This window comes from Psittacula echo, assembly GCF_963264785.1.
Source record: "Psittacula echo genome assembly, chromosome: 27".
Classification (NCBI taxonomy): Eukaryota; Metazoa; Chordata; class Aves; order Psittaciformes; family Psittacidae; genus Psittacula; species Psittacula echo.
The window spans coordinates 1,975,948-2,045,958 of NC_137762.1; the positions used below are offsets into that span (position 1 = coordinate 1,975,948).

General features: G+C 47.7%; 5 protein-coding genes across 5 annotated transcripts; all 5 read left to right on the forward strand.

The window, feature by feature from the left end:
* Positions 1–6,065: 6,065 nt before the first annotated feature.
* HOXC9 (homeobox C9) lies at positions 6,066–10,390 on the forward strand. The gene is made up of 2 exons (XM_080635341.1): positions 6,066–7,113; positions 9,059–10,390. Exons 1-2 carry the CDS (start codon positions 6,552–6,554, stop codon positions 9,301–9,303), a joined length of 807 nt encoding a protein of 268 aa, XP_080491467.1. The 5' UTR covers positions 6,066–6,551; the 3' UTR covers positions 9,304–10,390.
* A 6,189-nt stretch (positions 10,391–16,579) lies between these two features.
* On the forward strand, positions 16,580–19,551 carry HOXC8 (homeobox C8; the record flags this gene model as incomplete). Its single annotated transcript, XM_080635440.1, has 2 exons — positions 16,580–17,089; positions 19,259–19,551. The coding sequence occupies exons 1-2, from the start codon at positions 16,654–16,656 to the stop codon at positions 19,549–19,551; spliced, it is 729 nt and encodes a 242-aa protein (XP_080491566.1). The 5' UTR covers positions 16,580–16,653.
* An 18,221-nt stretch (positions 19,552–37,772) lies between these two features.
* HOXC6 (homeobox C6) lies at positions 37,773–40,505 on the forward strand (the record flags this gene model as incomplete). The annotated part of the gene is made up of 2 exons (XM_080635480.1): positions 37,773–38,172; positions 38,892–40,505. 2 exons carry the CDS (start codon positions 37,773–37,775, stop codon positions 39,203–39,205), a joined length of 714 nt encoding a protein of 237 aa, XP_080491606.1. The 3' UTR covers positions 39,206–40,505.
* Positions 40,506–41,799: 1,294 nt separating this feature from the next.
* HOXC5 (homeobox C5) lies at positions 41,800–44,262 on the forward strand (the record flags this gene model as incomplete). Its single annotated transcript, XM_080635267.1, has 2 exons — positions 41,800–43,287; positions 44,048–44,262. Exons 1-2 carry the CDS (start codon positions 42,834–42,836, stop codon positions 44,260–44,262), a joined length of 669 nt encoding a protein of 222 aa, XP_080491393.1. The 5' UTR covers positions 41,800–42,833.
* A 16,934-nt stretch (positions 44,263–61,196) lies between these two features.
* Positions 61,197–62,739, forward strand: HOXC4 (homeobox C4; the record flags this gene model as incomplete). The annotated part of the gene is made up of 2 exons (XM_080635360.1): positions 61,197–61,740; positions 62,300–62,739. The coding sequence occupies 2 exons, from the start codon at positions 61,197–61,199 to the stop codon at positions 62,644–62,646; spliced, it is 891 nt and encodes a 296-aa protein (XP_080491486.1). The 3' UTR covers positions 62,647–62,739.
* Positions 62,740–70,011: the final 7,272 nt, after the last annotated feature.

Genomic DNA, 70,011 nt, shown 5'->3' on the forward strand with positions numbered 1-70,011 from the left:
AACATGGGTAGTCAAAAAGACACCATGCTGTTTGCCTTCATCTTTCTTCACGTAATATTGTTTGGTTTGTTGCTCATGCTTATGCACTTTGGGTTGCTGTTATCGGAGTAAAATATTAGCTGTATTACGATTCACTGGATTGCATAACTCTTCTTGCGTCTCTTTGTATAATACTCCTCTCCCAGCAGGTGTAATTTTAAAACCTGGAGGCTTTCGCCTCTGCTTCGCACACGCATCGCCCATAGATGAACTTTATCCTTTGCAGCTAGGAAGAATTTGGGGGATATTCCTAAAGATCTCTTGGCAAAACCTATGGGGCAGAGTGGAGCAGGAGGCTGTGAGATGAGGTTGTGTTGATAGAGAGTTCTCTCCTGTTCTGCAGCAGGGGAAAAACTGGGCTATATTATGTTTGAGTTTTGTTTTATTCCTCCTCCCTCCTCTAATCCCCGCCAAATAAAAGCTGTTCTGGCTTCTCACGGTTGGATTTTGGGACAGTCCCCTGAAGGCTCAACTCTTCCCTGCAAGACGAACCCGCTCCAGGGCTGGAAAACAAACTGGGGCTGGTGTAAATGGTAGCAAATGTCCCCGCTCAAGGTTGTTATCTTGAAGTGTCTGGGTGTCTGGCTCAGACACCGAGGATTTCCACAGGTATTGGCTCTGCAGATGACCTTTGGGGGGGGGTGGGGTGGGGGTGGATGGAGAGAGAACACCGGCTTTTGCCTGAATATCCTTTATTTTAAGCCATAATTGTGGCAGATAAAGGCAGGTTTAGGACTGAGCTGATTTCCTGGAAGGAGAAGTTTGCACCAGGCCAGAGATATTGCTGCGCAGATTGGGCTGGAATCCATTGCCTAAAGCATCACCCTTCGCTCCTCCGCCCCCCCTCCCACCTCCTCTATACGTTTTGTGGGGTTATTGTCTTATGTGGGGGCACCAGGCTCTTCCTAACACCTTGTGCTCGCTTTCAAGCTCGCTGGTGTGCAACTGGAGCAGCCAAACAATAGAATTTGCAGACACAACTTGGAGCTTGCAACTATAGTTATCTATGCTAATTACAGGGTGTCTGACAGAAACATAATAAATGTAAAGGCAGAAGTATAGAAATATGTTTCTTCAGGCAGTATACACTTCGCCTCTCTGGGTTCAGGCTTGTTTTCTTGCTCTTCTTTTCATTTACTTCGCTGGGAAATTTTTTTCCCCTTCTGTTGACCTGCATTTCATATCACACCCAAAACCGAGCTAACCTGGAGAGCAGCGAGGAGAAGAGCTTGGATTTTACACCCTCGCGGGCTGCTGGGGTTTGTGAACATCTGCAGCAGGCTTCGTCTTGGGGGAGACCTGAAATTTTGGAAAAGGAGACCATAACACACTTAAAGAAATTGTTCTTAGCTTTAATTGCACCTCGGAATTTATTGTCTATTAGCTGTACCTCCAACACTGGAGAGACAGGAATTCTTAGCAACAGACAGAGAGGGGGGGTGTGCGGGGGGGGGGAAGCACTTAAGCAGGTAAAAAACTCCTGCAGTGTCATTTTAAGGGGAATGCTGATTTTCTTTGCCTTAGCTATGACTCCCATATTGACTCAGATTGAAGTTTTCACGTTGATAGAAAGCGATGTGCGAGTTCCAGGGGTCAATTGTTGTCCTGGGGAGCTTTTCTATATATGATAACTTTTAAGGAAGCTTAAGTAAATATGATTTTCCAGCAGCCAAAGAATGTAGCGGGGGGCGGGGGGGGGAGGAAGGGAGAGAGAAAGGCAAAGCTTATAGCCTGCAATCGCGCTGCTGCAACATTCACGGATGGTATTTGGCCTGAAATGAATCTTTCCCCATATTTATTTACTTTAAGAGACAATCCTGGAATAAACAGAGGCATCTGGGGGATCAGGAAATATTTCGCAGCCTCTTCGGAGAGTCTGCTTTAGATTCATTCAATCTATTGTGTGCAATTTTTTTCCGTCTTCTTTTTTTTTTTAAGGAAAGGAGGGGTGAAGAAGGAACAAAAGAAAGAGAGAAAGAACTTGGGCAGGCGAAAGAGAAGAGGAAGGGAATGGAAAGGGACAAAGAAAGGGGGGGAAAGGGAACTTTATTCCGGGTTAAGGCTGAAAATGCAGGCGGGGAGTGGGAGCTGGAGCTGGCTGGAGGGTTACTTTCGTTTCGCTTCTGGAGAGAGATGAAGGCAGCACCGCCCTTCCCTGCTCCCCCAAAGCAGGGGCTGGAGGTGCGCGGCGGGGCCGGGGCGGGGGAAGAGGGAGCCGAGAAACCACCGATTTCTGTTTTAATCCGAACTTGACAGTGTTAATTGAACCGAGGGGATGCGGATGGTTTGTCTTTTTTCTCCCCTCTTAATTTCGCTGCTTGGCTGGGGGGGGGGGGGGGGGAAGGAGCCACAGTGCCTACCCACCCCCCCGAGCCCCCACAGCACCCCCCCAGCCCGTCTGCGGTTCCGGGGCCGCCCCCGCCGGGAGCTCCGGGCTCCGGCCCCGGGTTGCCCCGGCGGGCAGCAGCGCCGCAGCCCCGCTCCGCTCCGGGGGAAGGCAGGCTGCTGGAGATGCTCGGACCTGGAGCGGCAGAGGGGAGCGGAGGACCCCCCCTAAGCACTGGGGACCGCGGGCTGCCCTTCCCTTCCCACCTCCTTTTGCGAAAAACATTAATGAAAGCATTAAAAAGCAAGAAAAAAACCCCAAGAAAACAGTGTCACCCCAGCAGGAAGCTATCCAATACTTGGGAATTTTTTCCCTTTTTTTTTTTTCCTTCCTCTTCTCTCCCTCTTTTTTTTTTTTTTTTTCTTCTTTATTTTTTTTCTTTTTTATTAGGGTTATTTTTTTGTCTCCTTTCCTTCCAATCAGGGGAGAATTTCTCAAAGCGAAAGCAAAAGATTTGGAAGTGAGGAAAGAGCCTGGTTTGCGTGCACAGGGATGCAGCTCGGGCTGAGCACACGCAGCACTAGCAGGGAGCAGGGCGAATATGGGAAGCCTTAAGCTCCTAAAAGGTGTCAGAAGTCAACCAGCCAGGACAGTGCTCAGACAAAGGCTTCATTTTCTGTAACCTTCTAATTTGCGACTCGACTTTCCTTTTTTTTTAATCATTTATTTACTATTTTAATTCTCCATCAGGGGAAAAAATAACAATATAAATACTCACACGGCTTGTGGACTGCTAGTGTTCAGTTTTGCTTAATGCAGTTAAGTTTCTTTTCCCCGCAGATTCAAAAGGGGAGGTGAGAGGAAAAGATATTAGCCTGCCTGGAAGGGATGTGATAGTTTACCATCATTTCAGAAGAGGTAATCTCCCATTAAACAAGTACTGGAGCTTTTGTAGAGGCATAGGAGTCTAGCTGGAGAGTGCATAAAACCTTGTAGCTGCTGAATTCAATAGCAAGGCGTGTTTTAAATCCAGCCTGGATATTTGCTTGGAGACACTGCTACCGAAAAGAAGAATATTTCAGGATCTTGCTTTATCTGCCCTGCACTCTGAGTGGACTTTATTCACATAACTTTGCGTTCATCCATGGGGATGATGGTTTCATGTCGAGATAAGCGTGAAAGGACAATATTTTATGGGGGTTCACATCGTGTTTACATTTTAGGGGAGGGCAACGTTCACATCGTGTTGCGGGATTCTGCAGCTAGACCTGGAGAAACATTGCCTTAAGCCGTGTCTTTAGTCTTAAGCGTGTCTTTAGTTTGCTTTAAGGTGAACTGTCTCCGTCTCTGCTTTGTACTGCTTAATTCTCAGAGCCCAGCAGCCCCTGAATGAAAGGGGTTTGCCATACAAACGCTATCTTATGTTTTTATTATTATTTAAGATACCACGACTATCTGGGGGGTGAGTAATTCCGTGTGATGCAGGTTTCCGGGCGAATAAAAGAAATCTTTGCCAGCTATGTTTGCCTTTGTGCAACACCAAACATACACCATCCACGACTAATTTAGTGACCTTGCTTGCTTGCATTAAGGTTACAAAAACTGCTGCTACTTATTATAGCTGCGTGGCTTTGGTATTTTCTGCTCGTTTTGCGGTTCGTCTGTGGTATATTCTAACATTATTACTATTTTTGTTGCCCTGGAAAACCTCCCCCCTGACTCTGCTTTTCAGTGCTTCTCTCCCTCTGCATGCCCAGTCTTTCCTTTCTCTCTCCCTCCTTCTCTTTCTGCCTCTTTTTCCTTTCTCCCTCACCCCTTCTGCATATACATCTGCAGACGACCCTTCTTTTGTAAGGACTTTCTTTAAAATATCCCACTAAAGTAGAAAAGCCACTCTGCTTTTTCCCCTCCACATGTCACAGCCCACTATATTAGCAGCCCTGCAGAGTAAGTATATTTAAAAGAGGAATAGATAAAAGAATGATGAGTATATACGTATATATATATATTTATTTTTTTTCCTCCCGAACATAAAAATAACCGTCATTGGAGACTGGTGATTGACAGATAAATGGGTCTCGATAAAGGCCAAAGAAGACATTCTGCTCCTGCAGGAATATTTCCCTTTAAGGGCTCACATAAAGCAGGGGACTTAAAACGGAATGAGGATAAATTCTGGAGGGGGGGAGCGAGTCGATGACTTTTCTCTTCGAATTTGGAAAATCCAGAGTCCCTTGATGAACACCTCCCGTCATAGTTTTCTTCTAAAGCCTTCCCTATTTTTCCAGAGGGAAACCCTGTTTCTACCAGCAGCGAGGGCAGCCTTGTCTTTATTTCATTATTTTAGTATTTTTTCCTGGAGCCCTATGGATTGAGCTGCAGGGGTCTAGCCTGGTTCAGCTGAGGGGGTAAGCTTGAAGGGGCTGCGGGGGGGTGGGGGTGTTCTCCTGGCAGCATCACTCCTCTTCGCCTGCTCAGCCCTGAATCTGCCTTAATCTCTTTTCTCCTCCTGCTCGCATTTCCCATGCAACTTACTGAAGGGGGGAGAAAAAAGCCCCAAGCCCAAACTATCAGGACTAGAAACGGTTTCTGCCGTGTCCGTCCTTGGGACTTGCCCGGGCTGTGCAGAACGCCTGTCACTGGGGAAGGCTGCCTCACTGGAGACTCCCTGCCCACCCCCCCGCAGGAGCCCTCACCGCGTCCTCAGCCTCCACTTTGCCTCCTTCCGCCAAATTTGACCATTTCCCTCCATGTCCTCCCAGCCCTGGAAACCCGAGGTGATGGAGAGCCCTGGAGAGCCCAGTATATCCATATTTTTGGGGGCCTCGCTTTCTAAAAATGATAATGAGAGGTTATTTTTTGTTAGGCATCTTCTTTATTTTTTTCCAGAGAAATCGCCTAACTCCCTTCTTCCAGACTCCAATGGGCGTGAGCTATTTACCTACCTGTCTTTCCTTACAAAGGAAAGGTTATTCTCTCAAAATGCAGGCAGGCTATCACGGAATTTTTAATGCTCCCAACTTCTTCAAGCGATTTTGGTGCAAAAAAAAAAAAAAAGAGAAAAGTTTCCAGGCGTTAAATAAAAAAATAAAAAATAAAAAAAAACCAACCCAAAAAACCAACAAAAAACCAAAAAAACAACAAAAAAAATCAGGACAATCATGTGCCCAACACACGTTGTTGCTTCCTCCTGATACACGCGAGCTCTCCCATCCTCAGCTCTACAGCTGAAACTCAGTCCTACGGTTTTATTTAATGAACGACACATTTATGAACAATCAAATGATCCTCGTAAAAATTTTATTGAAGGACATAAAAACATCCACGACTACTTGCCGAATAATGCAGCCTTTCACTGCAAAAGCCCAGTCTTTCTTCCCCCCCCCCCCCTTTTTTCTTTTTGGGGGGGGTGTTAATATTATTTCCCCCTCCTCTTTGCAAAGATGCTCCTCATACTGTGTCTAGATTATTTTCTCTCCTCCTGAAGACACTTATTGCTCAAAACAGGACTAGATGTGCCTGTGCCCCACAGACTCCTCAGCTGCTGAGCAGCCTGACGATGAGACAGCGCTGCAAAAGATGACAAAAGCCCCTTTTGCTTTTAGGCTAAAAGCTTCTTCCTCCCCCCCCTCCCCCCCAGCTCCTTTCTCCAAGTGGGGAGCCCACCTCCACCTCACTTCTCACTTCCCCCCTCTCCCCTTCCCACCGATATTCAATTTAATGTATCCATTAGAGGCTAGAAGCTGCAGAAGGAAAGGACAGAGACAAATTACGTCAAGAAATAGTTCCTGGACTACCTTCCACAATTACCTTCCACCTTCCTCAGCACCAGGGCAAAGCTTCCCCCCCACTCCAAGCCCGTAAAGAGCATCCCCCGGTGAGGACCGGCCGAGCCTCCCTCCTCCCCATCCCCGCCCCGTTTCCAGCGCTTTTAGGAAAAGCCGGGTCGCCTATTAAAAAAAATAAATAAATAAATTAAAAAAAAAAAAAAAAAGGAAGGAGAGAGGGGAAAAAAAAAAAAAAAAAAAAAGACCTGCGGATTGATCCACGCTATATTTTTGGGTAAATACAATCACGTGAGGGCGGGCAGCCAATGGCACACTGGGAAAGGCTGAAAAAATAATTACCTGCCCTGATTGTTCTATGAGAAGATAAAAAGTACACATACAGTTCATACAATAATCTTATGAATGTAAAAGAGGGGGGAACCATGTCGGCTTCTGGCCCCATAAGCAACTACTATGTTGACTCCTTGATAAGCCACGAGAACGAAGAGCTCTTGGCCTCCAGGTTCCCCGGCTCTGCCTCCCACCCGGCTGCCGCCCGACCGTCAGGATTAGTCCCGGACTGTGCCGACTTCCCGTCCTGCAGTTTCGCCCCCAAGCCGGCCGTTTTCACCACCTCGTGGGCTCCCGTCCACTCCCAGTCCTCCGTGGGCTACCACCCCTACGCCCCGCAGGCGCCCGTGGGGGCCGAGCCCAGGTACATGCGGACTTGGCTGGAGCCCCTCGCCGGGGCCGTCTCCTTCCCGGCCTTCGCCCCCGGGGCTCGCCCCTACGGCCTCAAGCCCGACGCCTTCCCGGGGCGGCGGGCAGAGTGCGGCCCCGCCGACGGCCGCGGCTACGCGGACTACATGTACGCGGCTCCGGGGGAGCTGAGAGACAGAGCAGCGCAGACAATTCCTTCCCCGGAGTCCGAAGCCATCGCTTCCAGCAAACACAAAGAAGAAAAGCACGAATTAGACCCTAGTAAGTCGAAGTCATTCTTGTTTACGACCGGGGAGGCATTACGGCTTCCAGGACCCTACTCAATAAAATGAAATTACCTTAGAGAGCCCGACCCTAAAACTCCAGATACGCAGGAAGATCTGGGGGTTTGAGCGAGTCCGCCTAGCAGAGCCGGAGAGCGAATATCTCGACTTTGTTTTGGGCTCTTTAGTCTTTTTTTCCCCCTCTTTCCCCCTTTTTTTCCTTTTTAAGATTTTCTTTGCAAAGGGAGGGGGGGCGGCTGTTGGCTTCTTTGGTCAAATATTCACCACCTTCCACCAGGAGGAATTAAAAAAAAGCTAAATATATATATAGAGAGAAAAGGAGAGTGCGTGTGTGAGAGGCAGCGAGAGGGGGGTAGGCAGGAGGAGGAAGCTCTTCCCTTTCAAATATTCCTACTTTCAAAGAACAAGGAAGAGTTGTAGCTGGCTGGAAGTGAACGTCTTGATGTGGGTTTGGGTTTTTTTGGGGAGGGGTAAGGACTCTCTCTGGATAAATGCAGAGGTGTCTCTTTATCTATTTTTAAAATCAATAAAAGCTCCACCGGTACAATTATTCCTAAAATGCTCCTACACGTGGGAATAAATGAAAAGGTGGGTGTCCAGGGCGAGGGTGGGGGGCGTGTGTGAGTGTGCAAGGGAGAAAGAGGAAAATTGGGAATTGTAAAGGCATAAAGTAAGTGCGTGGAGGTAGCTGAGGGCAAAAGGCAGCAAGCGCAGGACATTGGACCATACACTTGAAGAAACATCTTTTGCAGCCCAAGGGAGAGAGGGAGGGAGGGAGGGGAGTGAAAACTCAAAAAGATAAAAAGGAGGGAAAGAAAAACTAAGCCAGGCATCAGGAAACCTTGAACATTGTAGGGACAGGAGTCAGGTAACTGCCACCACCACCCTCACCTCCAGCCTGCAGTGCAGGGAGCCTGGACCCCGGCTCTGCAGAGGGGACCAGCTCCGGAGTGGTGCAGCCGGGAGTTCAGCTCTGACCCTGGGATGAATAATAAAATAGAAACCCCCAAAACCCACCCAAGCCAAGCCCTTCTCTCCAAACCCTCCCGGTAGCAGCTCCGCATTCGCGGGGGATGCAGAGGGAGAAGATGCAGGGGCCTCAGCTCGGCCCCACAACCGGGGGGGACTCCCCCGGCCTAAGATGGGGGTGATTTCCGAGGGGTAAAGCCGGGTGACAGCACCTTGGTGCCTCTCGCTCTCTATCTGGCAAGAAGCTCACACCTCTATTTATGACAGGCGGGCTGGTGCCAGGCACCCTCGTGATAAAAATAAGTCAAGGAATCAGAGGGCGAAAGGGTCCCTTTGCTGGCAGGCAGATGCCTAAACCGGCTGAGGGGAGAAAAAACCCTTTTCCCAAGGATGGGAGCTATGGTTTTTTTCCCCCTGACCAACGGGGCTGGAGCAGCAGTGGGGAAAGTCCTGTAGCCTAGGGGAAATAAAAAAGAAAAGGCAATTTCTGGGGAGCCAGTGGGATATCTCGCGTGTCATCCTTAAGATATTAAAACAACAAACTCGGCTTTCCAGGTCTGGGAAAGCTTCTAGGGAAAGTATTGGAGAGCTGAGGTTGTAAAAAGAGTTTATGGGCCTATGAAATGGTGGGAATTTTGACTTTTTATGACTATGTTCTTAGATTACTGCTAGTAGCAGTCATGTGGATAATTATTATTTTAAACCCATTGCTACAGTTTTATTTACTGAAACTTTTATGTGAGAACAGCAGCAAAAGAAAAGGAAATGACCCCTCCAAAATAAACAGATTAAACTCTTCTGAAGGTCACTTAAAATATTTAGGTAAGATCTGCTAATTAAACAGGTTTCTTTCTCTAGATACACAGGGCGTGGAGGGGGGAGGGAAGAAAGGCCAGCTGTATACATTGATTTTTTTTTCCACCCCCCAAAAATATAAAAATCTTCTTTCTCAGACAATCCCGTCGCAAATTGGATTCATGCGCGCTCCACGAGGAAGAAAAGATGTCCTTACACAAAGTATCAGACCCTGGAACTGGAAAAAGAGTTTTTATTCAATATGTACCTTACACGGGACCGAAGGTACGAAGTAGCCAGAGTCCTTAATCTCACTGAACGCCAAGTCAAAATCTGGTTTCAGAACAGGCGAATGAAAATGAAGAAAATGAATAAAGAAAAAACCGATAAAGAACAGCAATAAAGTTGGCAAAGTCCAGTCAATGAGAAACGAGGGTGGAGAGAAAGAAAGAAAAAAAAAAAAAAAAAAGAAAAAAAAGGAAAAAAAAAAAAAAAAGAAAATAAAAAAGAGGCTGGTTTTGGGGGTTGAAATATTTCTGACTTTGAATGTGCGGATGAATGTTTTAGCGTTATAGGCAACCACAGCAAGCGTTTGGGGACACGAGTCTTTTCTAAAATGCAACTAAATAAAAGAGAGATGCGGGGGGGGTTGTTTTCTCTTCCTTTCTTCTTCCTTGTTTTGTCCTCCTCAGAAAACAAACACAAGAAGTACTTGAATTTTTTTTTGTTTTTTAGTATTTTATTTCATAAATTAAACTTATCCAGTATTTTTATTTTTTAATTCCGCGAGCTCGTGAGTGAATATTTTGTACAAAAGAGAGGAAAAAGAGACAAAAAAAAAAAAAAAAAAGACTGAAGGGATTATGGCTCGATGATGTTCTGTCATGGTGTTGAACGTTTCTGCTGTACTTATTTGTGTATTTTATTCTCGTCTCAGAACCGTTCTGTAATATTGTTATGTTCGCTATTGTAGAGCAGCTCTATGTAAATATACCTAACGTCACGGGGAAAGACAAAAAAAAAAACCAACAAAGAGAGAAACAAAAAAAATCAGTATTTAGGTGTCTTTTTCTTTAAAGCCCTTTGCAAAGGAGCAGCCCCAGGGCTTTGCCGGTGCCGGTGTCGGTGCCGGTGCCTCGGCGGGGAGGACCCGAGCATCCCCCGCAGCCGAGAGCGGAGCTTTCTGCTTCCTTCCCCAGCCCTTTTCTATTTCAAAGTAGCATAATAAAAAGGCGCTGAGGTAAGGGTTATATGTGCCATCAATTTTGAGATTGGGATAATTAATTGTACTAATTTATGACCCCAGGCAATCGAAGGATATGTAAAAAGACTAAATATGGATGCTGGGAATAGAGGAGCTGGCAAAGGATCCGCTCACTGCCATCCGCTCAAGGGGGAGCTTCTGCCTTATCGATGGGGCTGCCAAAACTTGGAAGGTTGCTGGAAGTGTTGCTTCTCACAAGACAGCTCAGGAGAAGGGGAAAAAAGAAATGCTTGGGGTGGAGAATAGGGGAAAAAAGAAGTGCCTGGGGTGGAGAAGGGCTGGGGGGTGAGAGAAAAAGCAAGAGAATAAAGAAATAAACGTGTAGTGGCGAAGCGGCAGACTGCAAATTAAAAAATGTATATATATATATATAAAAAAAACCAAACAGAAAAACACAGGTCGGGGGGGGGGGGAGAGACAAAGCCCCCCCGCCCCTTCACCCTACAAGGGCAGATTAAAAAGAAGAGGGGGGGAGAAAAGGGTTGTTGGCTGCGGAAAGGTCAACACATTCCCCCCCCACCCCCCGTCCTGCCAGGGCGAGATGGGTCTGGTGCTGCAGAGGCGAGAAACCGCTGCCCACAGCGCAGGGAGCCGGAATTTATCACTGGCTCCTTCTCTGGGCGCTTTCCAGGCTGCTGAATGAGAAACAAGAGGCAGGAGATTGTATAAAAAATGAGCAGCGAGGGATGTTTAATCATAAAAACTTGTTATAGGTCCCTTTCTTTAATGAAATGAGTGGGGCAGCGTTTTAATCTTTCTAATCAAAACCAGATCAGGCGAGCGAGATACGTTTGTCGCCCTCGTCCCAGTTCCTCCGAAATCAAAAAATCTGGAAGCGATTACTTCTGGTGATCTCATAAAATATTGCTCTTTAATATTTCTTGCTGAAGCGTTTGGAGGTTTCTTTCCCTTGCCCTGATTTGTGTCCTCGCTTCTAAACCGGGGTCTATTTTTTGTCACCGGAGGGGGACAGGCACACCGCGGTCTGTCCGCGGAGACATCCCTGGAGCAGGGGAAGCTCAAAAGCCCTTTTACAATCCCAGTTTTGTGCTAGGTCTGTTTGGGAAAACCTTAACGAGCGCAATGAAATGGTCAGGTTAGAAAACATTTTAGCAGAGAGGAAGATTTATGGGCCGAAGGAAAAAAAGAAAAAGAAAAGAGAAGGGGGAAATCTTTCCATCTAAGTCATGTAATTTTAATTTTTTAAATTATTATTATTATTCCTCCCGTCTGTTTCTCTCCCTTCCTTCATCCCACCTCAAATAAAGAATGAAACCCTGCAGGGTTGGAAAGAGGGTCGCCAACGTCCTCTTAGCGAGAGAGGAGAAATCTCCCCGCTTTATCATTATTAAGAGGAAAATAACCCCCTAAACAACCAAAGAGCATCCCGATCATCCTTCGGACAGGACTTTTGAGGCAGTTTTGGACCCGTCTCTCTGGAGGGGCTTGTCAGGAACGTTTAGTGATGTTGAAAAGACATGATGTATGGAAGTTCATTTTGGCCCCCCTTTCATTCAAGCGGATCTCATTTCCAGTGCGACCACAGCCTGCTCCCTCCCCCTGACCCCCCTCTTTCCCTCCCCAGCCCCCCCCTTTCCTCCCGAGCCCCTCTGCCCCCCTCCCCCGACCCTCTCCCTCCCTGCCGCAGCCGTCTCCCCGGCCGGACCCCCCTTAGCGCCGGCGGGCAGCAGAGGAGATGCCCCTTTGTCTCCACCGAGCTGCTGGTTGGGGCTTTCTTTTGTTGGTGGTGGGTTGGGTTGGGTTAAAATCCTGCCGCAGTTTTAGTTCATGTGCAAGGCCCCCGGTATCCTCACACCACCCCCCCCTCCGTCCCGTCCCCCAGTGAAGGGTTACACCAGTTATAAAATGCCATTTGGCCATGCTGGGAGGCTGCGCTGGTGCGGCTCAGCCATTGAATTTCTCCTCCACAGTAGCCAGAGGAGAAGAAAAAAAAAGAGAAAAATCCCCAAACGCCTTTAGTGTGGCTCAAAATAAATAATAATAATTTTAAGAGAAAAAAAATCCTGCGGCTTGCACCCGGCAGCACGCCCTGTGGCCAGCCTTTCCCCGGATTAATGTATCAAAATGCTCCAATTTCGGCATTCTTTGACATATGGCGCGTGTGTGCAGACGCATACTGATACAGCTATTGTGTGCTGGCGCTTGTGACCATGCACATCTCTTTCTGCCTGGGGAGAGATGCGCTTATAGCTCTCGGAGGGAATAAAGAAAAAATAATTAATGAGATATATATATATATGCGCGAATATAAGGTTCTGGGGGTGTTTCATGGCGGGGTGTGTGTGCGCCTGGTTTCTAATCTACCCTTTTGTAAGGCTCACAAAACCGACAGGACTCTACAGCTGTCCATAGGTACATTTCCGCAGCCAAAAAAATGCCACTTTTACAACTCTGTTTGTCTCCCTGCTATGCGGGGCTGAATAGGAGCGAACAAAACAGGACCCTAGATCTGGCTAGACGTCTGGCTTTAATTGCTTTATGGTTTAAATAAGGTGGGTGCTCTTCTCTTTGAAACCGGATTATTGGAATGTTTTGTCTACAAGCTACAAACAACAGACCCCCCTCGGACAAGGGGAGGTAAAAAAGAAAAAAACCACAGCAAAAAAACCCACAACCAAACACTCACAAAAAAACACCCAAAAAGGAAAATCAAACCCTAACTCGAAGCTAAAACTGATAAAAACGGAGGTTGGAGGTGGGGGATGTGGCATATCTGGTGGGTTTGTTTGGTCCAGCGTGTGTGTGCTGTTAGATTTGTCATTATTATGGATGAGGGAGAAAAAATATATATACAGGGAGGAAAATGTCTTTTTTAATATATATATTACATATATATTAGGCAGGAAAAATCCTGTCCGTGCTCCGTGTCTCTATAGGGGTGGCCGCACCGCGCTGCGCTGCTGGAGTTCCCCCATACCCCCAAAACCTCCGGTAAAGGATTATCGGTTATAACGCACAGTGGGGGCTGGTGGGTGCACCCCCCACTAGCCCCGCACCCGCGGCGCTGCGCCCCGGCGCGACCACGAGATGGCGCTGTTGCCCAATGATAGCGCGGGGCTGCGCGCAGCGGGAAGCGCCCCGCGGCTCCCCCGCACCCGCGGAAGGGGCTGCGCGCCCGGGGATGGAAGAAGGGGGCACGGAACTACCTACCCCCACCTCTACACGCACACTCCGCACTGTGCTGAACCCCCTCAGGAACAGCTTCTTCTTTAAGAGTATTTTTTATCCGCGGGGAGCGCGGAGCAGCGCTCAGGGCTGACATCTCACGGCGCGGGGAGAGCATAAATGCATAAAAAATGCTTGCACAGAGAAATTGCCTGTTTTGAAGTGGTTGTGAGCTTCAGCGCTTTCCCCCCTTTCTTTCTGTCTCTTTATTTACGCATGTCACGTCTCTCTCCCAAACCTCCTCATTTTGGGGTGGGGAAGGAGGGAATGACATTTTCCAGTGAAGGTCAGGGCAAAGGGAGAGGAGGGGGGAGAAAATAAACTCGTGAGGGCACAATGAAGCACCTAAAAGTACAATATAACCACACCGATAAAGCAGCATTGAAGCGCATGCACCAGCAAGACACATCACCCCCCTCCATCCCCACATCTAAACACGGCCAAAACAGTAAAGACAAAGAGCAGCACTTTCCCCAGACAGTAAATGTCAAAATATTTTCCTTAAAAAGAAGCAGGCGATTGCATATATCTTATTTCATGCAATCTGGAAGGGGGTGGTGGGTCCTTTCTTTCACAGACGCTGAAGGCAAATATTTATTTCCCAGCCTAAGGTAGGATTCGGAAAGATTCTCTGCACCTTTGCTAACTGTATCCAGGGATAATGATTGGAAAAATACAGCAGTTTTTCCCAATCCCAGCCCAAACTGCCCTTATCTGACAACTTTATTGGGATATTTTTTTGCACTTTCATTTGCACGGCTGCCTTTATTGCACGGGTAGGCACTGGGATTTTAAAAATAGAAATGCTATTGATTAGAGGAGGAAAATGCTTCAGCTCGATTATTAGCTGTTAATTAAAGAGTCTCTATCCCTACTTGCTCTTTCGTTTATTTTGGGGGGTTCCCTAAGGGAAGGGCAATCTGGGGAAGGGGGGATGAGATGGGTGAGCTCTGTAAAAATGAATATGATCATCATGCCGTCCATGGGATTACTGGGGTATGAAGACTGTTTCTTCACAGCAAAAGTAGCTTGATTTCAAACAATATTTTCACAACAGGCAGTGGAAAAATCACTGTTCTGCATCGCTCATTGTCTGCTTACGGGGAGGAAAACCCCACTACCCATTGCCTTTCTAAATGGAAAAATACACCCTCGAATTACGAAAATCTAATGGGGGACTGGGTGGCTACTTGGTCTTTTCCTCTACTTGGGAAGGTGTCTGCAAAAAAAGGAGGAAATGAAATACAAGTTTCAACCTCACCAGAGGTTTGAACCACTCCATGCCTCAAAAAAAGCGAGAATGTGACCTTTGCTGGGCAGAAAAACACCTCAAACCAGCCTGGCGAGGGGAGCTGGGATGGTGTTTTCCTCCTTCCACACTTGAAATCGGTCAGAGTCACCCAGGTCTCTTCTGAAAATAATTAGGCTGGGTGGGTTTTTTTGGTGGAAGAACATGAGGGAAAGATTTGGAGGTCTGCAGACTTTGGAAGGAAACACGGGGGACTGTTAAGAACACGGTGTCATTCAGTGGGTTTGATCAATTTTTGCGGCTCTCCAGAAAACAGTCATTTCCGAAGTGTGTGTGTCTCCTCCTCCCCCACCGGCCCCGAAAAATTAACACGAATCCTGGTGATTTGATGTGATTTTTTAATGAGCTGAGTTCCTTCATGCAGTCGTAAAAAATGAAGTGTCCGAAGTGAAAGGCTGCAGTGAGTGGTCACTTAGAGTGCAAAAAGTGGGGGCGAGGGGCACAAATACCACTGGCAATGGGAAAAGATGGGGGGAAATCGCTCTGTGGGATAGCGAAACGGTAAAAAAAAGAAGCTCGGTGGTGATATTTTACAGGCATGCACAAAAGGGAGTACATACTTTCTGTCTCACTTTGCCTCTCTTTTCGTCCAAAGTAGCTTTCTTTAAGCAATGGTCTACTTTATTCCCCTGGAAGGACGCTTCCCTGTTATTTCCAGCCGTGGATTTTCAGTGGTTGGTTTGAAAGGAAGCAAGGGGAGGAATAAATAAATAAATAAATAAATAAATAAATTAACAAATAACTCCCCATAATTTTCTGCCTTTATTTTCTTTAAAGAAGGACAGCCAAGAAGCAGCCAATCAATACGGAGACGCTTCCCTCGCCCGCTCGCTCCCCGTTTTGCTTTTGTTTGCTTGTTTGATTCCAATCTGGCAACCACCATCACCACAATAACAACAACACACGCACCCCCTTACCCACAGAAAGCCGAATAAATAAAGAAAGAAAGGAAGAAAGCTGGGCTCAGCGACTCCAGCCACACCAGACACCCCCTTCCTTCCCCTTTCTGCCCCCCCTCTAGGTGGGGCCAAACCCACCCTCACAGTCGTCCCCCCCCCAAACCCCAACACAATGACAACAACACCAGGGGTACCCTCAGCATTCTCCCTGGCTATGGGGTGACCCCATGGGAGGGGAGGAGGCGGTGCTGAGCACTACGAGAAGCTCACCCCGAATTATTATTTAGAGGGGTGGTGATGGGGAGGGCAAGGGGGGGGCTGCTTGGGCTCCCTTTACCTGTTGAGGTTACCTAGGCTGACCTCCCAGCGCATGTATTTGCTGCCATCAGTGAAGAGGCTGCTGCTGGGAAAAAAAGAAAGGGGGGGGGTTGTGCTTGTGTTTGATATTAATGCGCACCTTCACCCTCCTCTAGTCATTAGGTGTGGGCCCCCACCTCTTCAGAGGGTTGTGTGGGTGTCGTCCCCCCCCCTTCGGTGTACACCTCCTTTGCTTCAGACGTACACCATCACAGCCGCCCCCAAAGCAAAGCGCCCCAAAACGCTGTCATTTGGCTGCAGGCTGTCTCGGCGTGGCGGAGGGATGTGTACATCTCGTGTGTGAGGGGAGAGAGGAGGGAAAAAAAAAAAAAAAAAGAAGAAGAAGGAAAAAAAAAAAAAAAAAAGCCACACCACCGGGATTTTGAGGAATTTGCCTGTGGTGTTAAAGGGAAGGAGCAGAGTTACAGAGAAATTGAGAGAGAGAGAGAGCTCTACCTACCGACAGATTACAAGAGAAGTCAAGAGCACCGCGAACCAAGCGTACAGACACACAGAGGCACCATGAAACGCCTTTGAGATCGCATTAAAACCAAAAAAAAAAAAAAAAAAACCAAAAAAAAAACCAAAACAAAAAAAAAGCCACTAAAAAGCAGGACTTGAGACAGTCCAGGGACAACCTCGCTCTAATCTCGAATTAAAGCGTCTTTTTTTTTTTTAAATTTATCTTTTTTTTCTCCTTTTCTTTTTTTTTTTTTTTTTTTTTTGCATGCGAGGGTCATGAGTTCCTACTTTGTAAATCCTCTTTTTTCCAAGTACAAAGGCGGTGAATCGCTGGAGCCAACTTACTACGACTGCAGATTTCCACAAAGTGTTAGCAGGAGCCATGCTCTCGTATATGGTCCGGGCACTACTGCTCCCACCTTCCAGCACCCTTCACACCACGTCCAAGAGTTTTTCCACCACGGAACCTCCAGCATCTCCAACTCTGGATACCAGCAAAACCCATGCGCCTTGGCGTGTCACGGAGACGCTTCTAAATTCTATGGATATGAAGCTCTACCGAGGCAATCGCTTTATGGTGCTCAGCAAGAGACGACTGTTGTACAATATCCTGACTGTAAATCGTCTTCCAACAGTAACTCTAGCGAGGGACAAGGGCATTTAAATCAAAATTCGTCTCCCAGTCTCATGTTCCCATGGATGAGACCTCACGGTTAGGACCTTTTTTTCCTCCTCCTTAAATGTTTTCCTTTATTTTTCTCTCTTTCTCTCTGTCTCTCTCTCTTCTCTCTGTCTGTCTATATATATATATGTATGCATATAGAAGCACAAACATATGTATAGCTATATAAACATGCACATACACACATATGCATACATATATATATGAAAGAATCTATATATGAGGCATAGATGTAAAATATGAAAGAAATGAGCAGTTTTGTGCTAATGTTTCTTCTTTTTAGGAAGACCTTTGAAAGCAAACAAGACAGCAGTTACTAGAGAGCCAGCAAGGTGATTCCCTGCAAAAGGCTTAAATCACAATAAAGTAAAACTTGTTTTTTATTGCTTGCCTTGAGGATAGGCAATAAGATACAGCTCCCACGAGGTTGTTTGCATGTTGACAATACACTGCTCTTTAAAATGTCATATAGCCTTTCATAACTGCTTGGAGACGAAGCCTGAAAGGTGGGAACTTGTATAAGTATTACTAATACTTTACATCTGTTTCGTAGAGCCTAGAGATAAAAGTTTAAACAGAAAAGGAAACTTAGCTCGGAGCTATGGGGTGGGGTGGAGGAGAACAGGCTGCTGTCCTGGGTTAAAAAAGAAGAAGGGGGTGGGAAATTCAAAATAATTCGTGCTGAATGGAACTTTGCTCATGTGAAGTCCAGATAATTGCACAGAAAGCGAAATACTTCAAAGTACAAGTTTCCCCCAGCTAAGGACCAAGGTTGTCTCGAAGCCTTGTTAATTCAAAACATGTGAAGGTTAGTGTTAATTTTAAGGACAACCAAAGCCCCAAAGTTGTTCCCCCTACCCCCAAGCGAATTTAGCAACAAGAAGAATAGAAAATAGAAAGGGCTCCTGGCTAATGCAGAGAGGATGTGGCCCACAGGCTGGGAGATAAACGCAGAGGAAAACATGCTTTGACCTAGAGGTAGTCTCAAGGATGCAATCATTTCAAACTGGAGCTTTTCCTTTTTTTGCAAATAGATTGGTTTTCTCATTAAGAAAGGTCGGTGCAGAAGGAAGTGCAGGGGCTCAGCTGCACATACCACTGTCCTCTTCCTTGCTTTTTTTTGGGGGGGCTATTGCTGCAAATGTCCATCTCGAGTTGGTTTAAATACAATCTCTGTGTTTGCACAGGCAAATACCCATCTCTGTCTGTGTGTGCTTTACAACCACACAGCCCTAAGTGAAGGGATGGGGAGTTACTAGGAAATTCGGTGTCTAAGGCTGTAAATATTAGGAAACAGAAGGATCCTGAGCCTGTGTTTTGGGAAGAATATTTGGAAAAGCAATCCAGAATTGGGCATTTTGAGGGGAAAAGAGAGAAAGAGAGGGAGAGAGGAAGGAAGAAAGGAAAAGTGGGGGAGAAAGGAGAGAAAGGGAGCAAGGTAAAGAAAGAAAAGAAAAGAAAAGAAAAGAAAAGAAAAGAAAAGAAAAGAAAAGAAAAGAAAAGAAAAGAAAAGAAAAGAAAAGAAAAGAAAAGAAAAGAAAGAAAAGAAAGAAAAGAAAGAAAGAAAGAAAGAAAGAAAGAAAGAAAGAAAGAAAGAAAGAAAGAAAGAAGGAAAGAGAAAGAGAGAGAGAAAGAAATAATTTAGAGATGAAAAATGAAGAAAGAATTAAGAAATAAGGAAGTAAAGAAAAGAAAAGTAAGAAAGAAATAAAGAAGGAAATAACAGCAAGAAAGAAAAAAACAATGGGGAAAAGGAGAAAGACTGGAGAGGGTTTTACGGTGAACAATGCACCTTTCCTAGGAAAATAGTTATTTTTCATAAAATGGAGCTGCTCACCAGGACTCCCCATCTAGAGCCACCTTTTAGGAAGCTGGAAAGGTCTCTTTTGTGCATGAGCTTGACACACACCTCCCTGCACCCAGCCAGGCAGCCAGAGCTTAGCGCTCCCCAGGACAGCCAGGGAGGGCAGCTGGCTCTCAGTATCAACAGCAATATCAACCCAATGGTTATTAATAATAACCCAGCCACTTTCCTTTAACGCCTTTAATATGCAAAGGGTTGAAAGGGCCTTCTTTTTTTGGGGGGGGGGGAGGCAGTAGTTTCTCTAGGAAAATTGAGGCTAAGGGCTGGGGGTGGGGGGGAAACAGAGCCTCCAAAGCGGGAGAATTAAGAAGTTATTTGATGTTTGTGTCCTACAGCTCCCGGAAGACGCAGTGGCAGACAAACTTACAGCCGGTACCAGACCCTGGAGTTAGAAAAGGAGTTCCTCTTCAACCCGTATTTGACACGGAAGCGGCGGATTGAGGTCTCTCACGCCCTGGGACTGACCGAGAGACAAGTGAAGATCTGGTTCCAGAACAGGAGGATGAAGTGGAAAAAAGAAAACAATAAAGATAAGCTGCCGGGGGCCAGGGACGAGGAGAAAACGGAAGAAGAAGGGAATGAAGAAGAGGAAAAAGAAGAGGAGGAAAAAGAAGAAAGCAAGGACTGAGTTCTCAGCCCCTTGAAGTCTCGTTTTATGGCAGATGATAAATCGAGATGTTTACGACGGTCATTTGCTTTTATAGAGTATAGAATGGAGAGGCTCACACAGCAGTAACTACCTGTCAAACAGTTGTAGCCTTTTTTATTGTCATAGAAACTTCCCCTACTTTACCCCCCCCCCCTTTTTTTCTTTTTCTTTTTAATAGCTGCGTTTTTAGTTCAATAAATACATAGTTGGCTTGGCTGCAAGAGCAGGGAGGGAAGAAAATGTAAAAAATTAAGAATTAAATGATCCAGCAAAGCAAAACCATCCCCAAGCCCCAGCAGCCCTAAACCCTGGAAGCAAATGTCACTGCTCGTCCTCTGCTCCCTCCGCTCCCGCCTGCGAGGCTGCACACATGGGTGGGTGCAGAATATGTATTTATCTGAACAGCTTTGACTTTGCCTATATTTTTTTTGGGGGGAAAGATCTTTTTTAAGCTTGGTTTTGCCTCTCCCGAATGACCCTAGGGGAAGTGCGAGGGTGCTTCCAGCTTCCTTAGCTTGTTTGTGTAGTGTCTGTCTATCTGTGGAGATCTCCATTCCTACTAGCCATTTATCAATCCTCTCGGAGGGGCCAGTCCTGCAGCCCCTGCTAGATAAGAAGAGCAGCTTGGAGGGTGAGCATACCTGGCAGCGCCCTCAAACACACCCCCCGCCTCACCAACCCCCCCCCATTCCTATAGGATTGAGGCTTGTATATACCTTGATAGGCCAAAAGACGCAACCCACCTCCTTCTTTATTTCTATAGGCGCTGTTTACCCTTTGCCTGTGTGAGCACTCGAAATTCTTCATGTACTACCTAAAGGGAAAACCTGCAATAATTATCAAATCTACTATCAACAAGGGGCTTACGTATCCTAGATTTTCCTTGGTCAGAATTTATTTAAGAGAGAGCGAGCTGTGGTTTTGCCCTGATGCAAGCTACTAAGTAGCATAAAAGAATAATAAAAATACAATAATAATAATAATAAATAAATAAAAAAAAATCTCAACCAACCTTGTATTGTACTTTATCACTACCTATAGAAGGAGTCATGCTTTGGAAGTATTTGTAATGCGGTTTTATTGTCGTTTGTTGCTGCTTATTTTCTTGGAAAAAAAAAATAATAATAAAAAAAAAATCCCAACAACTGAAACTGCCTAGTTGAGAACGCACAGTATTGTATTATTTTATTGTGCTTATAAAGTAGTGTAGAACTAAATTGCACTGAATGTATAGTTATCTATTTGTCTTGACTTATCTGTTAATGCAACATGCTCGAAACACACAAAAAGGAACCCCTCGTCATTTGTTTTATGTAAAAGCATAGTTCTGCGTGTTCAAACTCTGAATGTAGCAATTACCGCCAGGAAAAAAAAAGAAAAAGAATAAAAAAAAACCCCAACCTCTGGACACCGTGGATTTGTATTGTATACGTGAGACATTACGTAAATAATAATAATTATAATAATAAAAATAATAAAAGGATTTTAAAAGGACTGCGTTGCCTCCAGTGCTATGTCTCTATTTCAAAGCACCCACACGTACCCATCACTCAGAGTGGGCTCTGACTAATAGTTCACCCTTGGAATCATCGTTGGCACGCTTCAAAAAACCAAGGCTCATCTTTTATTTGAGAGGAAATCAGAATATCTTGGCTCAAGCACCAGCGGAGGTGGCTGGGGCGGGGGGGAGGATTCCCCGGCCAGAGCCTGAGCGGGGCACAAAAAAACCCCTCATTAAACCCTGCTGCTAATTGTGTGTCTGAAGCTGTAGGTCCGCCAAAAAAATACGAATAAAATCAAATATTGCAAAGACTCCGGAGCTGTGAAGTGTTTCTTGGCTGCGAGAGAGGTTTCTTTGTGGGGTGGAAAAAGGGAGACGGGGGTGCGTTGGGTTTCCACTGGGAATTGCAAACCCCACACTGGTTCTAGGGTGCAGGAAAACCCCTTCCTTACGAGTGGGAGGAGGAGACGCCGTTTTCCCCCCCGTTTCTAAGGACAATCCGGCGGTCGTCCGCGGGAGGTGGCGAGGCTGGAGAGATGCGGGATGCACAGAAACCCACCCGCACCCGCGGAAGAGTGTGAGGCAGCGGGGGGTCGGGGGAAACGCAGTCCCCGGGGGAAAGCAGCCCCAAACCCGCCTTCAAAAAATTAAAGTTGGCAAGAAAACAGTGTAATTCTTTATATTTTAATTCCCCAGGTGTAAAGTCTCTTTTCCTCTCCCCCCAGATTCACACCTTCTTCCCCATGGACGCCATCCCTAAAAACCACGTCCTTTTCTTTTACTACTATTACTATTACTGCTAGTACTACGGCTCCTGCTAGTATTATTATTATTATTATTATTATTCATAATAATATATGGTGTTGTATTATAATATTATACTGTATATGATATGCTATGGTGTTATATCTTATAATCTTGCATCATATCATGCTCTATTCTATTATATCCTATCCTATGACACGATATCATATCATATTTTATCATATTGTGTTATATTATATCATATTATATTGCATTTAGAGCAAAACCTGGCGTGATGCCTTCAGGTCTCTCTTCTCCATCTCGGATGGGAGATAAACTTTCTAATTATTTCTCTTCCCACCAGCTTCATTTCCCTGAGCGAGGTCTATTGATCTGTAAAACCCAGTCTATCCTTTTTTCTTTCTAACCCCTCTCTGCTGATCAATCTCGAGACCAGGGATGCAGAAGAAGAGGGGATGTTTACCCAGATATTGCAGATAAGGGAGCACAAGGCTCCTCGCACGCAGTCTGGTGCGCGGAGCTGTGTCTGGAGGCTCCTCCGTGGGCTTCAGACATTCTTAACCCAAACCCCACTAAGCTTAAAGGATTTAAATGCCTCGGGGCTTGAAATTGCTGGACTCTGCCCAGGAGAGCTGGGGGAAAAGATTAGGAAAAAACCCCAAAAACCCAACAAAATAAGATGACAAAAAAAAAAAAAAAAATTAAAATGAAAAAATAATAAAAAATTATAAATAAATGCATATAAGGAGGGTTTACAGCGCACAGGAAAACGAGAGTCGGGTGGGTTTTCACCCTTTTATTCACCTCCCCCCCCCATATCTGCAGCGCCCTGCAATGCCAGGGGGAAAATGGGATTGGAGAGGTGGGGGATGCACCGAAAATGGCATCAGCGGGGTCGGATCCTGCTCGGGGATGGGGCTGAGCGGCTGCGTGTGGATGCAGCTCCCGTGGGTGCCCACTCCCGAATTGCACAAAACCCCAACGCGGGCAGAATTCCAAGGGGTGCGGAGCCTGTTACGGCTCTGTGAATCCAATTTAATCCCTCAGAAATACATAAAAATAACCAGCAATAAGGTTTATTCTAGACTTTTCCATGTCGAGGGCAGGCGCGGAAGGTAAGCGGGTTTATTAGTCATAAAATCGGTTTATTCTACCAAAGCTTTTTATTTGTAGGGCATATTTACCCAGATTTTACAACAAGAGGGACTTTTTTTCCCCTCTCCTCACAGGATGGAGATGTGCTCCTTCAGTCCAACGATTCGAAAACTCCGCAGAAATCAGTGAAAATAAAATATTTTCTGTTACGTTACTATATAAATAAAAAAAAAAAAGAAGGATCGGGATAAAAGATTCCTCCCAACGAAGCGGGGGGAGGAGAGGGAGAACTTATCGAAGTGTTTAAAAATACTAATAATAATAAAAAAAGAAGCTGCATCCGCACTCTATCCATCATATTTAAATCCACAAATCTAAGTAGTTTTATCCGAACGAATACTACGGAATGACATTTATCTATCAAAAGGGTCTGGAGTTAAATTATTGAAACTACAGCGGCAGCAGTTAGTTTTGGGGTAAATGTTTATGTTCTGTAGTCAACACAAGAGAGTCGCATCTTCAGATGACATCCAGTTATTTCTGTAATCACTCCATCATTTGCAGAGAAAAAGAGAAGAGACCATTTTATGGGGGAAAGTAATTTGAAAGAAGATTCGCTCTCCACAAAGTGGCTTATTCAGAAATGATCATAGCTTCGGTATTACTGAAATTAGACTCATCTACCCGCCTGAAGTAAGAAATATCGTCCTATTCCAGGCTTTTTATTAGCCAATCAAATTTCCTTCGGATCTCCATTTGTGATTTGTGAAAAATATAATTCCTCGAAAAGCTGAGTTTGAGCATATTGCTTATTTTCCCTTAATTTATTATTCTAATCACAGCCGCCGCCGCACGATAATGCAGCCATTAGGCGAAAAAATTCGTTTAGATTTTATACTCCGAAATGGGCACGGATTATATTTGAGAGACAACGAATTTCTCGGGCATTAAATTTTTGGGGGGTATTGCGCTGGTGGAGGCGAGGAAGGAGGGAGGGGAGGAAGATGCGCGGGGATGGAGGTGGGGGAAACTTTGTGAGCTGGATTTGTAACAACAAAAGGCAAATTTCCCCTATTACATATATATATATATATATTTAATGTCGTCCTATTTTTCCTCCCGATCTTCCCCCCTCCCTCGAATCCAAGCCTATTTTACCTCTCCCAAAATACCCTCGCTAATATCAGGGACGCAGCTTTATAGAGGGGGGTTGGGGGGGGAGGCGAAACGATCATCCCAAACCCTCCTTTAGCAAATGTGTGCCCAGGTTACTTTCTGCCTGCCAGGATCAAAATTTCCTCTTCACATTATGGAATTTATTATCTTGTCTGCTGGCTGGAAAATGGGATCTCCATTGTGTTTGGGAAGCTGTTGTGGTCGTAGTTTCCCCCCTCGTAACTTTTAACTACCTGTTATAAAATTTATTGGTGGTTTGTAAAGTGAATAAAGTAATTTCCCTTCCATCCGGTTGTATTGCAACCTTTGTGTTGTTTGGGCAGACAGACACGCATCCAGCCAGGAGGAGAAAAAATAGATAAATTAAAGAGGCAGTGAGTGAGTGCCCCCCTTCCACCTCCCCCTTTTGGTTTATTTTCCTCAATTAAAATGAAATTAAGGCGTGGAAATACCTGAAAAAAATTAATAATGGTTCTGTCTGTGGAAAAGAGCGGGCAAAACGCGGTAAAATGTATTTTTCAGGATGCGGGAGCGCAGCCGTAGGAGCTGATATTTAGGGATGGGGAGGGGTGTGGGGGAAAATAAAGATATCCCTCTCTTTGCAGAAGGAGAAGAGGAGCAGCAAGGCTCCTTGCAGGGTTTGGTGTGTAGGAGCCCATCTGAGTAGGCTGGGCTCTGCGGTTGCCTCTTTCCACCAGTTGTGGTTCGCGGGGGGCCTCCAAAAGCAGGCCTCTACACGGTGGAAAAATGTCGCTTCCCTTCCAAATCCATATTTTCCAGCCGTCTACAGGGCCCCCTCTCTCGGCTTGGGGTGGGGAGTGGGCAAAAATCAAAATAGTCGACATCAAAATAGAATCAAATCAAATTCCGCCTTTTAGCATCGCATCCCCGACACGGTGGCATGGGAAAACAAAGGCGGGGGGGGGGCTTGCTGGAGCAAAAAATAGCGTAGAAAACCAAGATGGAAATGCTGGAAAATCATGGATGTGGGGGTCCCACCGGCAAATCGTAAAGCGGGGTGGCTTGGGGAGATTTGGTAAAGGGGATGCAAGAGTTTCGGGGTCAATACCGCGCCTCTGGCTCAAGTTTTGGGTGTAATTCGGACAGTTCCAGGTGCCCCCCCTCAGGGCTGGGGTGGGCAGACGGAGTGCTGCGGGGGGGTGGAGTGGGGCGTGGAGGTTGGAGGGGTATTTGGGGGGGGGGGGACAAGGGACATTTTTTGCCCTGGGACGGTTTCATTTGCAGCGGACACACCCTTTGCAGTGAGGGTCTGGGCAGGAAAACCCGGGGGGCTCCGAAATTCCCATTTCCCCTCTTTCTTTCTCTCGAGCTCATTGTCCTTGATTATTAATTAAATGCTTTTCAAATTAACATGCTCTCCTCATTTAATATATGTCTTTCTCAAAGCCAGTCTGCTCCAGTTTTACCCCCACTACCCTTATTCCTCGATATTTTCCTATTCGCCCCCCCCAAATTAATTATGAACATGGAGACTAATAATTCTTAGCGCTAAAGGCCAAATCTCATTAGTTAAAGAAAAAATAAACGCTGAGAATTAACCTGAGCTGCAAATAATCATCAAATTAAACCGAATCTGTGTTTCAAAGGAAAAAAATCAGCCTGCACCCTGCTTTATATTAACGCGGTGGCTTAAAGGATTAAAAAAAGGGGGGGACGGGGAAAAGGGGGGGCGCGGAGGGGGGAAAAAATGGGAATATTAGAAGGGAATTGTATAAACATGGCGACAGACGAGAGCATTTGCACTCGTCACAAAAAAATGCAACGCATTCCTGGTTGTTTGCAGAAAATTTACAGCTGAGCAATAAAAGTTTACGACTGAATCACAAGTTGGATTGGCCACAGGAAGTCATGTGGACTCCATCCATGAACGTGAACTTTTTATTGTGGTTTCTCTTATGACTCTTTCGCAGTAGTCTTTCCTTTAACAGTCCAAGCAGTGCCAGGGGTAGGATGGTATTTCCCCCCCCCCCAATTATTAGCGTGATGATGATGATTTTTATTATTTTAATTTTTTTTTCGGCTTAAAAAAAAAATCGAGATTTCTTTTTTTTTTTTTTTTTTTTTTCTTTTTTTCCCCCCTCCCCGTCTCCTTGGGGTTGGAATTCTTGGTTGCTTTGGGCATTTTGGCATTAATGAGTTTACTGCTGCGTCTGGTTGCCGCCTCCTATTCCCCACCCCTAGGGGCAAAACGCAATGCATTTCCTTTGCAGGATGCGATGATGAGGGGGCACAAGCAGTTGTAAATACCTTTTTTTTTTTTTCAGCCCCAAAAAAAAACCCTAGAGAGAGACAGATTCCTCCTCCAGCTTCCCCCATCTCTTGCCCAACCAGAGAAGATCTGTTTTGCTTTTGTTTCCATATTTTTCTCCCCTTTTTTTGTGTGTTTTTTCTTTTGTTGTTTTTTTTTTTCCCTTTTCTTTCCTTTTTTTTAATGTTTCTGTGGAGCTGAGCTGCAGCGCCAGTGGATCAGAAAGAGGGAGAGACAGAGAAAAAAGAGAGAGAGTGTGAGAGAGAGGGAGAGGGGGAGACAGGAGCCTCTGGTAAGTGTTCCCTTATTGGTTAAAATGTGTAACTAATGATCCATAGCCCGGGTGTTAAGGATAATGATGCATCGTTGTGCGAGCGAGGGGTGTAGCTTGGATATGAGGGAAAGCTGCTGCGGGGCGGCAGAAATGCAGTTAATTCGGGGGGGGGGGGGGGGAGAGAAAAAAAAGGGGATTTGCTGTTGCTGATGTCATATTCGGGGTGCGGGGAGGCAGGTCGGGGGGCGCTGGGGGGTGGGGAAGGGTGAGGGGTAGGGGGAAGGAAAGGGGAGGAAAAGGAAAAATAAATATATATATATATGGACCGATGGAAAAATAATCCTTGTAACTTTTTCCCTTTAAAAGAATAATAATACGGGGGGGGGGGGAAGCGCATGCGCGGAGGAGCCGGCCCGGCGCTGCGCGGGTGGGGCTGCCGAGCCTGCTGGCAGTGCCATATTTAATGAGCTGCGGTGCTAATTGTGTACACTAGGCTCGGCCTTGTGCGCCCATCCCCCTTGCATCTCCCCCCCCAAACACCCCACCCCACGTAACAATCACCCAACCCCGGGGCCGCCGGCCGCGGCCTGCGAGTCTTCCGCGGGGCTGCGCGCTTCGCTCCCGCGGCGACTAATTAATATTAAGCGCGATGTGATTAACAATCAACTCTTTGCATCCCAAGAGCTTCCCCCTTTTCACTCCCTTTTCCATCCGGGCGGGTGTAAAGTTCTTCGGGAAAAAAAGGGTTTTCATAGGGTTTGATGGGATTTGATTGAATTCTATTGGATTTGATTAAGTTTTATGGAATCTCCCACCGCCGCTTTGTGAAGGAGCAATTGGACTCCCCGTCGTAAAATCTAATATCAGTGCTAATGTTCGGCAGCGCTCTGGTTTTCCTGCGAAGTGGTTAACACTGTGTTGGCTTTTGTAATTTATTTACATGCAAGTCCCACCCCTTTCCCTGATTTTTATTCTTATTTATTTCTTTCTTTTTCTCTCCCCCCCCCCTCTTCTCCTCCAGCAACTTTAATTCAGGTTTAACGGGTGAGATTTAAAGCGTGACCCTTCCCCTGCTAACCTCCCCCTCTACCTATCCATCCACCTACCCATCCATCATCTAATCTTATCTATCTCCCTGTATACACCCATGCCGTGTAAAGATACATATATATATATTTAATGTAGTGACTTCATTTCCTCTCGAGGTTGTATTTCTTTTGTCTTTCTTGATCAATTCGCTGTGTTAAAATAATAAAAAGTATATATTATAATAATGAGGGTGTGTAGGAGCAGAGATTTGCTGCTGGTGATGCCTGTGCACGTATAGGGTGGATGTACACATATATAGGGACGGACATTAAATAAACCCCGTGGGGGAGGGGTGGCAGAGTCGATGGCAATTTTCTGGCTTATTATAAGCGATTTTGGGGGTTCCTTAGTGTGTGGCCGCCTGCGGGAGGGGGGATTTGGGAGACGCAAGGGGGGTGCTGGAGGTAGGGGCCTCATTTTCTGCCTTGCTGCTTCCCCCCCCCTTTTTTTGGTGGTGGTTGTTGTTTTCTGGTGGGTGTTAAATGAAAATGGCCTCCTCGATTTTAATTTCCAGAGCGCGTTGGCAGAGGTTAATTAGCGAAAGCTGTTGATGAAGTTCTGGGGTGGTTTCCGGTGGCACTGTGTTAAATTTAATTACAAATATATATATATATATATGTGGGGCGGGGGGGGGGGAGGGGAAAAAAAAAGAGAAAGCCAAGTTTCCAAAGTTGTCTTCCCTTTTCTTTCAAGAATCTGGTAAAACCCTGCCCTGCCTTTGGGGCTGGAAATTATCGATTGGAGAAAAGGGATTTTTTAATGTATAGATTTATTCCGGCTTTGCATTTGAAGCAACGTGCGGACCCGCCGCTTATTTTCATTTTCCGAGCATGTAATAAATAGGGGATCGCGGATGGGGTGCGGGGGTGGGAGGGATAAAGGGGGAAAAGAGCCGAGTTTGCCTTGGTTTTGTTCGCCGGGAGACCGTTGTGTGGAGGCGCTGCCTGTACCGCGGCCAGTCGTAAAGACATTTTATGAGCAAACAATGAGTGTTTATTGGAACCACATGATTACAGAAATGGGATCTTTTATTGTTTTCAGGCTGAAATCCGTCTGCTTCCCCTTTCCGAGCCCCGGCTCCCGCCTTAAACCTCCAGCGCCAGGCCCGGACCCCCCAAATCAACTTTAAAATCTATTGATTTTTCTCCTTTCCCTTCCATCACCGCCACCCTTCAGTCCCTCGTAATACTGAGAAACATTTTTAGGATGTAGAGCGGGAATAACAGAATGATTTATATTCTCCGAGATTTATTTAGTATTATTTTTAAACCCTGGCTTAAAGCAGAGGAAATAAATTGCTGTTTGTACCGCGGGTTAAAGGAAAAGCGCCGCGTGTTATTGACACGGATTTCAGGACAGAACAGATTTTCTTGGGCAAATGGAATCGGTGAGGAAAAAGCAAAATAAAATCAGGATACTACAGAAAATTTTACATAAAATTAGAGCTTCCTAATTTATTTAGAAAGGGGATTTACTCCGAGGTGTTGAGTACGAGCCTAGGAAGGACATAAATACAATCTATGCAACAGGGGAAAAATCACGGTTTCCTCGAACGCGGCCACATTTCGCACGTTTATTCCCGACCGTGAACCCGTTTGATACGATCTGCCCCACGCATGGGCTTTTATCTCCTCGTCTATAAAAGCGTGTTACGATCAAATATATCTAAATAGAGAGCAGGAACGTGTGGGTGGTTTATTATGGCGAATCCGCCGTGTTGTAAGAGCCCGGAAAAACCTGTAACTACAAAGAAATGATTAGAAAGAAGCGATTTCCCAACTTGTCGTGTGAAGGAATTTCGGTTTGGGGAACGAATTAACCAAACCCACCAGAAATAATATATGATATATAGAGGCAACCGCCACGGCGGTAGGTGCTAATGCTTAGACCTAGATCCCTGTGGTTATATCCCCAATAAATATGATTGGGGGGGCCTGTATTTCTACCCGGAGCTCTGTGTAGCAAAAGGGTTTGGGTTTTGGGGGTTTTGTCTTTATTTTTCTCTTTATTTTCTCCTCGAGAGATAAATGTGCAGAACTCGGCATGTGGAGGAGAGGAAGAGACGAAAGGAGATAACAAAATTAGTCATAGAAGGGGGAAATATATTTCGGGAGAAGACCATGCGTAACATCGTGGGATTAAGAATTTGATTTTGGGGATAATTGCAGATCGTGTTACTATTGTTGGCGGGGGGTTAATCTCTGCAGCACGCCCTCTCCGGGAAAAAATAGCGAAAAAAGGGGTGGAAAAAAAATATACTCAATTTTCAGTAGTGGTGTTTGAGGTCAGGGCTGAAAGTAATAAGAATAATTAAAAATAGAAGGCCTTTCCCATCGGATTTGAGGTGGCCGCGGGGAGACGAAAGTGTGGATCGGGATTTGGGAGGAAACTGGGACAGAAGCACCTCAAAATTTGAGCGGGGGATTTTATTACGCGGGGGGAGGAACGGTGTGACCTCTAGCCTCGGACGGGGGGGGGGGGAAAGGTGGTGAAGAGGAGGAAGATGCTGAGGAGAAGGAAGGCGATGAAGACAAGGAAGGCGAAAAGCGGCCCCGTCTCCCCCCCGCCTCCTCCCTCCCCCTTTCCTCCCCAGACACAAACACAATAAAAGGCAGAAATCCCGAAATTGCGGTGTCTGGCCGCAGTCTGCAGGGGACAGGCTGCTCGGGTCGCTTTTGTCGCAGGGGGACACACCTTGCTGTAAAAGTCTTTGTCCCCAGACTAAAGACCCCGCGTATCAATGGGGGGCGGGGAGGGGAAAAATAAAAGGGGGGGGGGGAGGAAGACAGGGAGCAAGGCGAAAGGAAAAGAAAAAACACCGAAAACCACCCAAAACCCACCCTAAACCCCCCTAAGATCCGCGCCAAACGAGGTCCAAGGGGAGAGGGGGGCCAGGGGTCTGTCCCACAGGTGGGGCCCCCCTTTCCCTTTGCCTTTCCACCCCCTTAGAGTGTTTAAATTTCATCCCGGTTTTGTTTACTTGTTTTGTATACTGCCACCAAGTGACAGAAACTTGCAATTCTTTACAATTTGGTGCCTTCCCCCCCCCCCCCCCCCTTCCCTCTGTCTGGGTGTAATTGCGACGGAAGGAGTACAGGGACAGGGTGGGGGGGAGCAGGACACCCCCCCCCGGCTAGAAGGGGGTGCAAAGCCCTGCAAAAGACTCTCCTGCCATAAAACAAATCACTTCGCAAAGAACTTTTAGTACCTTTAACATTGAGACGTGTCCCCCTCCCCGCCTTCCCCAGCCCCAAACTTTCCCAAAGCCGTTTGAAACTCCTCACTTACACTTTCGACTAATTCAAGGCGGTTTGGGGGTTGTTTTTGTTATATATATACACACATATTTTATTCCTTTCGTTCCGTGTTCCCGGGGTTTCAATCATCCCAATGTACGCGAACTCATAAAAATAGATAAGGCATATCAACTCGGGAACGGTCTTTTCCCCCCTGAAAATATGAGTGTATTTAAGCAAATCCTGAAATATTAAATTGTTGCTCGATTAAAGACGATGCGAATGTATAAATTCCACAAAGTGCTCAAGAGGTTGTCTCCAAATATATAGTTTAATTCTGCCTAAGTGATCGCCTCTAAAAAAACCATCATTAAGGCAACTATTATTGTTTCCTGAATTATTTTTTTTCCGAGCTACCTATGATTAAATTTCTGCCTTCATATCTGCGACGAATAAAGGATAAAACTGCCTATAGTTAATGACAACAATTCTTCACTCCCGAGTTACCCTTGCAGAACGCAATAACATCCCACTCCTTTCGATTTTTAATCTCTAACACCCCGCGGAAGTAATTGCACCTCCGCGTATCTTTACGTACAGACCTACACCACAGAAGTGCCTGTGGGTGCAGCAAAACGTCACTTTCGAGAATATTACGCCACGAAGTCGTGTCCGTGACGGGTGTGACGTCACGAGCGGCCGCGTCACTTTTTCACTTCTTTTTAATTTTAGGGATTTTAGGGAATATTTTCAATCCAGCACGAAAAAAAGACACTGTTTTAATATATAAATATTAATTAAAAGCTGGAAAGCAGAGATTTCTTTTTGAATTATTTTATATTTTCCAAGGGAAAGTTGCTACCTGCTACCTGAGCAGGTTTTAGCCCGGTTTTAGGGGAAAAAAGCTCTTTTCCTGAATGCGGTTGAATGAAAAATCCCCATTTATTCCTACTTCTAACCAAGGAGCCACCAGGAATGTTTCCGCAGCCGCCAGACACCTCCCTATAAACAAAGCACCGCTCCGCGGGTCTGCATCCCCTTAAAATATGATTTTTAGTCTTATTTTCCTAGGGGTTTTGGGGCTCCTCTTCCCAGCCCTGACGAGATTTATTCCGAAGTGCATTTAATCAGCGAATTAAATACAACCGAGGCGATGTTGCAGGGGAAGGGGGGCCAGGGGGTTCTCTCCCGGCTTTTTTCGCTGCTGTTAACTTTTTGCAACGTGGTTACTTGGTAATTTAAGACCCAGCGGAGTCCCGTTTCCGCGGGGAGATTTCGGTGCTGCCTTCTTTTGTTGGGCTGAGATTCGCCAATAAATCTGGGGAGGAGAAAAATCATGAAATAAATCACCACCCCCCCACCACCCCCCCTCCATTAAAAAACAAGAATATTTGGGAATCAAACCCCTCCACCCGTCGCGATGTAAACGCGGGGGGGGGGGGGAAATAAGGCAAATAAAGGCTTGAAAGGGTCAAAAAGCGCTTTCAAGCCTCGGCAGAAAGAAGAGGGATACATTTCAGAAGTAGGAACAGATTAATTTCTCTTCCCCACACACCTCCCGGCTTCCTGGTTAGCAGACATGTGTTTTGACAATTGCCAGAATTCTCTCTTTTTTTTCCACCCTTCCAACCCCTGCAAACGTGTGCAGCAACGGGGAGGCTCTGCAAGCGAGAAAACCCCCTGTATTTTTTCCCTCCCCCTTTATTATCATTATTATATTCTCTTTTTCTTGAGCGTTGCAACTTGAAGGGAGTCGCCCTGAACTTTTGGTGCACTTTCCCCAAAGCAACTCTGGGAATAAAATGAAGGCAACAAGAACACGTTTAAGGCCATTTCCCTTCACCACGCTATAAAAAAAATATATAAAGAAAGGAAAAAAGAAAAGCTACAAAAAAAGAAAACAATAGGAAAAGGCGAAAGAACGACTCGTCTGGGCAACTCTACGGGCGGTGCGCGGGGTGGTTAATACTCTTCTTTATTCACCTAGGCTAAAAAAGGGGGTTGCTGCCGTTTGCGTTGGGGGGAAAAAACCAGCAAACCCGGCGCTGGTTGTGTTTTTTTGCAGCCTCTTTTCTTGGGGAGGTATAGGGGGAAAGTGGGTGCTGTCGCGAATTATGGCCCTGAGCATCTCGGTGCAGAAAATGCCTTTCAATTATCAAATCAAGCTCCCCGAATAGGCCGCCCTCTCCCCCACGCGGTGTCTGCAGCAAGGAATCAAACTTTAAATAGGCTCCAAAGCTCTGGATAAGGAATATTCAGAGGAAGGAGAGATTTCATCTCCTCTTTTTTTTTAATTAAGAGCTGCTCAGACTCTGACTCCGGGCTTGTAATTACAGAGAATAGAGATGGCTCCAAAACAATGCGAAGCCATTTCAGGCTGGGGAGAGGTAAATAAACCACGAGTTTGTTGTTGTTGTTGCCCTTTTTTCCCCCCTTTTCTTCTTCTCCTTTTTTATGAGGGGTGTTGTTACCCCTATTTTATTTTGGATTTCTTTGATTTTTAAGCCCTATTTCCAGCAAAAAGGAGAGCGATATTTGAAGAGGAAAACCCTGTTGTAAAGAGCAGGGATAAATTCCCAGCGAAAGACCCAAATAAATAATTAGGACTCACGTGTGCCATAAATGTCAAGTTAAAAAAAAAAGGGGGGAAAAAAAAAAAGGAAGGCAAAAGGGAGGGGGGAGGCAGAGATCCCAGATACAAGGTGAAATCAGTTTAAATAAAAAGGCTTTTAATGGCATCGCTTGTATTTACCTCTAAGAGCTTCGAGGATTTAATCAGATGGGAGCGCGCAGCCCCAGGGCCATATGGGGGGATGTGTGTGTGTGTGTGTGTGTGTGTGTATGTATGTATGTATGTATGTATGTGTGTGTGCATGGGCCTTGTACACGCATAGGTGTGGGTATTTTAGGGGTGGGGGGGTCAAGATTAAGGGTCTTCCCCCTTCAGTGCATTGCCAAAGATGCATTTTTACGGCAGTTTACAGCAAAAAAACACTCATCCTGCTTGAATAATTGGAATTTTTAAGGGGGGGGGATAGTGGATCCATACCCCCTGAGCGGGTGAGCACCTCCCACCCCCCTACTATGACACGCGTGGGGGGGATGTGTGTGGAGCCCCATCTCTTGCTCCACGCAGGGATCAGCCTCGAGTGGGCAACGTGGCTGGAAAGGGAAGAAAAGAGGAACCCCCCCACTCCAACCCCCCCGCTGCCAGTAGCGGTGTCTGCAGGCGGTTCAAGGAGGGAGGGGTAAGGGGGGGACACACCGATTTGGATTTGTTTCCTTTCAGTAATTACTGGGGGATAGAAAACACATGTGTTGGGATCGCATTTTTTTTCTTAACCCCCCTTTTTTTTTTTTCCTCTTCTTCCCCTAAATCAGTTCATCAATTCGCAAATTATAGCTGGGAGCGGGGGGGAAGGAAATCTCCCGACACGTTTTTCTTTCTATTTTATCCTCAGCACCCCCCCCCCCCCCCTTCTCTGTGTGGGCATCAGTGGGGGGAGAGGGAAGAAAAAGAAGAGGGAGGGGGAAGAATATAGCTTATGAGTGGTGAATGTTATTTCGGATTTCTATGGGCGCTTTTCTTTTTCTGGGAACAAAGAGCAACTCCTATTAAAGAGCTACTCGAAGACTTGTACATATTTCTACTGCTGTGTAGCACTTTAAATAAAACATCTGTTCTTGCTTCTGCTGATGAGTTTACATAATTGTTTGCAGACCAATTTAACCAGAAAGCGCCCCACATATTCCCTCTACATGTTTTCATGGGGGAAAAAATAAATACCTTTTTGGTAGTGACATAGCGTGATGAAATACTTTCGAGAAATCCCCAAACTGCTAGAAAATATCAATGGGGGGAAAAATAATATATATCCAGTGCATTCAAAACGTGAGGCAATGAGTAAAACACACTTTAATGATGCCTCATTTGTATTTGGGGTGGTTATGCTCTATTTTTGTTTTTCACCCCCCTCCTCTTTCTCTGCCTTTTCTCCCCAGAAACCTGGGTTTCAGCGTGGGGAGAGGATTCTATTTTAAGTTTCTCTACGGCAGCTGGTTTCTGTTCACTATAAATCGACCAGACTTTTAAGACTTGCCCTCTGTTTAGAGAAGTAATAAAACACTTAACTTTCTCGACTCCTAGTCACACGGTTATCACACAGGTCTCTCGATACAACAGCCCCGAGCACCTACACAAAATAGAAAAGAAAAAAGGGAGGGGGGCAAAAAAAATAGTAATAAAAATAAAAATAAGAAATAAAAAGAAAATACTTCCCCACCCCCCAAAGGAGCTTCTCCAGCGACTCCTCCAAACTTTGGCAAGGGAATCAATACCCTTCCATAGGTGCAACTCCCCCCAGCAAAGGTCCAACCCATCCAGCTGTAGCTCCTTTTAATTTACTCGCCAAATTACATCGGGCTGTAAGCAATACATAAGGTAAGACAACACGCCAATAACTGCAAAGCCCTCATCCATTCTCCTTTCCCTCCAGCCCATGTGTTGGACCTTTGCAACAATTTAATATCTGGAAGGAGCCTGCCTGGTCAGTGGTTTCCAAAGAAACCCTGCTCTGAAAGGACTTGGGCTCAGAGGAGAGGTGCCCATGGCTACTTGTTTTACAGCACCCCCTTTGCTCCCCAGCTCTTTCCCCCTCCCCGGGTGGGGGTTTCAAATCTCAGCAGAAAGCAGTAAAAAATCAAAATATTCTTCATAATCCCCCCAGTAATCGCATTTCTTTCTTAGTTTCTTTATTTTCGCCTTTCTTTGACTCCACAAATGCCCGGGCAGGCTCTTGGGAAAGGGGAGAGGGAGAAAAGGGAAACGAAAGCAAACTGAAGTTGGCTTTTTTGGGGAGGGGGAACCGCCTGTAAATCTCCCCCATGCAGATGAGCCTTGTGTCTGCTCCAGGTTGGGCAGCCCTAGGTGGGAGCCAGCGAGGTTCCCATGCTAAAGAAGATGGTGCACACTTCTAGCTCTCCCCTTTTTTGGTTCGAAACTTTATTTTTTCCCCTAGTGACACTCAGGGGAAGCCTTAACGTTATAGAAGATGAATACACGAGCTTTTTTTTTTTCAGTTGTAGTCTCGTTTATGGTTTTATTGCTACCATTGATTACTTTGCTTTGTTACACAGAGGAAAAAGAGCATAAAATCCGTTGGCATCCGGGTTCCTGTTATAGCTGGGGAAAAAAATATACACCCACCCCCCCAACCCTTCTTTGTCAGCTAAAATCTTTTAGGGATACATCGCTAAAAGAAAAAAAAATCAAAAGAATTAAGGCTATTGATTGAGAGGAAGACACACAAATAGCTCTCAGGTTTGGAGTGTGCACCCACAAACCTTCCTCTCCCCAGCCCCCCGCACCCTCCCGTTTAAAATGAAAACGTGGACACGAGGGAGGCTGAAAGAAAACCCCCAGCAACAACAGAGAGGAGGCCAGGGTTTCCCTGCCATAATTGAATTTTTAAATAGCAAGCCACCAGAATGATAAAGATACCTCGCAATATTTACAGATCAGCAGGTATGTTTTACATTTAAGGGGCAATTTATGGCTCTAGATTGAAATTAAAATTAGATTAGCTGTCTTCATTTCAATTAGGTCTAGGTGCAATCTACCCAGAGAAGATAGGGTAGAATCCTCCCTTTCATCTAACTAAATATTTGCAGGAGAAGTTTCCCAATCAGTTGTAAATATCTGCAACTATAAATTGCTGCAAACACCAACACGAGGTTGCGTCCCCAGCCCAGGCTCCCCATTCCAAACAGAAACGCTCTGGTTAATTTTTATTGCTTTTATTCCTTCTTTTTTTTTTTGCTGCTGTTGTAGTTGAAAATGTAAATATCCTCCAGCTTTGAGAATGAACAGGGAAACGTTTGAGGGGAGAAATGTCAAACTCGAGGAGAAATCTAACTTCCAGGCTAACGTGAGTTTGCAAGGTTGGGTGTTGCTTTGCTGGATGTCTTTCTTTCCCCCCTCTCTCCCCTCCCCAAGACACACTTTGGGAAGGCTCTGAAACACGTTATCAATTCAGAAGTCGCCATGTTTTCCCCCCTCTCTTTATGTAATATTTTCTCATCAGGAACACAACCGTTTGATTCCATAATATTGACCAATGCCACATAAGAACAAGAAGGAGAAGGAGAGAAAAAAAAAAACACAACCCAGAGGGTAATTTATGGCTTAATATTCTGTGGACATCTGAGATTTATTACTGTGAATTCTGAGCTATTTTATTACAAGATATTAAGCAAACATTGCTTAAAACAACCCACCCAACACAACAACAACACACACCACAACCCCAAAGCACAAGCCCCATAACGCTCAGACACACAGACGGTGCTTCCAAACCTCAGTGACCATTAGCAGAAAAGGGGGGTGAAGGAGAAAAGGAGGGGGGGGGGAGGGAAAAGTTAAGCCTGGCTTAAGAAATTTGCCCCCCTCCCACACTTTTCCCCCCTTCAGCCACAAGCAGGATCCCCAGCCCAGGAGCGCTCCCCTCCCCACCGCATCCTCCCCATCCCCCGGCGCCCCGGGGGTGCTGGGGGGGGTTTGGGGGTGCAGGACTTACTTTCCATGCCCACTTAGTTTCAACTAGGGAATCAACAGAAGCAAAAGCAATTTTTTCCCTTTTTGACACCCGCCTCCCCATTGGCTCCCCCCGGGTCAGCTGACTTTGTCATTTTGTCTGTCCTGGAGCAGAGCCTTCCCTATAACAATCTAGTTCAGACTACAAACTGGAGACAGAAATAAATATTAAAGAAATCACACAGCCAGGTGTAGAGGACGATATGAATTCCTATTTTACAAACCCATCTTTATCCTGCCATCTAACCAGTGGCCAAGAGGTGCTTCCCAACGTAGCCCTCAATTCAACTGCCTATGACCCTGTCAGGCATTTTTCTACTTATGGAGCAGCCGTTGCTCAAAACCGGATTTATTCTTCTCCTTTTTATTCACCGCAAGATAATGTTGTGTTTAGCTCCAGCCGAGGACCTTATGACTATGGATCTAATGCTTTTTACCAAGAAAAAGACATGCTTTCTAGCTGCAGGCAAAATTCTATGGGACATAATACACAGACATCAATCGCACAGGATTTTACCAGTGACCAAAACAGGAACACTTCGCAAGAACAAAAAACTAGCATTCAAATATACCCATGGATGCAGCGTATGAACTCCCACAGTGGTAAGTTTTACAGCTCGGAGATATAAATTAAATAAACTGAACCATCTTTACGACCTTCTCCCTAGCAGAACAGGCTGAGCGACTTTTTATGGCCCCATAAAAACAATAATATAGCTCCTTCACAGTTGCAGCTACAGGCCTTTTATTTGTTAAGTTGTTGCAAGCAAATATGGCTTGTTATGCTCTTTCTAATTAAAAGACTTCGAGAGTGTAAAATATCTATAATAAAGTGCAGCGAGCTCTGCTCGGGAGTTAAGCACAAAATATTACCGGGGTAAAAATAAGTTTTAATGGATTAGCGGGGTAAAAATAAGTTTTAATGACGGGTGCGGGCAGTGCGGCGGTGGCGGGGTCCCCGCACGAAGTGGGGCCGGGGGGAGCTCCCCCATCCCCCCCCCAAATCTTCCAATTGGCAGGAATAATGTGGGAAAAAGAAAAGGGGTGGGGGGGAAGGGTGTTGGAGCAGCATCCCGGGAGAAAATGACCCGGGAGAAAAGGCTGCGTTTATTTAATTGGAAAAAAAAGAGAGATATTTAATATTTTTTTATAGTGGGGGGGTGCTGGGAAAAGGGCAGGCGGGTGGGGGGGGGAGGGGGAGCGGGGCGGGCGCGGGGCTGCGCAGGGGCGGAGGGGTTGCGCGGGTGCGGGGTGTTTTTCCGCCCCCCTCCGCGTTCTCCCGGGCTGACGATTTTTAGTCTGTTTTGTCTCGGCATCCCTAGGAGTGGGCTACGGGGCCGACCGCCGGCGGGGCCGCCAGATTTATTCCCGTTATCAAACCTTGGAGCTGGAGAAGGAATTTCACTTCAACCGGTACCTGACCCGGCGAAGGCGGATCGAGATCGCCAACGCTCTGTGCCTGACGGAGCGGCAGATTAAAATCTGGTTCCAAAACCGGAGGATGAAATGGAAAAAAGAAAGTAATTTGAGTTCAACCCTCTCCGGGGCGGGGGGGGGGGCCGCCGCCGCCGCCGCCGACAGCTTGGCCAAGGAGGAGAAGCGAGAAGAGACAGAGGAGGAGAAGCAGAAGGAGTGAAAAAGTGACAGCTCGGCGGCAGGACCCCCCCTCTCCAACCCCCCCTCCAGACCCGTATTTATCACTGGCACAATGTTTGGCTACGTTAAAGAAAAAAAAAAAAAAAGCAGGAAAAAGAAAAAAAAAAAAAGGAAAAAAGAGAAAAATTATTAAAAAAATAATAATAATTGGGGGGGGTGTGAAAAAATTAAGGTCTAAGGTGGAAATGTGGACACCCCCCCTCGCTACACAGCCCCCTCCCAGTGACCCCATCCCCCGCACACCCATCTCGCCATCGCCTATTTATCTATCTCGGGATAAGACTGTTTCAAGCCGCACACACTCCACACACCCCTTCTCCTCCTCCTCCTCCTCTCCCATCCCTTCCTCCCCCCCCTCAAAAAAAATTGGGCATCCACCCTCCGCTGCGCCGGGTCGGCCCCTGCCCAGTCGCTTCTCCTCCCCCCCAGGCAGAGCAGCTCTTCCTCCCCTGGTGAAAAATCAGATTTTCCCTGCCAAAAGCTCCTTCCACTTAAATATCGCATTTTCAAGAGCATCCTCCTTGTATTTAAGCAGATACCTGGGCTCATCGCTGCATACTACAAACTGTGACAGTTTCTGTGTGAATATTTTTAACTGTGTTTGTGGTACCTGTATTTATATTTATGTTTAGCACTGTAATGTTCCACGGTATAAAGTGAATGGAGTTCTATAGCGGTAGAAAAGGAAGAAAAAAAATAATAAAGGAATAATAAAAGAGACAAAAAAAAAAAAAAAAAAGAGAATTAAATCAATTCTTGTGTTACACCCTCATGTATAAAGGTCATGTCCAGAGGACTATGTTGAGTATTTAATAAAATCTGAATATTATTTTTAAAGTTTATAGAATGGCCTCTGAGCTTCAGTCGAAACCTTGCGTGTTGATAACAGCCTGTTAGAAAGTTCACTTATCTTCTGTGTGTTGTTCCTGAAAAAGAAAGCATCAGCTCCCTCTCTCCTTCTCCTCCCTCCTTCGTCCCTCTCTCTTTCAAGAGTATTCCCCCAAAAAAAAGAAAGAAAAAGGGGGGGGGGGGGGAAATACATTTTGCTTTGTCTCCTTGAACTGGTCTTGTTACTGTATTGTTCGGTGGCATCAGGAATCTATGCCATACCTCTCGCTTCATGATTAAAAATGGATTTCCAAAGTTCAAACCAGTATATATTTCTTATTGCACCCTCCTCAGTCAAACACCAGGTCAAAGGTTCTGCTTCTTTTTATTATGGCTATTTTGATTTCATTTGAGCTCTACGCAGCTGAGATTTCCCCCAGCTCTGCGGAAGGACCCACATCTCCTCCCCCCCCCCCACCTCCTTCCTCTCCCCCGACTGATTTCGACCCAATAAACCTTTCCAGGGAGGGGGGGGAAGTCACTTTAATCCAGAAAGTCATCCTTAGGAGGACGGGAATTGTGGATATAACGCTGCGAAACAAACCCTGCTGCTGTGGATCGCAGGCTCGGATAAACCATTGCGAAGGCTGGATGAAAGAAATCTGCATTTTTCTCGCCTCTTTGTCACTGCTCTCATATTTACTGGGCTGTTCAATAGGTAGCGCATAGCCAGGGGTGATATTTCCCTGGAAGCAACTTAGTTCCCTTCGAGATATTTTTAATGAAACAACCAGGATTTGGTGTTAAGTGGCCATAACCAGGAAAAAAAAAATAATAAGAAAGGAGAAAGAAAGAAAAAAAAAAAGAAGGAAAAAAACCCCCAACAACAACAAAAAAGCAGCCTGGGGAGGTTTTTCAGCCCATCCTTTGCTCGTCTCCAGCCTGGAATGTGCAGGCGATTTTTGCAAGGCGCAGGAAAGACGGCAAAAAACCCTCATAAAATGTCTGTTGAAAGGGAAGAAAACAAGCAAACAGCACCAACGAGCAGCAGCCAAGAGCGTTTTGCAAGAGGGTAACGACTTGGGCAGGGAGCAGGAGGCTCCCCGGGTGTAAACCAGTTGGAATGAAAGGAAAAAAAGACAAAAAATGGGAAAAAAAAAAGACAAACTTAAACATATCTCCAGAGCCACACGTATGTAATTCAGCGCCTATAGCAAGGAGGAAGGCGATATGTAACACCCATCGCATTCAAGACATTCTCTGGCTGGTGAATGGAGACGGAATAGAAAGAAACCGCGCTCAGGTCCGCGGGGCAAAGCGCAGAGCGGTCTGGGGGGGGGGGCCGTCCTCCCTTCACCCCCCCTTACCCCCTCCCCAATCCGCAGCAGAAGGGAGGGCTGGAAATTCAGATTTGAAGGTATTTATTTCCCCTCCGCCGTGCCCTTTGAAGAGAGGGGCTGGTTTCTCCAGGCAGCAGCAGACAAGGAAGATCCAGGCTTCTGGCAGCAATAAATCGCCCAAAAAAGAAGGGGGGGGGAAAGGTAACAGGAATGTAAACTTTGGCGCATCCAAGAAGCAGCCCCTGCGGAACCCTCGGGAGCGTCCCGGCCGCCACCGTGCCCCAAAACCTCGGCAAACAGCGCGGGGATTGCGCTGCCTCCTGCCCAGCCAGCGGTTGAGAACTAAAATCATTTAAAATATAAGGAATTCGAGATGCCGCGGAGGGAACGCGCTGCTGCTGCCTCCCCTCCTGGCTGCACCACCGAAAAGAGACGCAAAAATAAACGAAAACACCAAAAAAAAGGGGGGGTTATTTTCCTTTACAGATGCTATTTTGAGACGGAAGAAGCGCGCAAAAACGCGCGCAGGAATCACAGGCTATTTAAAAAGGGTTTGAAAATCGCGGAGAGTTGCGCCGAGAGAGCTCGGAGGCAGCCTGCGCGCTGCACCCCACCTTCCTCTCCCCCCCCGCCAACCACCCTCCCTCCCTCCGCGGGGGGCGCGGAGCGGTGCGGTGCCGCGGAGCAGCGCTAGGTGCCGCTGCCGCCTCGCCGTCCCGCGGCGCGCTCCGCCCGCGCTCCCCCGCGCACCCCCGGCGCCTTCCGCGGGCGCCCATCGATAACCCGCCCCGGGGTCATCACGGGAAATGGATGAGTGGCCGGCGCCGTCACGTGATGCCACTTAAATATCCCATATTTGGGCAGCGCGGAGAGAAGGGAGGGGGGGGGTGTGAAAAAAAAAGAAGGGAAGAATCCCCCCACCTATAAATTCTGCACTTTAGGAGGAACAAAAAACGCGGCCCCCCCACCCCTGAACTTCAAAGGGCCACAAATCACCCTAAATCAAAGCGGTCGGAAAAAAAAAAAAAGAGGAAAAAAGGGGGGGGGGGGGGAGAGAAAAAAAAAAAAAAAGGAAAAAGAAAAAGAGGGGAAAAAAGAGAAAAAAAAAGAGGGGAAAAAAGAGGAAAGAGTGAAAAAAAGGATTACAAAAAGGACGAAAAAAGAGAGAGGGGGGAAAAGAGGGAAAAAAGGAAGGAGAAGAGAAGGGGAAAGAGAAGAAAAAGGAAAAAAGAGGGGGGAAAAAGGAGGAAAAAAGATAAAAGAAAAAAAGGAGAGGAAAAGAAGGGGAAAAGAGAAAAAAACACAGAAGAAAAAAGGAAGAAAAAATTAAAAAGAGGAAAAAAAAAGGAGAAAAAAAAGAGGAAAAGAAGAGGGAAAAGATCCCCCTCTCCAAATTCCCCCCCCCTTTTTTATTATATCTTTTGCCTCCCCTCCTCCGCCATGAGTTCTTACGTCGCCAATTCGTTTTATAAGCAAAGTCCCCCCGTTCCTGCCTATGCCATGCAAAGTTATGGAAATTATGGAAGTGTGCCGGGGGTCCCGCCGCCCAGGTACCGCGGCAGCGGCTCGGACCCGAGCATCGCCCTCCCCTCCGCCGGGGCTGCCGCCTCCCTGGGCTCGGACATGTCTGCAGCCCCCCGAGCTAACCCCGAGCGACCTTCTTGCACGGTCATGGGTTCTTCAGGGCATCCTTTAGCCAGAGACGACCAAGCATCCCTAAATCCCGGGATTTACAACCAGAAGAGCGCTAACCCGGCGCTGGAGGAGAGATCTAAGAGCTCGGGTGAAATCAAAGCCGAGCCGGTGCAAACAGCACAACAAGGAGGACCCCAACTGCAGCAGCACCAACCTCCACAAATCTACCCCTGGATGACCAAACTGCACATGAGCCATGGTAAAACTTTCACTTCTTGATTTTTTGTTTCACAGGATCTTTTTTTTTCTCTTTTTTTTTCCCCCCCTTTTTTTTTTTTCCTTGCCTTGGGTTTTTATAGGCCATACGGGGCAAATAATAAAAAACCTGAGGTCGTAAATTTTACGACTAAGGCATCAATTGCTCGTAAAACTGTCCACTAAAAGGCTTAGAGGCTATATACGCCCAAATTTATGACGGCATAATTGGATCATAGAAACAAAACGTGTATAAAAGGCAATATTCCATTTTTTTTGGGAAGGGGGGGTTAAAAATAACTGGAAATACACATGTTCTTTGAGGGTGAGCTTTGATAAAAGAGACACCAGAAGCGAAGGTGAAGGGAAAGCCTGGAGAGATTTTCCCCCTTCACCTTCCCAGGGCTGCGAGGTTGGGGGGGGGAATAAAAAGACAAGATCCCCAAGAAAAGATATTTCCCTCCTTTGTGCACTTCCTTGTTGTTCGAGAGGAAACAGGTTCACTTCTGGCTCATCTACATGCGTTTGATCTGAGCTTTGAAGGGGAAAGGGGAAGACTTGGGAAGCTGAAGGTGTTGGGGGATGAAGGATTTCAGGCTACTTCGCTCCCTGCGTGCCCGCAGCAAACTTCTGTATCTTCTAGATTTGTAACCGGGTTTTGCCGTATAAAGAAACCATAATAAACCAATTTAAAATCTACCCCAAATCGCTTTGGTTTTCCATGCGGTGTCTGCCCTTTATTCTTATGTCTTTTCCCCCCTCAGAAACGGATGGGAAACGCTCCCGCACCAGCTACACCCGCTACCAAACTCTGGAACTAGAGAAAGAGTTTCATTTTAACAGATACCTGACGCGGCGGAGGCGCATTGAGATCGCCAACAACCTCTGCCTGAACGAGAGACAAATCAAAATCTGGTTTCAAAACCGGAGGATGAAGTGGAAGAAAGATTCCAAGTTGAAAAGCAAAGAGGCTCTTTAGGTGGGATTGCAGAAGATGGGGGGGGGGGTCCCCTGCTTTGATTTGATTCGGTTTTTCCCTTGTTGATGCTTTCCCCCCTCCCTTTCCCATCGCTTCTGGTGGAAGCTATCTTGAGGAAACTTTGATTTTTGGGGTGGGGAGGGAGGGAGCTGCTGTTGGACTCTGGTCCTTACCCTCACGCATCCCTCAGACAAAGGAGATCTCTTATTAGTATGCAAAAATGGGGGGGGGGAAACTCCAACCCCGCTGTTAGCTTCATGCAAAGATTTAGTGTATGGCTCCTTAGGTTGCTACTAAGTGTCCTAACCTGTGCGCTGGTTTTTGGGGGGAAATTGCCAAGAAAAGGACAAAATAACCAGAAAGCTTAAAGAGGAATCCGCGGGGAAGCTGGTGATGTTCTCTCAGCTCTAAAAATCACGATATTCAGAGGGAAAGTGAAAAAAGAGCTGATGAAAAAGGGCAGAAAAGGGGAAATAAGAAGGGGGGGGAGAGATAAAAAGCCCTAAACCCGGTGAGTTTTGTAAAGTCCCGGCTTCGCTCTCTGCTCGCCCTGATGGGAGAGGGAAACTGCTGGTCTCTTTGCGGGGAACTGCGCAGGGAAGATGCTCTGGCCCTTGGTTTTACCCTCTCTGCTCGGGAGGGGAAGTATTGACCCTGGCTGAGACTGGGAACCCCTAAAACGCATCTCTGAACCCCGCAAAGGGGCCGGGGGGGGGTGCGTTTGCGCTTCCCTTGGAATGCGGATGGCATCGTTTTATTACTATTTGCATATAAAAGAAATGAATAGATTTAGGAGGGGGCTAAGGGGGGGGGGGGGGACGACGACACACACTGATTTGCACGGATCCTCTGAAATCTCCAGGCAGGAAAATGCAGCATGGGGGGGGGGGAGGTTGGAGGGAGGGGGTTGAGGGGGGGGAGGGAAAAACCCCAACCCTCTGGACTTCATATTATTGTGTATTTATTTGTTGCGTAATTCATGTGGATTTGCTAAATGCTAAGCTCTATAATTAAACGAGAAACCAAACCCACCCAAGGCGAACCCCGATTTGTCCATCTCTGTCTAAATTCAGTCCACCGCAGGAACCTCTTTTCCTTCTGACCCTCCCCAATGGTGTACGCCGTATATTTATGAGTTGTCGTTTCGTCTGTGAAAGGGCGATGAAACTTCTATTTTGGTCATATGGAATAAATGGTGAATACTCCAAAAGTCGGGCAGAGATTTCTGTGCTCCTTGCCCTGCCTTGGGGCAGCTTTCTTTGGGCAAAGTATTGCTTTTAAAACGTTATCATTTAGTGCTTTTAAAGCAAAGCAGCTTCCAGGGAGGGGGAAGGGATGCTTTAGCTTAGAGCATCCTTCTCCTTCCACCCTGGAAAAGGTAGCTGCTGCTTTTCCTATTTCCCAGAGTATGGGAAAAGGGGGGAAAAGGGGATTTAATTATAGTGCTGGCTGGGCCCTGAGGAAGGTGAGCTGCTCCCTGTCCCAGCTCGGACTTGTCTATCTTCCTTTATTTAGCTGAGGGTTTCCATTCCAGACTGGGCTGCTCGCATGGCAGACGGCATTTTAATCGGAATATCGGATTTAAATGACCTTCTCTCCTTGCTTCTCTCCCTTCCCCCTCTCTCTTCTCCCCAATATTTGAGATAAAATCACTTTTGCCCCCCAAATCTTCCACCCGCTACCGGTTGGGCAGCACCTGAATGTGGGGAGGAGGTCCCAGCGCTTGACTGGAGGTGACTGGGGTGGGGGTCTCTATTGGGTGATGGCACCAGGCCCTGTTGACCCCACTCATCTAGAAGGGAGCAGCCCTTAAGGAGGCTGCAGGGGGGGAAGAGGGGCTGCACCCCTCTTCTTGGCTTTTAAATATATCTATATTGCTTTTTACGATCTACATATATTATATTATTTAATATAAATTATATTTTATTTTAATATAGCATTATGTATTATTTCATATACTATTTATATATTTTTATATCTAATTTTAGAAATATATCTTAGTTTATATATATTAATATAGATACGTATCTATTATTTTCTGTCTCTGCTAAGGTGGAGGGGCCTAATGCGGAACACATGGGCTTTACCTCTGGGACGGAAACACGCTTCCATAGGGTATCCATACATCCCGGGAGCTAACACTTGGGTCCATATGGACTCCTCCATACCTACAGCCATATGGCAGAGGCGCGGGGCTGAGGAAAATAAAGCAACCCAAACCACACAAAAAAACCCATCGTGGAGGGTCTGAAGGAGGAGGAGGAAGAGGAAGAGGGTGGGGGGACCCCCTCCGAACCCACTCATGTACCGAGAGGTGCGTCTATGGTGTCTCTACGAGCTGAGATTTGCATAGGGCTCAACCTATATGTTCTTTTTCCCAGACATGCGGGATGGCTCCTCCCGTGTCTCGCAGCTATTTACAGGCGAAAACAAACGCCGGGAGAAGCCAATAAGCTCCATAAAACTTTATAGGGATTTCCTTTACACACGGGAAACAACGGAACAATTTCCTGACCCGGCAAAACAAAAGTTTGCTGCTGCCAGCAGCGGCTCGGGGGCTTTTAGGGGTACAATTAGCACAGCGTGCTCAAGTGGGGCACCCCTCCCAGCTCCGGGGGCTTCATTTAATCCTTATGACGGTTGGTATCCGTGGGTTGATGAGGGTCTGGTTGTTTGGCGAGTTGCGAGCTGTAAAGATATTTCAGTGGAGTGTCGCTTAACAGCAAAAAACCCCCTCTTTTTCACTCTTTTTTCCCCCTTCTCAACTGTCATTTGGGGTAAAAGAGTGCAAAACCAAGCAAGGTTCCCCTCGCGTGTTCCTCTGCTGCCTGTAAGCGAGTGGTTGCCCACTCGCGGAGGGCCTGGCGTGATTTCAGGCGGGCTGGGGAACCATCCCAATCATCTCTTCTTTTTATTATCATTATCTATATTCCGGGTTTTATTTCTTCCCCACGCTGTGTAAATCTCTTGCCTGGTTGCTCAGGCACAAAACCCTCTTGGCGTGTGCTGGTAATTGCTCGTTATTCCGTTCAATTTTCTCTTAAGCAACGTCTTCCCTTCCCTCTCCCCGGGATTATTGCAGCGTCTCTGGGTTATTATCTTTGATTCTGATTACATTTCGCACTCTAACACCTTTTTCCTTCGCCTTTTTCACCGCGAAGCTGTCAAGGCAGCTCGGGGTTGTCAAGGCGAGGGTTAACCAGCTCCAGACCACGCGTGTTTTAGCTGCCAGAGCAAGGGGGAAAACCCCAAAACAGCCCCAAAACATTCCCTAAACCCCCACCTTAAACCTCAAACTTCCACGTTTCCACCCTGCGGAGCGGAGTGTGGCTACTTATGATTAATTGCGGGCTTCTCCTGCCCCGGGAAGGGGGGAGAGAGGGGTCGGGGGGGTCTCTGAACCCCTCACCCCCCTCTCCTCTAAGGGGCATTTATCTGGGGGGTGCTGGGTGTCTGGTGCGTCTTGTTGCTGGTGCTGGCTGGCTGGGATTTGCCTTTTGATTTCCCCTCTCGGCTGCTCGATCCCTTCCCAAAGACTCAAGAAGGAAATAGAAAAGGACTTACCTTGCCCCGTCATCCGTGTCAACCCCGTGAGAACTTAAAATGGCCCAAAAAAAAACAACAAACCAACCAAAGTTCCTTTATATGTATGTATATATGTAAAAAATCCAAGATATTACTTTGTTTTCCTTTGTTTTTCATTGGTTTTTTGGCTCGAGAAAAGCAAAGCTCTTTTAGTTTCACCGAGAACATCAGAACATTAGCAGAAATACTCATGCCTTCTATGTGAATTTAGTAGTTTAAAACTTTTGAAGGTTATTTATGTGGATGGCCCTAAGCAAAAGCCCTGAATGGCTCTCAGGGAGCACGTGATGTCATTAAACTAAGTTTTATGGTTTGGGGGAGCTGACAAACCCACAATATATTTACATCATATATAATCTTAACTGTCCACCATCGCAGCTGCTAGAGCTGTTTAATGCTGGGACAGTGGGACAAGGCGCTTAGTGCGGAGCGCGGCGGCCGGAGCAGCACCTCCCGCGTAAGTTTGCTTCTTCCTAACTCTCCTTTTATTCTCTTTCTTTTTTTCCACCTATTTTAGTGATTTCCATTTCTCAGCCTCTCTTAGGAAACCTTTCTGAAATCCCCTTTTTGCGTGGGAAAACGGCGAGAAGGGGGGGGGGGGGGGGGCCCGGGGGGGGGTTGCGTGCGAGCTGGAATGTGAATTTTCCAAAGGGGAATGCTGCAGGCGAGGATCTTATCCTACAGCAATCTGCGCTTCCCCCCCTCCCTGCATCCTCGCATCCCCAGGGCTGCTGGAGAGGAGATAAGGCCAAGGCGAATCTATGTATTACTGGTTTGGCTGGTAACCCACTCATCCCTATCCGCGGCCCCTTCCCCTCAGGATACAGCCTAAGGGTAGGCTGGGAGCATCCCTAAGTTTCATTCCTGAGTTGTTTGTTGGGATGGGGTTTTTTTTGGGGGGGGGGGGGGCTTATTTGTGTTTGGGGATAGTTGGGATTTGCAATGGGAAGAAGGGAAAAGGAAATGAATAACTTAAATAAATATGAAGGGGGAGACAGAAACGGTCCATGGAGAGGGAAGGGGCCTGCGCGGGGTGGGGAGGGGCAGGCAGGTGAATGGGAGGAATGGTGGCTCCGTGCGGGACCCTACGACACTAGTGGGGGGACCCTATGATGGGAGGAAGGGGGTCTGTGAAGAAGTGGATTCCCCCCATCGCCTTAAGGGAGGTGGTGGTGAAGTGGGGGTGTTTCAAGTTGGGGGTCATGCATGGGAAAGGGGCATCTCGCTGGTCTATGTGGCAGTTGGAGTGGGGGACCCCCTCCAGGGACCCCCTTGGGGTGCTGGGACACCCACCTTGTACCCCGGGAGGGCCTTCAAGATCAAACCTCCCCAAGGAACTGGGTTGAGGGAGGCAATAGGGGAGTGCAACTGGCTGAGAACGGGGGGGGGGTTGGCCTCATTCTCTGGCTCCCACCCCAGAGTGTCCCCCATGAGGAGGGTGACCCATTGGAAACAATGGGGCACCCCCTCCCCATCCCATCTAGACAATTGCCAGGCCTCTATTGTTCTCCTAGGGGTGAAGAGATGCTTAGCTTTGTGGGCCCCCCCATTCCACAAGGCCTCATCCTGGTGTTATCCCAGGCCTGGTATTTAGGGGGGATGCTCCTAGGTGGGGGGACACAGGAGTTGTATTTGGGGGGGGCAGCACAGGGAGCAGAGGCTGCAGATTCTCACTGTGACACGAGGTGTCTGGAGGGAATTACACTCAGGAAAGCACATGCATATACATCCATGCACAAGCACACCCATGTATGTGTGCACATGTGTGTGCACACAGGCCAGCATGCGAATGTACCCACATAGGCATGGACACATGTGCAAATGCACACGCGTGTGCCCATCTATGCAACACACAGCAGGCATGTGAATGCACACACATGTACTCACAAGCGCGTGTGCACACACAAGGCCTTTCGCACATGCAAACAGCCGCATATCCATGTGTGCAAACTCCTTTGTGGGTGCTGGGGAGGGGGTTGTGGGTGCTGAGGGGACTAAACCCATCCCAGCAGCTTCTTTGCAGGGACGGGGACCCCCTTGCAGCCAGGGCTGGATCCCCCCTCTGCACCTCAGGGATCTTGGGGTGCTGTGCCCCACTGTGCAGGCACAACCTTTGGGGATAGGATGAAGTAAGAGACAATGACATAGTGAAACACCGCAGGACCCCCAAATCCTTTCCTCTTCAGAGCCTTCAGGGGCTCAATGTCCCCCCCCAAAAAACAGGCAGCAGCCCTGAGGCAGCCCCTTGGGACCTGTGCTCCTTTTGGCAGGGGATTTAAGCCCCTTCTCCAAGTGCTTTATTCAGGGACCCTCATTTGAGGGTGTCTGGGGGGTTTTTGCTGTGGTCAGAGGGAGGGTGCCAGTGATTTGGTGTGGGGGGGAGGCCGCTGTTCTGCAGAGGCCCTGTGACCCCCCCCAGCCCTTACTGTCCTGTTTAACACCCCACTGTTGGCACGAGGGCCAGGGTCGTGTTTTAGTCTCCATCACAGAGATGGAGATTAATTTTTCCCCTCAATCCCACTGGGAATGTGCTCCCCAACCCCCCCCAGCTGATCCATCTACCTAAGCCCTATAGAGCGATAGGGATCTATAGGGCTCTATAGGGCCCTGTATCATGAGAAATCACCAGTATTTTGTTCACATCCCCCCACCGAGCAGCAAGATGTCCCCACGATGGTGGGATAACAACACTGTTCCTAGTTCAGGGCTCTTGGGGGGAGGGGGGGTCCCTGGGGTCTTAGCATCCTCTTCTTGCCCCCCCCCCTCCCGGGATTGTGCAGGTCCTTCGGGCTTGGAAAAGGGGAAAATGTTAAAAATTAGACTGATCCCATTTATTAAGGCGTTAACAGTGGAAAACGTGCAAAAAAATCGGGCAGCTCCAAGCCTGTGGAGCTGGGAACACGCAGAGGTTTTGGGGATCCCCTGGAACCTCTGGATCTCATCATCCCATGACCCCAAACCCCACGGAAAGTCCTTGCAAGGCTCATTTAAATAACGTGCTTTGGGATAACCCGAAATCGCTCAAAACCTGGAAGCATCCAAACGGGAAGAAGGGATTTGGGGGGACCCCAAGAGCTGGCTGGAGGTGAAGGGGGTGCTCTCCTGCGTGTGTCGAGGCTGGTTGTGACAGAAACACGGGGGGGAACACCACGGAATTGGAGAGAAAGAAGAAAGTTCTTGGCGTCCGATGTAGAACTCGGCTTTTTCTTTCCCCTCCGACCTCTTCCTCCCGGTGATGGATGTTGGGGCATGAAAAATAAATGCCGGGTTGGAGCCTTTTAATCCGGATATTTCGAGTTTTTCGCTCAGATATCATTTAATTGGAATGTGGAGGCTGCTCGCGTTCCTGTGTGTGACCGGGAATATCCATAATATCCATCCCCAGCCCTCCGTTGTGTGAATGACAAGATTAAAACAATGCAGCGTTGATAAGAAACTGCCCTTTGTAACAGGAAAAAGCATTTTCTGCATAATTGGACGGGAGAAACAAATAATAAAGTCCAGAGAATGACTCTGGGGAATAGAATTTCCCCGCATCCAGCTGGGTGCAGGGAAAAATAGGGATTATTGGAGGGTGGACGGAGGAAATCCGGCTGGAATAGGTGCAACCCGACGTTTCCATCCCATCCTCTGGGGTTTTTTGTCTTCTGCCCGAGGTGGGGAAGAGAGTTTCTGCCCATCACCTTCCATTTTCCCCCGGCCTGTCCCTGCAGATCCTATTGATGGATTGATTTTATTGATTTATTATCCACTCCTCCGAGCGCGTTGCTATCAAATGATGTTTTGAGCTGGGTTTTCCCGGTCAAGAGTTGAATCCCGAGTTATCGATTTCTATTTTGTTCCCCTCCCTTTTCCTCCCCCCCCCCCCCTTGGTTTGCGATTTTTCTCTTCCCTGGCAGACGCGATCCCTTTTCCCAACAGGAACTGGGAATATCCATCCTCCCCATCCACCTTCCCTGCTTTCAGGAAGAAAGAAAACAAACACCCCAATCACTTTCCTTCTGGACACATCCTTTATTATGGCCTTATCCCAACACTTCCCTCCTCTTTACAGCCAAAGCAACACAGTTTGACCAGGAATTAAATACACCCCAATTCATTTCCATCTAGATAGTATTTATTGGACCTTCTCTTCCTCCTTGGTCTGTGGCTGTGTGCGTATGGATATTCCCCACACCGGGATGCAGTGCCTGGATGGGTGTGGATGGGTCTGGATGTATGGATGCGCGGTCCAGGAGGGGGGCACACAGACACACGCACTTACATAAACAGACACCGAGATATTTGAATGTTTTCTTGGCACTTAGCAGATTCCTCTGATTCCCTCTCAGCAGTAAAGTAATCACCAGGGAAGGGAGAGCGGCTACTGTTGACCTCCGGTATTTATTCACGCCCAGGGCAGGAATGGAGTTTGCTGGAGTTAGTTTGGGAAAGGGGGGGAGGGAGGGGGGGGCTCTTCTCGCTTGGAAAAAAAAACATTTTATTTCCCGTAGGTTTAGGAAAAATAAATAAACAGGACTCGGAGGAGTCAGCAGCGTGAGGCTGAGGCTGGCTTTGGCTTCAATAGAAGTGATTTTGGTTGCAAGACACTTCCCATCTCCTCCAACGTGCACTGGGGGTGGCAGGGGGCAAGGGGGATCTGTTGGGGGAGGAAAACAGGGACACCCCGATCCACCAGACTCCGGCAACAAACAGTAGGGGTGTCGTCGCTGCCAGACTCGGGGGCTTGGCGAGTGCACCTCGATCCCTGAGTTCGTTTATTCCACCTTTTCTTCTTCTTTTCCTTCCTTCCTTTTCCTTCTTTCATTTTCCTTCCTTCCTTCCTTCCTCCCTCCCATCCATCCATCCATCCATCCATCCATCCATCCATCTCTCTTCTTCCTCTCATCCCTTCTCATGCCTCTCCCCCCAGACTCTGCTCCCCCCCCCCCCCAACAGAAAGTTCCCCACTGGAGCCCTCCAAATCCTCCCCATTCCCTGAATCCTGGTATTATTTTGAAGGCCTTTCTGACCACCACCCCCGCCCCAATCCCCCCGACCCTCCAGCAGATTCGTCCTCGGTATGGACCTGAGCGGGACCACAGCTTGGGGGGACCAAAAATGGGGGGGCCACAGCTTTTAAGCCTCTGAAAAGCTCGATCCTTCCTCTCCTTTGGAGAAGGGGGGGCCGTCCCTCTATTAGAGACCTCATTAAGGGGGTGCAGGCTGAGCTTGATGAGTTCCTGTAAGTAATAGCAGCGTAGCTCGTGTGTTCCCCCTCGGTACTCCCCGGTACTCCAGAGGGAGAACTCTGCACCCTTCACTGGGATCCAGCATCCAACAGAACACCCCACTTCCCCCCGATTTCACCCCCAATTTGGGATCTAAGGGATTTTGGGATCCCCTCCCCCCTAAAAAAGAGCCACCCCGAGTGCTAAGAGAGATTTTGGGGGAGCCCTGAGGGGTTTCTCAGGGCTAAGTATCCCCTCTCCCCCTTTCCCTCTTGGCGGGGGATTCTTCTCCCTCTGGAGCTCATAGGTGGGGTTTGAAATGGGGGGAGCAATTGAGGGCTTGGGCTTGTGTGTGTCCGAACAAAAAATCCCTTTTTCCTGCTGGTTTTCCTTTCCTGTTTTCCTTACTTTTCCTGTTTTCCTTTCCTTTCCCTTTTCACTTGATAAAGCCTTGGGAAATGGGGGAAAGATTTACCTGCAGACTCAAGCTGACACCTCCCATCTGTGTCCGCTCCTCTCCGGTACCTGGCTCTTGTCGACATTAATTCTCTGTCATATAGTGGCGAAATAAGAAGCTTTAAAACCTCTGCTGGGTCATGGAGCATGGGGAGGGGGGGAGGAAGCGGAGTATGAACCAACCTGTGTTTTATGGGGAGCTTTCAGCGGGCGGCACGAACGCCTCATCCTTCACTTCAGCCCCGAGCGCGAGGTTTCAGGTCAGATCTGGGACTTCAAAGAAGGATTTTGGGGGTGAGCTGCGGTTTGCCCAGGCTGCTCCTTGCAGCGACCCTCACCGTGCCCTCTGGGTTTTGCCCTTTCCCTCTTTCCTCCCCTCCGCCCCCCCCCCCCCCCAAATCAGTTCACCTTTCCCAGTTTTCCCAGAAAATCTAAAGGATCGGAGGCACCTTCAGCGTTGGGAAAAGGCGATTTTCCTCCCCAGACCTGTACGGCCCAGGCTGGCGGGCCGCGATTTTTCCGCTTTTTGCCCCCTTTTTTTCCTTCTTTCTTTGTAAAAAATCCCCCTTTTCCCCTTTTTTTTTATTCCCCCTTTTCCCTTTCTCTTCTCTTTTTTTCTTCAGGGAAGCAGCCGACTTCTTATCAGGTCGGGATTGATGCTGCCGGCCTCCTTCTCTATATCATCCCCACGGCTCCTCTTGTTCCAGCCCGGCTCCCTTTGCTCCGGGGGCCGTGAGTGATGGCTCCCACAGCTCCCCATGCCTCCAGAATCCTAATAACCCCTCCGAGGAAGGGGGGGACCCCTCTCTCCCTATTTTCCTAGCAGGAATTTTTAGGGATACCCCCTAAAATCCCACCCCGGGGCTCGCTTTTTCCCAGCTCCTGTTGCTGGAAGCCCCCGCGGAAGCCAGGAAACGTTTTTATTAAAAGGTTTTGATGGATTCGCCTTGGGGATTAACTAAGATAATAGTTTATTGCACTGCGAAAGATTAAACTGAAAGTACCCTGGTGAAAGAAAAAGGATAAATAAACATTAAAGGGAGCGGGGAGCATCTTTTCCAAGCATTAAATCCCGTGTTTCCCACCTTAACAAGGGTCCCCCAGCTCCAGGGTGTAAGCGCAGCCTTCCTGGGGCATCATTACTGTTGTTATTATTATTATTATTATTATTATTATTATTATTATTATTATTATTATTATTATTTGATGACTCGGCGAAGGGGTTTGCCAGATTGCGGGTGCGGAGGGGACATCCGTCCCCATCCCTCTCTCCCCTTCCCGAGAGCAGAATTATCCCTAGATAAAGCCCCATTCCTCTGCCCCGCTGCTGTCAGGGCTGGATTGCGCCCATGGGCGCAGAGCTGCGCGCATCTGGGTCGTGTCGGGTTTGAAGAGCGTGTTTACACAGCGGGAGAGCTTAAAACACGGCCCGAGAGGCGATAAAACCGGGCCTTTAAATCATCCTGCCCTTCATCCCGTCCCTTCCACATCTGCTGCGAGGCTAGGATCTGCCCTCCGTGTGATGCTGCCGGGCCCCATCGGGGCAGGACCCCTCTCTTACCGCCACCTCCTCACGCGTGTCATCCCCTTCTCCATCCCTCTTTATCCCACTTTCAATTGCCCTACATCCAGAGGAAGGGACACCCAAAGGTTTAAATGAGAGCCGGGTGTTGATCCGAGGTGTACCCGGAGGGTTGCAAAGGGTGTTAAAAAGGGCTGAGCGCAGCGTGACAGAACCTGGGCTTAGTCCTCGCTTGGGAGGACTCAAAATGCACCGAAAAAGGGGAGTTTTCCCTTGGTTTATCCCCTTCCACCCCACTTTGGAGCCAGGCCCATGGCTCTGCATCCCTACGAGTGAAGGCTGAGCCACCTTTGCCACGTTCCTTCTGCAGTAACAGCGGGCCAGGGCTTCTCTTTCCCCACATTCCCCCCTAAACCCCTCCGGTTGGGGCTGGATGAACTCTTTCTTGGGGAAACACCACTTAACTTTTATTCCCCGTCCCTACACAGAAACTTTCCCCATCCCCTTCTCAAGGCCTAAGCCATCCAGAAGGATTCTGGAGCCCAGAAATGGATTTACATACAGAGGGGGTCTGGAGGAAGGGGTTTGGGGGGGGGAACGATGATGTTAATTGTTCATATTGTCATCCCAAAGGAAGATTTCCGATGGGTAAGAGCATTAAGTACCGCTGAAGGCAGAAGCTCTCTCCAACAAGAGGGCTGGGGCTCAAGTTTGTGTACGTTTCCACCCCATACAATAACATCTATAGATCTGCTAATGGGCCCTTTGCAGCCCCTGGACACTTTCTCCTGCAACTTTCACTTTCTCTCCCCCCACTCCCTCCCTGAAACACGCCCTTTCCCCAATCCAAGCCCAATGTTTTCTTTTCAACTTAACCCAGGGTTCAGCAATTACCCAGTGGGTCAGTGTAAAGTCATCTTTGTCTATGGAAAGTCAAGGAGAAATCTTAGCTCCTGTATATACATCACTTAAAAGCATCCTCCAGCAGGGTTCTCCTCTGCCTCCCAGAACCCCCCTACTCCTATAACCCCTTCCCGAGTTAAAACAAAGATGTTAAGGCCCCAAATGAAACGGATTCGAAGGAAATAAAAGGGAGAAAACCCTCCCCAAGGCCAACAAATCAGGGAAGAGCCCAGATGTGATCACATGAACTGGGGTGATCTGGGGAATAAAAGGGGAAGGGGGTGTCTGGTTTTGGGGGGGGGGGGGTGCTGGGGAGCAGAGCTGCGGGGTCCTGCTAAACCGCAGGAGATGGAGAGGGGAGCGATGTCACTTGGTTACTGGTGGATTTGGTTTAAACAATCGCTTTCTGATATAAGGGGTGGGGGGAGGGAAAAAGGGAAAAGGGGAAAAGGATGAAAGGAAATAAGAGAAAAAGAAAAGATAAAGAAAAATTAAAAAAAAAAAAAGGAAAAATAAAGAAAAACGGGGAAAAAAAGGAAAAATAAAGAAAAAAAAAAGGAAAAAAAACCGGGAAAGAAAATAATCATAATAATTTTAAAAAATGATTAAAAAGGGGGGGGGAAGGGGAAAAAAAAGGTGTCTTTCCTACCAAACAGCAAGTTTCACCCTTGCTGAGCTCCTGCTCCACTGAGTCCCGAGGAGCTCTCGGGCTGAAGCGCCGATACCAATTAAACGAGGACTAAAATCTGGGCTATTTGTATCCCAGAGAAGGCTCGGCGCGGAGGGGGCTTCGCTCCAACGCGCTTCCCTTTCTTTTTTGGTCCCCCTCTCCTTGGCGAAGAGGCCGAGAAGGGGCCGAGAGGAACAAAAACCAACAATTTCTCCGGCATAAAAATGAAACATCAAATTAGTTTGCCTCTGGGCTTCATTTTTCCCCTTCTACATTATAACTAGTTATTGAACTCGCTAGAAGATCTAAAGGCCATTTGTGAGGAGAGAAATTTCAATGGAGTTCCCCCATCAATAACTCCTTGGCAGTGACCTATTGGATCAAGTCAAACAGTTGAGGTGAAATTCAGGTCACGCTGTCTCACCAATATTAAAATGCGCCCACTTTTTAAAAAGCCACTTTCAACGAGATTTGAAGAAAATTGAATTCCGGGGGGGGGGGGGGGGGGGGGGGGGAAGAAAAAGGGGGGGGGGAAGGGAGAACCTGGTTTGCATATTTGAGTTGCTATTTGGTGCGATTCTGCCGCAAACCGGAGGGATTCATCTTTGAAGGCGTTAAAACGAAGGGATAAATATTTACGTTATTGGTTTGGTTGAGAGCAAAGAGGCTCCAAAGAAAAATGGGAAGGCCAGGAGTTTGGGTGACAGCCCTTGCTTATTAAAATCGTTTGAGATCGATTCATTACTTCTACTGACAACAGATTTAAGGGGGGAGAACAAAAATCAATTAACCATTTGCATATCCCTTTGCATGGATTAGACCTTGTCTGCCTGCGTTCGGAAGGGACAAAAAGCAAAAGGGCTTCTTTGCCCTCGCCGCTTTCGAGTTGGGAGGAAAAATGGGGATTTCATTCGTTAGCTGGCGTTGATTGTGGTAGGGAGAACGCAACTGTTTAAAGAGTGAATATATACATGGGGGGGTTTAGTTCTCTTTAGATCATCACCTTAAACCAAGCTCGGAATAAAACTCCGCTCCCAATTTGCTCCCCACTTCCCGCATCCCAAGGAGGCAGAGTTCACCCTCGGCGAGCTTTTCCCCTTCGCTTTCCCTATTCTTAGGAAACACGGGATAACAAACCCCCAGTAGATAGGTACTTCATTTTTTGCTGGAGAGCACAGATTGCTAATGGGCCGCGGTACAGGTTACCAAACGGTCAGTATGGTAATAGCCAGCACAATGAATCCGGAGAGACAATGCATCCTGATTTTTCTTCAGTACTGTCAAAAAGGCGCTTTGTACTTCAAAATCCCCCCGCGACAGTAACCACTTCTCTATTTCCCACCCTCGCCCTAGGTAGGAAAAGGAAATAAAGCCCGAAATGAGTCATTTTTAATTTTTCCCCCCAATTTTTCTGCCTCTTTTGGGGGGGTTTTGCTGCTTTTTTTCGCTGCCGAGGTGCTGCGTTTCCCTGGGTTTTGTCCCTCCCCGAAGTGTTTCTCGGCACGGTGGTGGGGGGACGAGGGATGGAGAGCGGTGGGAGGGCTGCTTTATAGACAAAAGAGCCAGATTCTTGTACAACTATTCTTCACACGTCCCTGCAGACTTATTTTACAGCGAAAAAGAAAAAGGGGGGGGGGGGAATTGTGTTAAATAAATACAAAATCCAACCACTTTAACAGGAGGCACCGGTTAACTCCGGTTAAAAAGCGAAGGGAGGGGGGAAATATTAAGGCAAAAACAATAAAAAAAGGAAAATAGGCGCTTTTTTGGGTGCGTTTGTAAGAAATCCGGAGGATTTCTGTCTGATTTTTAGAGGTTTGTGTTTGTTTTAAGAAACGCGGGCCCCCCCTAAAACCCAACCCCAGGAAGAAAGGATGGAGCAGCGAGTCCTTAAAATTAGATCTATCGAGGTGGGAATCGGGGGGTGCAAAGGGGAGGGGGGGGTATAAAGTTGAGTTTCCCCCGTTAAGAAAGCGACAGAGTCCAGAGCCGCCCCGTTTGTGACCTTCACGCCTGGGATTATTCAGTGCTTTGATTGGTGCCTGTTTGTTTCGTGCTTTATTTCCCTTTTCTTCTTCTTCTATATATTTTTAAACACCCAGCATAGCTTTAAGAGAACTACCTGTGGATATTTATTTATTCTACTGGTGCTTATTGAAACCCATATATTTAAAGGGGGGGTGGGGGGTGGAGAAGGATGTGCGTAGGTAAAAATTACTTTATTAACTCTCCATCTTTATTCAATATTCCCTCAGCCTTGGAATAAAGTTGTTGCGTCAGGCTCAACTATAAATGTCAAAGCCCTGCATGAGTCTGAGGTGTTGGGGCAGAATGAAGTATAGCTGGAGAAAAGGAATTTATTGGATCTATTGAAATCAAGGTTTTGGGTTCCGGAATACGTTTGTAAGCACGGAGGCTTTTTTTTGCCCCCAACCAGCTCCCATCCTCCTTCGCTCCCTATCCCAAAACCTCAGGGGGAAGAGGAAGGTTTTGACTTTGTATGGGGGGATATATAGGCGGTTCTATAGGTAAAACCGGGATTTACAACTTCAGGAAGGAGCAGGCTCTGCCCGTGAATGGGGCCAGCAATTAGCCAAGCCCTGCAAATCCCCCCCTCAATAAACCTCACCCCACAAAAAAGCCTGAAAAAGGCCAATTTAAGCCCAAAACCCCACCTAAGGTCCCCCCCCCAGGGATGCGGAGCTGGTGCCCGGGGGGGGCCAGCCCCCCCCAACCCTCCCCGTCTCCTATATGTACCCTGTAGACTCGAATTTGTGTGAGCGTCTCCCAGTCACAAATTCGTCTCTAGGGGAATATATGGGCGATGCCAGAGCCTTGGAAAGTTCTGCTTTCCTCTTAATTGCGGCGCTCCTAATTAAATCCTCCTGATGGCACTTGCTAAGAGGGGGTTGAGACAACGTGTAAACGCGGGGTTTGATTTTTGCCAGGGCTTGCTAATAATAATAATAATAATAATAATAATAATAGTAATAGTAATAATAATAGAAAGGAGATGGGGAAGAAAACTGAAGGGGTAAAAAAGAGGGGCAAAAGGGAAAAAGCAAATGATTGGGGGGGGGCTGATAATCATCCAAATAAACCCCCATTATTACTTTTCCTCTCCAGAAGAAGCAGCAGCCACCGCAAACCCAACTCTGAGCCAAGAGCACAAAGAGCCCCGACCATTTCGCGGTGACTGATTTATGGCGTTTTACAACCCCATAAAAAGCTGTAACAACCAGCCAAAAGCCTTCGACACCGCTGGCACATTTAGTCTAATAAATAAAACATAAACAGTTAACTTTATGTGTCACTTTTATTGTTATCAAGTAAAATATGGCAATGCCCTGCAAGCTATGATTTTCGACTATAATTGTTATCAAGCACAAGGAGGGAATACCCCACCTCCCTCCTCTGCCCCTCTCTTTAGGGCGCGATAGAGATAGAGAAATCAGAAGGAAAGCTCTAATTGAGGCAGCTGAAAAGCCTCCCAAAGTGGTGACATCCATCTGCAGCTCCCCGACCTGGGCTGGGGTGGTGGGAGCCATTTTTAACGTGTCCCTCTGGCTTTAACCCCAAATCGCATATATACAGCTATATAACGCCTATATATACGGATTTTTGGGTGTATATATGTAATTTCATATATAAATATATATATACGCACCCCCCCCCCAGAGCTTGAGCATGGGGAGGTCAATGCTCAAAGCAAGGGTCAAGCGGCCTGGGGTGCTGCACACGCCTGGCCATGGCTCCCCATGGGTGCCTCACCTACAGCATCAGGGTGAGGAAGAAGCAGGGTGCTGCCCCCCCCCCCCCAAGACATAGATCCTCCCCCATCTCTTCTGCTTTGCTTTAAGGCCGGGGCTAAGCAAAGGGAGGGCATTTTGGAGGTGTCCTCGTTGGCTATGAGGGGGGAGCCCCAGACTCGTACCGCTGGTTGTAGGCGGGGGGGAGGGGGGCAAACCTGCCTCTACCTTCCAGGTAACGCCCCCCTTCCTCCCAAATAGGTGTTGCTGGTGTTTAACCCTCTCTCCTCCGGGATGGGGGGGTCTGGGCTGCGAAGTGGACCCCCTGACTCTGTCCCCAACCTGCCCTGGCCCCCTCCCCAGTATTGGGGGGCAGATGGGGGCTACTGGAGGGAGAGGCTGGGGGGTCTGAAGGGTCAGTGCAGCCCATGGGGGGGGGCACACTCCCACGTACACACTCACACCGAGAGGGGGGGGATTGGGGGGGGCTTATTGTTCCCAGCTCAGATGGCGGGGGGATGCCCAGTGCCTCCCCGTTCACCCCCCTTACACACTAACCCTTACACACTCCCCTCACCCTTACACACCCCCACTCCCTAGGGGGGGCTCCCCTATGGCGTGCACCCCCCCCAGCCACCCAGAGGTGCAGTGATGGCCGCGAACCCCGGGTCCCTCGCATTGATGCGCATCTCCCCGCGCACCCGCTCCCGTGGTCCCATCATCATCATCATCCTCCCCCCCCCCAGCCCCCCCCCCCCCAATTTGGGGGCATTTTGCAGGAGCTTTTGGTTCCTAATCCGGGGCCTGGGCTGGCGGGTGTGATTGGCCGCGGCTGTCACATGGTGAAAGTAACTTTACGGGGTCGCCAGCTAGTAGGAGGGCTTTATGGAGCAGAAAAACGACAAAGCGAGAAAAATTATTTTCCACTCCAGAAATTAATGATCATGAGCTCTTATTTGATGGACTCTAACTACATCGATCCGAAATTTCCTCCATGCGAGGAATATTCGCAAAATAATTACATCCCAGACCACAGTCCGGAGTATTATAGCCGGGGCAGGGAGCCCAGCTACCAGCACCACCCGGAGCTGTACCCGGTACCGCGACCCTCCTTCCCCGACCGGCCCTTCGGCTGCGGGGGGCTCCAGGCACCCGGGAACCCGGCCACGCTCCAAAGGGGACCGGGGCCAGCTCCAGGAGGGCAGCACCTCTCAGAGAAAGCGCAGCAGCTCTGCGAGCAAGCTGCCTTGTCCTCCTCCTCCTCCACCACTCCTTCCCCAGCCCCTCCAGCCTGCAGCCAGCCAAACCCCGAGCATCCCACCAGCACAGCATCCAAACAGCCCATAGTCTATCCCTGGATGAAAAAAATCCACGTCAGTACTGGTATGCAACTTTTATTTTCCTCTTCTGTCTCTCGGCTCTTCTTTTCACACCATGCTCGCTCCCTCTCACTCTCTTCCTCTCTTTATTTCCTTCCCTTCCATGAGAGGCTTTGGGTTAGCACAATTGAACTGGATTTACGACTCCGAATGGGTAATTACACCCACCATAAATTTTATAGCCGAGCTACTGTGGGCAGCCTTAGCCATGTGGCTCGTTCTGTTATGTATGTGTGAAACTCCGAAAGCTTTGTAAGGGGTGCATAAATAATTCAGTCTTTTGAGCCAGGGAAACCCCTTCCTATTAGAATAGAAACTCTTGAGCTGCCCAAAGTTCTTTATTACCTATTTAGCCTATTACTTTTGTGTTTTTTTCCCTCCCCCCCCCGGCTTCTCCAGTCCCCTCTCTCCATCCACGCTGATTTTCCTTGTGTGTTTTTTATTTTTTTGTTGTATTTTCCTCTTTTTTTTTTTTTTTTGTATTTTTTCCCCTTTCCTTTCTTTTTTTTTTCCCCCTTTTTTTTTTTTTTTTGTTTTGTTGTTTTCCTTCCCCTCCTTTCCAGTGAATCCCAATTACAATGGAGGCGAACCCAAGAGATCCAGGACAGCCTACACCAGGCAGCAGGTTTTGGAGCTGGAGAAGGAGTTTCACTATAACAGGTACCTGACCCGGCGGCGGCGCATCGAGATCGCCCACTCGCTTTGCCTCTCCGAGCGCCAGATCAAAATCTGGTTTCAGAACAGGAGGATGAAATGGAAAAAAGACCACAGGCTGCCCAACACCAAAGTACGGGCAGCGCCGGCAGCGCCCGCCACCGCCTCGGCCGCCCCGGCCAGCACGGCCGCGGGCGAGGAGCTGCCCTCCGCGGCCGCGCAGGACCCGCGCACGGAGGATATCACCAGGTTATAAACAACCCCCCCTCCCCTCCCCAGACCCGCACACAAATGACTCTGGATTATTTATAGAATCTAATATATATATATATATATTTTGGTTCTTTCCCTTCTCCCTCCCCCCTTTTCCCCTCGTAGTTCTTTTCTTATAATAATAATGATGATGATGATGATGATGATTATTTTTTCCTGTGCGTATAAAACCCAACGGGTGTCCGTGTCCCGTCCCCCCCCCCGAGACCACGGGCTTTAGGTGCATGTCCGGTAGCATGAGGCCAGGTGTCTGTACCTGCGGGGTTCTTTTTTACGCCATTTCAGGGGGGTTATTTATTTTTGAAGAGCTGGGGGATGGGGAGGGAGCTGGGGGGGGGGGGGGAGAAGGGAAAGGAAAGGAAGGAAAAAGGGACTCTTCTGTTGGCTGAATGGAAATGGAGAAATGATGGGAATATTGGACGCCAAAAGCAGACGAACCAACAACAAAACAAAAGGGAAACGTAGGTATCCCCCCCCCCCGCCCTTTTCTCTGCATTACAAATGCACAATGAGCGAAGGAAGTTCTTTTGTAGCAAAGTGGTGTTGGGGGGGGGGGGGAAAAGCTTTAAAATCACTAGAAAAGGGGGAAAAAAAAAGGGCAAACAAAACGCCACGAAGCAGCACACGAGGCTTTGCTGGGCAATTGAGAAGGAAAAGGGGAGTGCGAGAGAGACCGAGTGGCAGATGGAAAGAAATCAAAGCAGAAGAAGGTCTGAAGCAGTCGGTAGCTAGGGCTTTATTTTTGTCGTGCTTATTTGTGGTTTTTTGGACCCATTTTGACCTGCTCATTGTAAACTTGCAATAAAGAGTTTTAGTGTGTACGTGGAAGTCCCAGTGTTCAATAAACCAGTCAGTGTGAATTAGTTTTACTTCTATGTCTGGTGACTTATTTGATCCCCACATCTACCCCCCCCCCCCTTACCCCCCCTGCAAACCCGCCCCAAAATCATCATAATAAGGATACTAAAATGCTGGGACAATGTGCAATGGAGCCCATGTGCACCAGCGACTGCTTAAGTTCAGTTGAAGGAAACCCACAGATAACTCTCAGCTCCAGGGTTTTTAGGACATCGTCACTGACTTCTGGATCTCAGAAGATAAAAAATGGGGGGGAAAAAGGAGGAATTGGGGCTTTTCAGGCAAGGGCTGTGCATTGGGGGTCGCTTCCAGGCTTGCCTCTGTATTTTCTTTCCACCCCGCAGAAAACGGGTTGGGTTTAGGTCCTCTTCGAACTTTTTCTCGTGGTGTTTTCGCAGTTGTATTATTGCCATTATTATTACTATTATTAATTATGATCATTATTATTACTGCTATGACTATTATTATTATTGCTATTTCTCCTGCTGTCGTGGTGCCCTCGCATCGACTCATTCAAGCCAAGAGGTCACATTGAATTTTGCCCGGCAATGAAAAGCCTCTTAAATGATAGTAATAATAATAATAATAATAATAATAATAACAATAATGGCAGTAATAGCGCTAATAACCCCAAGCCATTGCTCCTGGCCTTTGGAGGCGGCCTGCGCATTGCCAGCAATAGAGGGATTTTAGGGTAAAACCTGGGTGTCCCCCCCCGTGTCTGGGCAAGGCAGGGCAGGGGGTGCATAGGGAGGTGCTGGGGTTGAGCCTTCCCTGTTTTGTTGGTGAATTAGGCCTTGGTTTGGGAAGTTCGCTGCTTAAAAATCCCAATGGAAAGAGGCTGGGAGAGGGAGGCCTGCTGGAAGTGCCCCCCCTCCAAGCCTGGGACCTTGAGGTGTTGGAGAGGAGCCTTTGCCAGCATCTTTATGTAGGTTTTATTCTCTTTATCTGTTTTATTTCCCCCTCTCCACCATCGATTTAAGCTTCCAGGGAGCAAATCATGGTCTCAGGCGCCTTTGTGATTGCTGGGGACGGAGGGGGAGAGGAAGGTTCCCATTTATCCTGAGGAGTTTGTATGGAAAAGCTCATCCGCTTCTTTTTCCCTTCCCCTCTTACATCCTCCTTCAGCGATATTAATACAAGGACGAGGCTGGAAAGAGAAAAGATATCGACAGGAACCCGGAACCATTCCGTCTCCTCTATGGAGCAGGGAAAGGTGTTGGGAGCCAGTTGGGATTTGGGCTTTTTCCAAGGGAGATCCCAGCCTGTCCAGCTGAGGCGCGGAAGGCAAATAAAACCCAGGCCTAAAACCACAAAATAGGGTAAAATAGAGCTGAAGAAAGCCAAATGGAGTAAGGTAAAGTAGAGTAAAATTGAGCAAAACAGAGGAAAATAGAGCAAAATAGAATAATATCATAAAGATAGGATAAAGCAAGATAAGATAAAATAAGAGAACGTAAGATAAAATAAGATGATGTAAGACTAAAATAAAATAAAATAAAATAAAATAAAATAAAATAAAATAAAATAACAGCAGGAAACAGCACCCAAAGCTCGGCCCATCCCGTGGGAAGTCGGATATTTTTAATGTCGTCTCATATAGGCAAGAAATCAAAGCAGAAAGAGGAAAATTAAGGGGAAAGGGACCAGGAAGGGGAGAACAAGAGGTTTAGAGCAGGAAAAAGCAGCGCTGGGATGTGGGTGCTCCCCCCCGAGCACCCCAATGCCCCCAAGCTGAGGCAGGGCAGCCCCTAAAATCACCTCGGGGATGAGGGGCAGAGCTGGGCATCTGCACTGCTGCGGGCTGGGGCTGGGCTGGAGGCAGGAGGAGGAGGAGGGTGGGAGGAAGGAGCATGGCTCCAGGTTGGGTTTTTCCCTCTTGGATTTGGGGGATATTGGAGTTTGGAGCTGTGGGAAGGGGCTTTGGGGGGTGCTGTACCCCCAGGCTGAGTGTATCCCATGGGGGTGCTGGGGGTGGCAGGTCCCTTGGGTGCCCAGGGTGGGCTCCTGCCTATGGGAGGGTCCTCAGCCCGCATCTCCCCCCGCCTTGGCTGTGGCTGCAGAGGGAGAGGGGAAATCACGACATGAGGCAGGCTGGGGGCGAGAAGGGAGAGAAAGGAGGGAAAAGGGAAAAAAGTGGGAAAAGGGAAAAGAGTACGAAAAGGGGAGGGGAAGGAAAGAAGGCAATAAAGAGTAAAAAGAAGGGAAAAATGGGGAGAAAAAGGGAGAAAGGGGAAAAAATGGAGGGAAGAGTGGAAGGGGAGAAAAAGGGGGAAAAGGGGAGGAAATGGAAAAAAGGGGGCAAATGGGAATAAAGGGATAAAAAAGAGAGAAAAGGGAGAAAAAAAGGAGGAAAGGGGAAAAGGGGGAAGGGGAAAAGGGGGGAAGGGAAAAAAAGGGGGAATTGGAATAAAAAGAAAAATGAGGGAAACGGGAAAAATGAAAAGGGAGGGGGAAGGGGGAAAAGGGGGAAAAAGGGAAAGGGAAGAAATGTGAAAAAAAGAGTTGAAGGAGGGAGAAGAAAGGGTCAAGGGGAGGAAAACAGGAGGAAAAGAGGAGAAAGGAGGTAAAAGGGGATAAAAAGGGGGAGAAACAAGGGGGGAAGGAGAAAAAGGGAGGAAAGGAAAGGAAGAAAGGGAAAATAGGGGAGATAAGGGGAAAAGTAGGGGGGGAAAGGGGGAAAATGGCTGTTGCTGCTGCAAGAGCCGGAGCCAGGGTCCCTTTTAGGCCTCCATGGAAAGAAACTTTCTGGAAGTTGGGGGGGGAGCGGCCGGAGCGGGTTCACGAGGAGGGCAAGCGGTGGGGGCTGACCCCGACCCTCCTGACCCGCCGCCTCCCACCCGTGTCCCCCCGGTGTCGGCGGACACCCATTTAGAGGCCCCGAGGCTGTTCCGAAGGGCTTTGTAGGTTTTCCCATCGGGATGGGGTGTGTGGGGAGGGGGCAGATGCGATGCGTGTTATGGCATTGTCTCCACGCCAAAATAAGCCGGGAGAAAAGGGGAGAGAAGGGTGAAGTGGCGGCCAAACTTCTCTCCCTTCTTTTCCTCCAGAGATGCTCTGCCTCCCGGCTGGTCCAGGAGCGCTCCCAGCCACGTAAGTAACCCCTAATTGAGGCGAAAAAAAAAGATGAATAAAAAGGAAAATAGCTTAAAATAACTTTAAAATCCATTAAAGAATTATTAAACCAGAGCAAAAAGGAGGCACTGGAAGTTTGGGAGGTGAGAAACAGGGTGCAGGAGGAGGGGGAAGCAGGGATTGGGTTGCGATGCAAAATAACCCCGGGTTTCCCCAGCGGGATGGAGCTGCGGGACAGACGGGCAGCCAGGGCTGGATGCAGAGCTGCAAGGAAGCAATGCCCCCCCCCCTCCCCGGGGCTCATCCCTGCTCTCTGTGCCCCCAGCACCTATAGATGTGGCTGCAGGAGGTGCCCCCCCCCGGCGGCTGCATTGTTCGGTGCTGGGATAATTCGCTTTACTTTGCTTATTGGGCTATAAAACTCCCAGCAACAACGTGTTTCTGGAGGCTCAAATGAACATCTGAGGCCAGGGCGCTTTTTTCCCCCTCCTTTCTCCCCCCTTCTTTTATGTTCTTCGAGTCCAATTTGGTTTGAAGTTCCCTGATAAGTTTTTACCGGTTCCTTTCGCAGCTCCCTCTTTATTTTATGTGATTTCTTTTTAGCTGCGCTTCTCTTGAAGCAGCTTCGCAAAAAGGGCTCGGGCTTTGAGAGGGCTGCAAAGTCGGTTTACGAAGGGTTTAACTGGCAATAAAAGGCGGGGGGGGGGGGGGGGGGGGAAAGGGTGAGGAAGTCTTTGTATCCAGAGCCTGCGAGGACTGGTAACCCCTCTTAGATTTACATCAGCAGGCTGAGAGATTGACCTTCCTGTGTTGCCTGTTAGGAAGGAAAAGGGATAAACCAGGGCCAATAACAGCTCCAGAGATGCTTTGGGGAGATAACTGCGACGGTCCCCATTTGAACTTTCCCGTTTGATTTTTGATGCACTGGAAACACATATCCCCCCCCCCCCCCCCCCCCTTCCCCTTCCCTTTATTGCCCCAGGGCTCTCCTGTTGAGCGGGGGCTTAGCTCGTAGTTAACACCCATTACGACTCCTTCCAGCAATTTCCTTGCAGCCCTTTCCCGTTGAACCTCTTCCTTCTCCGGCGTTAATTGGAATTAAAAGCCAAAACACGCGCCTGGGGTTAAACGAGTGAGTTACGGGTTCGCCCCGGCCCTGACAGCACCTCCAACGTGCAGCGTTTATTTATCGCGCTCTCCTATATCATTACGCAGAGATAGAGTTTTATGGACTTCCTCATCTGTCGCCGTGATTAATTTGGATGGGCGAGGGACCAAGTTAAACATTTTACCTGTTTTCTTGTGTTCATACGGGTTTTCGTTAGTGAAATCCTCTGGTTTCCTTCCCAACCAGCAGCAGCCACCGTGAGGATGCTGGCTGTGATTTGCAGTTATCACCTTTCCCTGCTTGGTTGCGTCTTTGCTTCAGTGCGAGCAAGGTTCCATCCCTTGCGTTTTGGGAAGAAAAGGGCATTTTGGGAGGGTTTAGAAGGGGATTTTCTCTTCCCAGCTTGGGAAAGAAATGGGCATGGGATTGCGGAGTGAGCAAAATAAAGAAGAGGTAAAGAAATGGATCACCCCTTTCTGCGGAGGGAATTGAATGGTTCCCTTCTTCCTCCCATTCTCTTAATGAACGTTTTGCCTTGCTCTCGAATCCATGGCAAAATTGGCCGAGCCATGGAATGGAGAAGCTGGAAAGGGGACAGTTGGGATCGTTCCCTGCTTCCCAAGGGAGATTTGGCTCTATCCCCCCCAAGAACCTCTGCTTTTGATGGATTTATCCCCTTTCTTCTTGCCTTCTTCCCGAGGAGTTTGCTCCCCGATGACACTTTTGGATCCCTCGCCCTTCCTCCGAGGAAGAGGATGGGGTTCCCCATCCAGAAAATAAGGAATTCTGATGGGGAGTGAGCTTGTTTCTCCCGCCGGGGATGTCAGGAGGCTATGGGGAAAGGATTTCTCCAAACTTCAAGTGATTTTAGGCTATGTTTGTGCCTTTATTCCTCCAGTCCTGCTTGGAGGCTGCTGTTTCTGACAGCTGCCAATCAAAGCAGCCTCACCCCAGGCAGAGGGGGGGCTCTTGCTGCCCCCTCCCTGCCTTATTTAGGGGGAATTAATGGCAAGAAGGAGCAAAACCCCGCCCCATTTCTTTGGCAGAACCCCTCAATTTGGGTGAGAAACAACAAAACACCCCTGAAGGGAAGGAGCCTCCACTCCCCCCCCCCCCCTCCGATCATAAAAATAGCGGGTTTTAGCCCCAAAAAGGGGATGGAAGGTGGGACACGAGAGATAATTTATGGCCAGAGCCTCTCCCCCCCCCCCAAATCCTTCTTCCCCCCCCCCCCCCCCAAGATGCTGCTGCGGCTCCACCCTCGTTCCCCCCCTTTCCCCATCCCCATCCCTCCTCTTCCTCTCCTTAGGAGCCGCTCGCTTTTTATTCCCAATTAATTCCTTGATTGTGCAATCAGAAACTTAAACAAGCTGAAAGCGCTTTGCGGACCGGGAATTCGGGGCGATTTGATGCTGATGATTATTTATTTATCCTTAATGACCAAACCGGTGGATTTCAAACCCTCCTGCTCTTTCGGGCCCCTCCATTCCCCTAGAAATAAGCCTGCAGAACGATGCGGATCAGGGGAATGATGCCCACATGCATTGATTCCTGCCTCGAAGGGGTCCTTTTAACCCAAAAGTGTGTTTCTGGGGGTGTGTTTTTGAAGCAGCGCCTGTGGATTTATGGACAGGGACCTCGAAGGGCAGGCAGGGATGCATTTATAATGATAGGTTATAATTATCCCCCGGGTTTATAGGGACAATTAGAGGCACCCAAGGCAGAGAGCGCAGCCGGCGATGCCTGGGGAGGGATAAAGCGGGGACCCCCACTTGCGGCCCTGTGCAGCGCCCAGGTACATCCCGACGGGATTGACTACCCCAACTTCCCATTGATTCCTGTTCCTTCTGAATCCCTCCAGGCTGCCTTCATCCTCGCTTCAAACCCCACGATACCCCCCGGGTTTAAATATCCCCCCGCTGCCTCCCTATTTTAATCCTGTTTATTCCTCCCCCCCCTTTTCCTATTTTATTCCTATTTCCCTTTCCCAGCCTTTGATTCCTATTTGATTCCCATTTATTCTATTTTCCTCTCTAATTCCCATTTTATTCCTATTTCCTCTGTATTATTCCTTTTCATTTCTATGTATTCCTCTTTGCCCTATTTTATTCCTACTTATTCACATTTTTCTATTTTATTCCTACTTTTCCTACTTTATTCCTATTTTTTACTTTTTCCCTATTTTTTCCTATCTTATCCTTACTTCCCCATTTATTTTATATTTTATTCGCATTTTATTCCTATTTCTCCTATTTTCCCCCATTTCTCCCCAGTTTTCTATTTTACTATTTTTCCTCTTTTTTGTCT

Excerpts from the sequence above, each read along its gene's own strand:
- HOXC9 (XM_080635341.1), top strand. The coding sequence starts at position 6,552 with ATGAATGTAAAAGAGGGGGGAACCATGTCGGCTTCTGGCCCCATAAGC. Across the intron at positions 7,114-9,058 it reads AAAGCACGAATTAGACCCTA|ACAATCCCGTCGCAAATTGG; the intron begins GTAAGTCGAAGT and ends CTTCTTTCTCAG.